The following is a 69,255-nucleotide window of genomic DNA, read 5'->3' on the forward strand; positions in this document are numbered from 1 at the left end:
ACCCCGTGATCAAATGAAAGACCAAATACTGTAATGGAGTCATCAGATGGAGCCAAAACAAGCAAAGAACAAAGACAGAGTCATCAGGAGAAACCTGGATAGGATTCGGGTTTAAGGCTGCTGCTCAGGTCATGTCAGGTTCGGTATGGGAGCATGCGCCGGAGCAGTGCGTCGCTGCGTTCACTTTCCACTCCAGGGACCTCTGTCTGGCCATCTCCCAGGCAGATTCTTGGCCCATCCCCATCTCCTTGAGATTCCGATCAATCTGCTGCAACCATGAGGCACGTTGTTGGCCCATTGGCCTCCTCCACTCACGAGGTTCCCCCGCCGAGAGAAGCTGGTGAGCAGGATAAGCGTTAGGAAAACAAGCCACATGTCAATACAGCCGCAGCTGATGCTCACAGACTATACAGGTAACAGATCTCATTTGAGTCTCTCTCAGCAAACGCTCATTGGACAAAAAGTCCGACTAGCAAAAGCCAAGGATTCTTCGAAGAGACCTGATACCAAAGGAATAAAGTCTCCATCTCAGATCACTGGACAGAGTCAAAGTCTCACATCTGTAGAGCAAGACTGGAAGTACCAAGGACATGAAGACTCGGTCTTTCGCCCTCCCGCACAGGTACCGACAGTTCCACATCCCATGATCCAGTGAATCCATGACTCCCCAGGCCCGACCCAGACGTCTATTGACCTCTGGCTCACAGCCAGCAGAGAAATGAATATCACTGGCAAGGTAAGTGATTCTCCACAACCTCAACATCCTCTCCACAAAGAGGTACAGACAAGATAGCAGCATCCAAGATGTCATTGAAAGCCTGGATCTTAGTTTAGACCCAGGAAACCCATAATACCAGCGGCTCTGATTCCTCCTTCAGCATCTCAAGTGCCCCCAAAAGGATATCCAGTCTCCACAAAGATGACTGCATCATCTGTGAAATCAAGGAGCTCCTCTCCCCTCAAACCCTATTCAGGTGCAGCCATGAGCCAGAGAAACAGTACAGCATAACATGACCTTAACCAAAAAGAGAAACAGTACAGCATAACATGACCTTAAACAAAAAGAGAAACAGTACAGCATAACATGACCTTAACCAAAAAGAGAAACAGTACAGCATCACATGACCTTAACCAAAAAGAGAAACAGTACAGCATAACATGACCTTAACCAAAAAGAGAAACAGTACAGCATAACATGACCTCAACCAAAAAGAGAAACAGTACAGCATAACATGACCTTAACCAAAAAGAGAAACAGTACAGCATCACATGACCTTAACCAAAAAGAGAAACAGTACAGCATAACATGACCTTAACCAAAAAGAGAAACAGTACAGCATAACATGACCTCAACCAAAAAGAGAAACAGTACAGCATAACATGACCTTAACCAAAAAGAGAAACAGTACAGCATCACATGACCTTAACCAAAAAGAGAAACAGTACAGCATAACATGACCTTAACCAAAAAGAGAAACAGTACAGCATAACATGACCTTAACCAAAAAGAGAAACAGAACAGCATAACATGACCTCAACCAAAAAGAGAAACAGTACAACATTACATGACATTAACCAAAAAGAGAAACAGTACAACATAACATGACCTTAACCAAAAAGAGAAACAGTACAACGTAACATGACCTTAACCAAAAAGAGAAACAGTACAACATAACATGACCTCAACCAAAAAGAGAAACAATACAGCATAACATGACCTTTACCAAAAAGAGAAACAGAACAGCATAACATGACCTCAACCAAAAAGAGAAACAGTACAACATTACATGACCTTAACCAAAAAGAGAAACAGTACAGCATAACATGACCTTTACCAAAAAGAGAAACAGAACAGCATAACATGACCTCAACCAAAAAGAGAAACAGTACAGCATAACATGACCTTAACCAAAAAGAGAAACAGTACAGCATAACATGACCTTAACCAAAAAGAGAAACAGTACAGCATAACATGACCTTAACCAAAAAGAGAAACAGTACAGCATAACATGACCTTAACCAAAAAGAGAAACAGTACAGCATAACATGACCTTTACCAAAAAGAGAAACAGAACAGCATAACATGACCTCAACCAAAAAGAGAAACAGTACAGCATAACATGACCTTAACCAAAAAGGGAAACAGTACAGCATAACATGACCTTAACCAAAAAGAGAAACAGTACAGCATCACATGACCTTAACCAAAAAGAGAAACAGTACAGCATAACATGACCTTAACCAAAAAGAGAAACAGTACAGCATAACATGACCTTAACCAAAAAGAGAAACAGTACAGCATAACATGACCTTAACCAAAAAGAGAAACAGAACAGCATAACATGACCTTAACCAAAAAGAGAAACAGAACAGCATAACATGACCTTTACCAAAAAGAGAAACAGAACAGCATAACATGACCTTTACCAAAAAGAGAAACAGTACAACATAACATGACCTCAACCAAAAAGAGAAACAGTACAGCATAACATGACCTTAACCAAAAAGAGAAACAGTACAGCATCACATGACCTTAACCAAAAAGAGAAACAGTACAGCATAACATGACCTTAACCAAAAAGAGAAACAGTACAGCATAACATGACCTTAACCAAAAAGAGAAACAGAACAGCATAACATGACCTCAACCAAAAAGAGAAACAGTACAACATTACATGACATTAACCAAAAAGAGAAACAGTACAGCATAACATGACCTTAACCAAAAAGAGAAACAGTACAGCATAACATGACCTTAACCAAAAAGAGAAACAGTACAGCATAACATGACCTTAACCAAAAAGAGAAACAGAACAGCATAACATGACATTAACCAAAAAGAGAAACAGTACAACATAACATGACCTTAACCAAAAAGAGAAACAGTACAACATAACATGACCTTAACCAAAAAGAGAAACAGTACAACATAACATGACCTCAACCAAAAAGAGAAACAATACAGCATAACATGACCTTTACCAAAAAGAGAAACAGAACAGCATAACATGACCTCAACCAAAAAGAGAAACAGTACAACATTACATGACCTTAACCAAAAAGAGAAACAGTACAACGTAACATGACCTTAACCAAAAAGAGAAACAGTACAACATAACATGACCTCAACCAAAAAGAGAAACAGTACAGCATAACATGACCTTCACCAAAAAGAGAAACAGTACAGCATAACATGACCTTCACCAAAAAGAGAAACAGTACAGCATCACATGACCTTAACCAAAAAGAGAAACAGTACAGCATAACATGACCTTAACCAAAAAGAGAAACAGAACAGCATAACATGACCTCAACCAAAAAGAGAAACAGTACAGCATAACATGACCTTAACCAAAAAGAGAAACAGTACAGCATAACATGACCTTAACCAAAAAGAGAAACAGTACAGCATAACATGACCTTAACCAAAAAGAGAAACAGTACAGCATAACATGACCTTAACCAAAAAGAGAAACAGTACAGCATAACATGACCTTTACCAAAAAGAGAAACAGTACAGCATCACATGACCTTAACCAAAAAGAGAAACAGTACAGCATAACATGACCTTAACCAAAAAGAGAAACAAAACAGCATAACATGACCTCAACCAAAAAGAGAAACAGTACAGCATAACATGACCTTAACCAAAAAGAGAAACAGTACAGCATAACATGACCTTAACCAAAAAGAGAAACAGTACAGCATAACATGACCTTAACCAAAAAGAGAAACAGTACAGCATAACATGACCTTAACCAAAAAGAGAAACAGTACAGCATAACATGACCTTTACCAAAAAGAGAAACAGAACAGCATAACATGACCTCAACCAAAAAGAGAAACAGTACAGCATAACATGACCTTAACCAAAAAGGGAAACAGTACAGCATAACATGACCTTAACCAAAAAGAGAAACAGTACAGCATCACATGACCTTAACCAAAAAGAGAAACAGTACAGCATAACATGACCTTAACCAAAAAGAGAAACAGTACAGCATAACATGACCTTAACCAAAAAGAGAAACAGTACAGCATAACATGACCTTAACCAAAAAGAGAAACAGAACAGCATAACATGACCTTAACCAAAAAGAGAAACAGAACAGCATAACATGACCTTTACCAAAAAGAGAAACAGAACAGCATAACATGACCTTTACCAAAAAGAGAAACAGTACAACATAACATGACCTCAACCAAAAAGAGAAACAGTACAGCATAACATGACCTTTAACCAAAAAGAGAAACAGTACAGCATCACATGACCTTAACTAAAAAGAGAAACAGTACAGCATAACATGACCTTAACCAAAAAGAGAAACAGTACAGCATAACATGACCTTAACCAAAAAGAGAAACAGAACAGCATAACATGACCTCAACCAAAAGAGAAACAGTACAACATTACATGACATTAACCAAAAAGAGAAACAGTACAGCATAACATGACCTTAACCAAAAAGAGAAACAGTACAGCATAACATGACCTTAACCAAAAAGAGAAACAGTACAGCATAACATGACCTTAACCAAAAAGAGAAACAGAACAGCATAACATGACATTAACCAAAAAGAGAAACAGTACAACATAACATGACCTTAACCAAAAAGAGAAACAGTACAACATAACATGACCTTAACCAAAAAGAGAAACAGTACAACATAACATGACCTCAACCAAAAAGAGAAACAATACAGCATAACATGACCTTTTACCAAAAAGAGAAACAGAACAGCATAACATGACCTCAACCAAAAAGAGAAACAGTACAACATTACATGACCTTAACCAAAAAAAGAAACAGTACAACGTAACATGACCTTAACCAAAAAGAGAAACAGTACAACATAACATGACCTCAACCAAAAAGAGAAACAGTACAGCATAACATGACCTTCACCAAAAAGAGAAACAGTACAGCATCACATGACCTTAACCAAAAAGAGAAACAGTACAGCATAACATGACCTTTACCAAAAAGAGAAACAGAACAACATAACATGACCTTAACCAAAAAGAGAAACAGTACAACATAACATGACCTCAACCAAAAAGAGAAACAGTACAACATTACATGACATTAACCAAAAAGAGAAACAATACAACATAACATGACCTTTACCAAAAAGAGAAACAATACAGCAGAACATGACATTAACCAAAAAGAGAAACAGAACAACATAACATGACCTTAACCAAAAAGAGAAACAATACAGCAGAACATGACATTAACCAAAAAGAGAAACAGAACAACATAACATGACCTTAACCAAAAAGAGAAACAATACAACATAACATGACCTTAACCAAAAAGAGAAACAATACAACATAACATGACCTTTACCAAAAAGAGAAACAATACAGCAGAACATGACATTAACCAAAAAGAGAAACAGAACAACATAACATGACCTTAACCAAAAAGAGAAACAGTACAACATAACATGACCTTAACCAAAAAGAGAAACAATACAGCAGAACATGACATTAACCAAAAAGAGAAACAGAACAACATAACATGACCTTAACCAAAAAGAGAAACAGTTCAACATAACATGACCTCAACCAAAAAGAGAAACAGTACAACATAACATGACCTTAACCAAAAAGAGAAACAGTTCAACATAACATGACCTCAACCAAAAAGAGAAACAGTACAACATAACATGACCTTAACCAAAAAGAGAAACAGTACAACATAACATGACCTCAACCAAAAAGAGAAACAGAACAACATAACATGACCTTAACCAAAAAGAGAAACAGTACAACATAACATGACCTTAACCAAAAAGAGAAACAGTACAACATAACATGACCTTAACCAAAAAGAGAAACAGTACAACATAACATGACCTTAACCAAAAAGAGAAACAGTACAACATAACATGACCTTAACCAAAAAGAGAAACAGTACAACATAACATGACCTTAACCAAAAAGAGAAACAGTACAGCATCACATGACCTTAACCAAAAAGAGAAACAATACAGCATAGCAAGAGATAAAATGGAACGCAACTCAGTGGAGCACATACCTCTGCCAGTCTGAACAGTTTACGTTTTGTATCCCACTGATAGGCCAGATCTGGATCCGGACCTGAACAAAATTCTAATTGGCTTGTTCTTGTCACCTACTCAACTCATCCATCAAATTGTGTCATAACGTATCCACAACCTGAAATACTGTGTGCTATATATCGCTTTTAGCCCCATCACCCAATGGTGAAGAATCAATCACTATAAAAATTATCAGATCCAGATTCAGATCTTCACCAAGACCTATCCACCAAGTTTCATCTGAATCTTTCCACAACTTTTTGAGATATCCTGTTCACAAACAAACAGACAAATGAAAAATCACTCAGAGTGACACTTGGTGAAAAAGAACAGCACTCGGTAGAGCGCATACCTCTGCCAGGCTGAACCATTTACATTTTCGATCCCATTGATAGGTCGGATCTGAATCCGGACCTCAACCAAAATTGAATCGGCTTGTTCTTGTCACCTACCCAACTCATTCACCACGTTTTGTCATAGCCCATCCACAACCTTTTGAAATATCACGCAATACATCGTTTTTAGCCATGTCACTCAATGATGAAGAAACTCTTTAAAAAATAACAGTATCCGGATCCGGAACTGAATCTTCACCAGAATCTAATCAATTTGTTCTCGTCACACACCCAACCTGTCAACCAAATTTCGTTCGAATCCATCCCATCCACAACTTTTTAACATATCCTGCCAAGTCAAACCAACAGACAGACAGAAGTGAAAACATAACCTCCATCCACCTCCGGTGGCGGAGGTAAATGTAAACCCCGAACAATCATTTTCAGGAAGCACATAAACTGCCAATGATAACTCACAGAACCAACCTCAACATGAGCACAACCCCAACCTCTCTCCCTTCCAAAAACACAAGGAGCTGATAATCTCGGTACCCCACCTTTTGGGTGGGATGAAGAATAGATCTGTGTAATATGAAAACTAAATCTTGAAGAGTTTTTGAAATAGCATGTACACCAGATGGTTGTCATGGCATCAGAATTCAGCTAATCACAGCCATGATCTAATTAGGTTGATTTAAAGTCATGAGGAATAGATATCCGCAATATGACAGCTGAATGTTTAACAGTTTTTGAAATATCACGTACACAAAAGTACATGAACACGTTATTGATCAGTCGGACAGAGCTCATTTTAATGGCCCCCGTCTCCGACCTTGTCGGAGAGCCGTGGAACAAGAAACAATACTGTATAGCAGATTACAACTGTGTGGTGGGTAGAACTATTGCACTGAATGCAACTGCCCAATACAAAATATGCTGCCGTGGCAGCAAAAGGAGTGGAATAGTTTTGATATTTCTTGCATATGACCTTTGACATCATGAAAGGGGATATTTCTCTATATGTTGTTCCCCGCCCCTCCACCAAGATCGGAGACGGGAGACATTGAAATGAGTTCCATCCGTCTCACCGATCATCTGTCCATGTACTTTTGTGTACGCAATATTTCAAAAACCATTGAATATTCAGCTTTCATATTGCAGATATCTATTCCTCATGACTTTAAATCAACCTGATTAGATCATGGCTGTGACTGGCTACGTTTTGTTGCCATGGCAACCATCTTGGTCCATGTGCTTTTGTGTACGCAATATCTCAAAAATAGTTCACGATTTAGCTTCCACATTACACGGATTTATTACTGAAACCATCCAAAAGGCGGAAGACCGAGAATATTGGCTCCTTGTTTTATTTAAAAATAAATACAGAAATATCGAAATTCCTGGTACCCATGTTAATGTTGTCTATTTCAATGAAACGTAATGTTAAAGGGTACATTAAATGCTTGTTTGTTGTTTGGTGTGTGGAGTGTAATATATAAACAAGCAAACAAGGGGGGGGGGACAAACAAGAAAACAAAGTACAATGATGAGAAAGACAAATTGGCCATCAGCATTGATCAATCAATTTTTGAATTCGATTACGATTACATATTTACAGCTTTCTCAATCCTCCAAAATTCTTTGTCCTAATTATTGGCTGTCATTAAAAGGCTCGTTTTGCCAATGATAGTTTTCCACATTTTGATTCGTGTAACTTTTCCCATGGCGAACGGTCTGTTCGCGTGTATCAATTCATTTGTTGCGTCTTGATAAAAAAGTGTGTCCAGCGTATCGGAGGAAGTTTTCATTTTGCTTGAAATAAAATAAAATAATATAAAAACACAAGCCCAAGAATTTCTTACATTTTAACTTTCACGATGCCGCAGCACTGCAAAGAGTGGGAAACTGATAGCGTTACAATGGATGTGTATTGTGTATCCATAATCAAGAACATGGGTACGAGGAGTTTCAGGTGCACACACCATAGGCGTTTTCATCACGAGGAATGCTGTTCGAGAGCGTAGAATCTAGCCTGACCCGATCCTCTTCGGTCACATCATTTTCCACACTCGCAAACGGGCGCTCCTCAGGGTTCGGTGGAGCTTCTCTGGTTGGCGTAGGTAGCAGAGGAGCCGTGTCTGGAGCTTGCTGAAGGTGGCACAAAATACGGAGTAGCAAGTCACGGTTACCAAATTAATTTGAATCCTTCAGCAAAAGAGGAAGTTTTCGTTAACAATAAGCAGGTCCAAAGAAATTAATTGCAGAAGTGTGGAAGCAACCTGGTCATAATTGGGCCCAAAATAATGTTGTTCAATTTGGTGCACAGAATATATGGTTACTGGGAAGCTTTTTCATGAAACAGGAACAAGTCGAATCAGGTCACACTGCATCGGCCAAAAAGGTGGCAGCGTGATCCGAAGCCTGTGCAACAGTTTGCTTTATGCTTTCAATATTACTCCGGTGCCACTGCAATCAGAGATGTGAAAAGCACCTGTGTATCTGTGACAGGGTAAGGCAGGGTGACTGAACTGCCATCGCCACCGGCCGGGAATAGAGGCACAGGACCGGCAGACGATGGACCAGGCATGGCTGGATAAGGAGGGAAGACAAGCCAGAGAGACAAAGTAAAGACGCAATCAAAAATTTCAGCATAGCAGAAATGTAATTACTTGTTATCGTTTCTTTTTGTTTTTAACATGACAAATGCATGTCAGGTGATGGAATCACTTTTGAGGGCTACGCACATAATTTAAGGGGTTCAACTCTTATTACAGCTGATTTGTGAGCAATTAGTTTTCATACTTCTGAAAGATATTTCGATTCAATTCAGCCAACAAGCCACCAACTCCACCACACCTCCCCCACAACCACCATCCAAAACGCTTCTGATCGCCTATCGAGAGCATCAATACCTACAGGTATTACCGGTACGTTCCAAGGTCTGGGACTCTGGCCAACATACCAATGTTACATTCATTACTCAAGACAATAAGGTGAATGAATTGTTTTTAATCATGGAACACTCATGATAGCAAAAACTTTTATTGGCATCGTTCCTGATTTATTGCTGTTAGGGTTAGGGTATCCCATCTCTACATCTGTAATTAGAATGCTATGAACTGCGTTGTTGTGATGGTACAGGCATTTTTTATCTTGCCAAAACGAAGTTTTTGCAAGATATGTCAGTCAGCTTGTATGTTTTTTTGGTTTTTTTTGTTTGTTTGTTTGTTTGTCTGTAATCACATATAAAAAATTCTGCAGAGCACAGTTATCATTGGAAATTTTTGTAACTTCGCATATCAGAGGCCGATAGAGGTCCCTTTCAGTGCACAAAATTTTGAAGGTCAAGGTCAAAGGTCAAGGTCACTTTGTCGGAAATGAGGGGAGTCGACGAAACCCTTATTTTTTGAGTAATTTTGATCGGATCGTCTTCAAACTTCATGGGAATATAGTTCATGGTCTTGCGCTCAGCTGATTAATTTTTGGTGGCGATTGGCCTTGACCTTCATGGTTAGCACCTAAGGTCAAACATATTTGACCCCAAGGTCAAATTTTCAAGTTTTAGGAACCATATCGTGTAGTACCTCAAATTGAACACCTCAATGAGTGCTTTGTAGATATGTCAAGCTTGAGACATTATGACATCATTTGGTGACGTTACGAGGCAAAAGCATATTTTTCATGGTTACTCTGTAGAACGATTCTCATCGGAATCTCTCGTAGGCAGATATTTCTCAAGGAGTCGCTCCTGGTGGATAGCAGCTCTGTTCACCTCAGTGTGACCTTAAAGAAGTCACACGTGGTCACCTTTTGGCAAGATACGGCTCACCCAGCGGGTGACATTGGTTTATTTGTTGTTTTAATCCAACTCTCATTCAGAGTTGAAGTTAAAAGAAACAAGGCTGATTAATAGTGTTCAGAGCAATTTTACCTGCATCAAGCTGGACTGTATGTAAAAATTAAATGCGTTTAATTATCTTCGAACATTCGTGTTAGATACAGAACCTTTGATCACATCTTTGTGCAAATCTGACAATTCCAATTGGTAGCCACTTGTCAGAAGAGAGCAAAACAATCTCTGCCTTACTGCCCTCAAGAACCTTTAAAGGAAAAGGCATGAATGTCCACACAATGTCAGTTAGCATGGGCAATGGGTATGTTATCTCGGAGTGAGCGTTTGACCCTCTTCAGTTTATTCATGATTTTAACGTTGTTGGCATTACATTTTTAGCCCAACTACTTATCGACATCTTGGCTTTAGAACTTGTAGGTTGCCCTTTTAAATAATCATGACAAGCCATTTTCCCTACAATGTTAGACCAAGGTCTTGGGGAATCCAAACTTGCACAGCTGACCGGGTGGGCCGTGAAGGCTGGCAGAGTGGAACACGCGTGGACAGGCCTTGTAGCCTTCCAGGTAATACTGTACAGCCCTCTTGAAACGCTCACATTTCTCTTCTTTCTGAGACTGCACGGATAACACAACGCAAAGGTAAAAAATAAAACAATAAAAAACTCCACATCAAGAACAAAAAAAAAGCAAGCATACTGATCAAACAACTGGTCAACTACGTTCTTTCTTGGAATTTAGTTTTAGAAACAAAACAAAAATACTTCCCTCAAAGCTTTACGAAATAAACTTCGAAAAAGCATGTCTAAATATGCATCTCGATATGCTCAATTATCCCACTGGTCGGCCTGTTTCAGGGCTGTTTGTGGCTACCTCATCAATGATAAAAGGTACTCGTACGAGGTTTGGTCGGTTCTCCAGAACATGACCCTGAGAGACCAAACTTCAAAATGTATTTTTGTCAAAATTCATACATTCCTGAACAAGAAGGGCACTCGGTAGAGCGCATACCTCCGCCACACAATGCCTGATCCACGAGAACATATCGGGCCCAATACATTTTTGAAATATCATGCCATACAGTACTATATCGTTTTTGGCCCTATCCCTCAATGATGAAGAATCACTTTAAAAATAAAATAATTCTCGTATCCCGATACAGATTCGGATCTTCACCAAAATCTAATCAGTTCGTCCTCGTCACACACCCAACCTGTCCACAAAATTTCATCCCAATCTGAATCTGTCCACAACTTTTTTGAGATATCCTGCACACAAATAGACAAACAGAAAGATGTCACACGTAGCATGATACTTACGAAATCCATAAAACAAATTTGACCTTTAAAAATATTGGTGGTTGAATTAAATGATAAAATACACAAATCCTCTTCAAATTTCAAGTCAATCTGATGAAAATTGACAATTTTAAAATTTAGCCGATGACGTTTTGGCCGATGATGACCTCAAAAATAATGAGTAATTGAATTCATCTTGACAATTGATGACAATTAAGAGCTTTGACACAGAACAAATCACGACACACCACAACAAAGGAAATAGCACGAAAAAAGGGAAAACACCAGCAGCAGGGTGGAGAGAGAAGGTAGATGGGAGAAGTTGCGCTACGGTCCATTCAGAGAAAGAGTGAGTGAATGTGTGGGATTTCTTCGGATTGAAAGACATATTCCAAGTGTTTGACCAGTTTGTGATTTTGTCTAGGTCTGAGGAGAGGGACAAGACTGCTACCTGTGTCAGAAGGATGAGATTTGTCACGGCAGAAAGTGGAGTCATCAGCGAAGAGATCAATCGGATTTTCCAGAGATTCAGTGAGATCATTGATGAAGATTAAGAATAAGATGGGGGCCTAGAACACTGCCTTGGGGTACTCCAGCCTTAACAGCATGAGGATATGAAAGGGTTCCGTTGAGAGCCACACGTCAGCTACGAGAGTGGAGGAAGTCAGTCATCCAAGAGTGGAGTCGGCCTTAGATTCCAAAGGCAGACGGTTTTGGAGAGCAAGGCAGGATGCCAAACTGCATCAAAAGCTCGAGATGCGTCCAGAGAGATGGCCCTGATCTCATGTCTGAAATTGAAGGCCTCCATCCATTGTTGGGAGAAGAGAAGCAGCATGTCCAAGGTAGAATGACCAGGTCTGAATTTAAATTGATGATCTGAGATGAGGCTGTTGGAGAAAAGGAATGATTTTATGAATGATGATGGATTCCATGACCTAGCTGATGATTGGAAGTAAGCTAATCGGGCTATAGTTAAGAGGATCCGTTTTTGCACATTTTTATGTAATTGTGACGTTGGCCGATTTCCAAGCAGATGGAAGATGACCTATGGTAAATGACAGGGTGAAAAGGGCAAAGGGAGGAAGCGTAAGAGCAGCAGAGTGGGTTTTTAGGACACATGAGCTGATGCCGTCCGGTCCAGTTGCAGTCAGATTTGAGGGTTGCCAGACACATTTCCACCTTTTAAGGTGCAAAAGACAGAATTCAGGAGCAGTTGAGTACAAATGGAAAGGATGGGTACAGAGAGAGGGGATAGGGGCACAAGATTTTGAAGCAAACACAGAATTGAGGCATTAAGCCTTCTCACGAGCTGAGTCGGATGTGGTGCCATTTGAAGTGAAGGAAGGGATGGAAAGGACAGAAGGGTAGCATACACCAGACAGGCTTGACGAGGTGCCACCAGGTTTTAGAGGAGGGAGACGTTTGAAAGTTCATTCTGGAGATTGGAGAGATGATGTTTTCTGGCTCTCCTGAGGGGAGACACACACTTGTTGCAGGCTTTGTGGAATGATCCGAGTTTGCCTTCGGTTGGAGTTGCCTTCCAGAAGGAAAATGCACGTTGTTTTAAAGCAACTGCCTCACCAAAGGATTCAGAGAACCAAGAGTGGAAGGATGCGCAAGATAATTGAAAATGAGATGGGATGAAGCTGTGCATAAGTGAGCAGGTTTCTGTGGAAGAATTCCCAGCTGAATTAATTAATATCAATGGTGGTGGATACAAGAGACCAGTCATGAAGTATTTGAAATTTTTTTTTGATCTACACAGGGCTGTGAATGCAGACACAAGTCACATTTGATGAACCACAAATATGTGGGGTCTGCGAATGTCGAATCTGCGAATGTCGGGGTTCCACGGTATATGGGGATGTTTTGGTATTAGGATATTAAATTAGGTATAAGAGAATGTTTTAGGTCTTCGGGTAATATATTAGGTTTTCAGAAATGTTTAGGTATTAGGTTATTCAAGTAGGTATTAGGGAATGTTTAGTTATTAGGGTATTAAATTAAGTATGAAGGAATAAAATTAGGTTTCAAGGAATGTTTAGGTATGTTTCAGTATTTGGGAATGTTTAGGTATTAGGGTATTTAATTAGGTATTAGGGAACGTTTCGGCATTAGGGAATGTTTAGGTATGTTTCAGTATTAGGGATTGTTTAGGTATTTGGGTATGTTTCAGTATTAGGGAATTAAATTAGATATTAGGGAATGTTTAGGTATGTTTCAGTATGAGGGAATGTGTAGGTATTTGGGTATGTTTCAGCATTAAGGTATTAAATTAGGTATTAGGGAATGTTTCGGTATGTTTCAGTATTAGGGTATTAAGTTAGGTATTATTGAATGTTTAGGTATTTGGGTATTAAGTTAGGTATTAGGGAATGTTTAGGTCTTTGGGTACGTTTCAGTCTTAGGGAATGTTTAGGTATTCGGGTATGTTTCAGTATTAGGGTATTAAATTAGGTATTACGGAATGTTTAGGTATTAAATTAAGTATGAGGGAATGTTTAGGTATTTGATATGAAGGTATTAAATTAGGTGTCAAGGCAATTCCCTAACACTTTGTTAATTTGATAGCTAGTCATTTGTACCTCATTACCACATACAAACCACAATGAAAGATTAACTTAGATTGGGGGTGTCACAGATTGATTCAGGGAGTACATTTCCCAGCAAGCACTGCAAATACTTGGGAACTTAGGTCTGACTATTTCACATCAGGTGACCCAATCAAGACATTTTTCCACGTGCAAACATAAAAATGGGTTGCCTTGCAAGTGAGGAGAGTTAACTACATGTAGCATTTTAATTGAAACATTGCGTTTAGCTTTTTGCCAATTTGATAGCTATTTTTAAAAACACGAAGAGGCCAAGGTATCCATTCTTTGACGCAACAAAACAACGCAAGCTAAGCACTCACAGGAAAATCAAAATTACTTGCTCACTTTATTTAATAAATGCAACAAACTAGCAAACATATACAGAAATAAATGCAGGAAATCTCCAATACAAGTCATGATAAACAGGCAGGACAACATTTGATGTATCACATGGAACACAAACGGCTCCATTTAAATTCTACAAAACCACTGTTTATGCTGAACGCAAAATTGAATTGCGCCAGCACAGATGTCCAGCTTACCACTCGAGTCAATTTCCACTAAGTAGAAAAACAAGCTCACCTGGGAGTGCTTAAAAACATCGCGTGCTATGGTGTCGAGATCATCGATGTTCGGCACCGCTTTTAGGTAGTCCGAGGCCGCCCTCACCACCACATCACATGGCGGCAACACCAGCTGGTGGGCACGTACCTGGAGCGCAATTTTTGATGCAATCACAAACTTTGACTGTGTGTATGGCTCACGGGAGCTCCAGAAACAACCGTTCACCTGAAGGAGAGGACCGTCTTACCTTGAGACTCGAGAGAGGGTGATCAGGACCAAGCAGGTTCCAGTGGAAGGCAGCAAGATCCTCATCAGGCAGTATGTGGTTTCCTGCACACAGAAATAAAAGCCAGGGCAATATGCTAACATTGTGTTTGCTTCAACTAACTTTGCTAACCTGTTCAAATAAATGGTTTTCTTTTATTTTCAAGTGTCAAACACACTTGCAACAGAAGAATTTGTCAAAAATCAACCTGGAGCTGTACAACCAAGCTCTGACAATTAGTAACAGTAATAAGTGAGCAAAACTGTTCAAGAACCTTAACTTAGGGTGACCAAGATCGACGAGAATGCTGCATCAATTACATACACTTTGGTGTAAAGCCTATAAAGGTCGTGGACAAAGATAAAACAGAAAGAAAAAACTAGAACGGCACTCGGTAGAGTGCACACCTCCGCAAGGCTGAATAGTTTACATTTTGGATCTCACCAACAGGCATCCGGACCACAACCAAAGTCGATTTGGCTTGTTCTTGTCACCAACCCAACTCATCCAACTAGTTTCGTTCAAATCCGCCCATAACTTGAGATATCATGGTATGAATCGTTTTTTTATCCGATCACTTCACGGTGAAGAATCACTTTAAAAATTATAGGATCCATATCCGGATATTTAGCAGAATCTAATCAATCTGTCCTCGTCACACCCCCAGCTGTCCAGCAAATTTGGTCCGAGTTTATCCACAGCTTTTTTGAGATATCCTGCTCACAGATGTACAAACAGGCAGGTGTGAAAACATAACCTCGGTCCACCTTCGGTGGCGGAGGTAATTGTAAAAAAAAAACTAGAATGAAGTCGATGGCAAATCGTAGCAAATCCCCATCTAAAGCAAAGTTGAAAGATGGCAGAGCATCACCAGGAATGACTCAATACCAAATATGGAATAATAATTTTTTTAAATCTTGTTTTGACCACTGTGATCACAAGTTCCCACCCACTGGCACATGAACCAGGGATCTAATCCCCCCCCCCAAAAAAAAATCGTTAAAACATATTTCATGCATCCCCCAATGCAAATTGCATATACAAAGTTTCATTAAAAAAAATATAATTGAATGTGCCCATAATTGCATTTTTTGATATTTGACCTTTTGACTCTACCCCAGGGCCTCAGGGTGGCGGGGCGAAAAATGACACTGCTCTCGCACCTGCTTGCCATGTGGTGATCATAACTACCAAATTTGGTGAATTTCTGCACAACTGTTTACGAGGAGGCAGCGTGACGGACAGCGAGACAGACAGACCACAAAATCTCCTGGCTATTATTTTTTTAAGCTCACCTGGAACATAATTCAGGTGAGGTATTAGCATGGCGGTGAACAGTGTTCGTCAGTGAGTCAGCCAGTATATAAACACTCGAATATTCCTCTCAGAAAATACACACACGATTTTTAGGAAACTTGACCACAACCTTCATAACCTGTGACGTACCAAAGTTTGTTCACAGCATTAAAAATTAATAAATTAATAAATCAGGGACTATGGGCATCTGGGGGGGTCAAAGTGTGTCCAGGTTTGCCCCCCCCAAAATAGGTATTTGCTCTCTTTTCCAAAACTACACACGATTTCGATGAAACTTGACCGAAACCTTCACCACCAGTGAGGTACTAAAGTTTTCCTTCCCACGCCATCGATAAATTTGAATATCAAAGAGGTCAATTTTTAAAATCAATAAAAAACAAAGGTCATTACGATTCCGGGATCGCTACTTTTGACTTCTTCTCAAAAAGTATTCACCCGATTTACATGCAGCTTGCTCGGAATCATCACTGCACGGTGCTTTCACCAGGTTTGTTCAAACCATCGGTTAATTTACATGTTTTATGGGTCATCCACGCCTACCAGTGGTTCCCCGATTCCACCGGGTGAGCACAGGGGCATTGCCCCTTTTTATTGATTTTTAATCACGGGGATAATCGCATATCTGATGTATAATTAACTCAAATGGATTAACTGCCAACTTAATGTCCACTCGGTGTTAATGACATCTTGTCTGCGTCGGAGCATATTTGCGTACGCATTTTTACCTTACAATCAACAGAGACACGCTTCACCATCACCGACGCCTTAAAAAGAAATAACCAAACTGACAAAAGACCGGACAGTCCGTAGTGCTGCGACTAACAGGGACAATGAGGATGAGCAGCGACGATTTTGAAAACATCAGCATCCTTCACTCCAACGATCATCTCATAAAACGTCCATCTATCATCCTGCAACGTCATGCCAGTTAGCAAAAAACCCCTTGCCCTTTGAAAGTTAAACCAACTTAAATGCTGAAAACATGACGAGCGTCAACGTAAACATTTACATTTCAAGGACAATCCAGAAAACTTGCACAACTCTTATTTGTGCAACGACAGTCACGTTATCCCAGCCTCAGATACACCCGGCACGACGTCTGCAATCGTTCCTTGACAATTTACTTCCCGACTCGCCAACGCGACCAGACTCAGACCACACACCCAGCAACGCGGCGAACACAGGAAAGCGCTCGAGTGGCAGGTCGAGGGCTCTGGCCACTTCAGGGAGCAAGAACTCGCTTGCTGTGAGGTTCTTCCCATTACGGCTCAACTTGAGAGACGAAGCCCCAAAATAGTGCGGGGGGCAAAACGCAGCGTAGTCTGCATCCTGGGCCACCAAACCATGAAAGCCGCTTTCCTTGCAGAACCTGATCACCTCCAAATGGTGGTCATTGATACTTTGAGCCACCTTTATCAGAAGGGGAACAACACGCACAGCAGGTAAGAGAATGGGAGAGGAAAACAAGAAACACCTGAAATCGAAGAGCAGCAAAAACAGAGAAATGAGAACTTGCAAACACTTTCGCATAGTTTCACACAGCTGGAACCATAGATGGATCAGAGTAGCGTTACAACCTTCAAAATGACAAATATTAACCGACTTAACCATACGATTCATGAATGATAAAAAGTCAACCCGGCAGGTCAACAAACAAAAGAGCTGTTCAGCAAGTTCAGCAGGTTCAGCAGGTTCAGCAGGTTCAGCAGGTTCAGCAGGTTCAGCAGGTTCAGCAGGTTCAGCAGGTTCAGCAGGTTCATAAGGTTCAGCAGGTTCAGCAGGTTCAGCAAACCGACGGAAAGCTCCCATTTTGAGCCGAGTCGAAGGAAATTCGAGACAAGACAAACACCAGGACGAATCCACTTGATGGTTCCATGACATCCAGACATTCACGATCGTGCTACAAGACCAACCCTTGAGAGGGATTATTTTTCCATTATTATTTATTTATTTACTTTCACCAATCTGAGAGATGTCCACACACAAAATACAACTTCAGATAACATTTCACACACACACAAACACACACAAACCGAACCTCACCTTCACCCTGAAGCGCAGCAAGGCGAGTCGGACAAAGTGCGAGAGCGCGACAGGTGGGATGAACCAGACCTTAGGTGGGGGCGTGCCCTTGTTCTGCACGTGCGCCACAATGTGCTGTGAGCTCTGACGTTCGTTCGCCTGACGCTTCACCCACTCGTGCAGGCGACCCTTCTCCAGAGCCCCGTTGAAAAACACCACCAGCTCGATGTTGGCCTGCGCACAGGACCTGCTAAGCGCCGACAGGAAGAGCAGCATTTGATTCCATTGTCCACCGCTCACCCAATCCGTGAAGTATCCGCCGTAAAGGCGAGGCAGACAGTTCTCGGCGTCGATGACCAGGCGCAGGGGACATTGCGGGGGTCGATTCCTGCCCGCGCCGACGAGGCTGCCCCGGGCGAGCCTCTGCAGCTCCACGGGAACCACGGCGCCGGGACAGTGCTGCTCCACGAACTCCTGCAGCCCTTGGATGCCCATGATGAGCACGTGCGCCCTTTCCGATGTGGCCTCGTCTGGTTGTTATGGTTACTAGCTTTCCTGACGCTGCGCCGGTGCTCCCCCCCACCCTTAACTGTTGCACCCGTCTTTGCCACACTTTTCTTTTCCCCCCGATTCGTCAGCGCACCTTGCTCCTTTTCGTCCCGTCCTCTTGTTCCTTGAACGGCCTCCCCGATCCTCGAACGGAACTTCCGTGCCAGGGATATTGCAAAACAAACAGACACACAGAAACGGGGGTATGTAGGGAGTGAGAAAACCTAATGGGGGGGGGGGGGGGGGGAAAGAAAGGATAACTTGAAAGGAAACGAAAAAAAAAATAATAATAAAAGTGAAAGTAAAAAGAGGAAATGTTGGGGAGGAAAAGGGGGAGGGGGTTAGGGGGGTGAAAGTTTCAGCAAGTGTTGTCCGAGCAGATCACACAGATGTGTGAAAACGAAGCGTGGGATGATGGAGGACGACGGTGAACGAGATGGACTGGAGGAGCAGCGAGACGAACCACGCTTGTTGGCGTCGGGGCCCGGGATCGCAGCCGCTCGGCAGCAACGCAGCACAGAGCAGCGGTTAGGTCCGACCCTCGGCCATGGGCTCGGTTCCGGCCTGTGCTGCACTGGCCCGACGACGCCCTCAGCAGCAGGCCGAGGCCGCATCAGCCGCTACCATGTGCGAAGCCCTGCTGCCCGCCGCCATCTTGTCGGCGCCGCCACGAACGCGCATGCGTGGACACGCGCGCGATCGGACACGTGGACACGCACGACCACGTGGAGCCACGCTCTGCGCTGATTGGACAATCCCGGACGATGTTGTTTTTTTTTTTGTTTTTTTTTAATTCCTTCCGCGTATTTTGTTGAAAGACAAAATTCCCAACAACAATCTCGAAACGATTTAAAAGCAAACAGATTCGTCCCCTGTCGCCTGTGCGTGACCCATAAATATACCTGGACCTCACGAGGTCGACGTTGACCCCTATGTGTGTTCTCGACCTACATAAATGGCGACTCCTGCCCGAAACCCAAAAACAACGTAACCCCCCTCCCCCCCCCACGGAAACGTTCGTGCTTCGGTTGATTGACACGTTCAGTGTGGAAGAATGATTCAAAAAGTCCATAAACCATTATTTCCCATGATAATGATGAACCATGCTCACACACGTGTATGTAATACCAATCCATCATGGACGACCTCCAAACACTCCGTCTGTCTGTTTGTCTGTCTGTCTGTCTGTCTGTCTCTAGGAGATTCCTTAATCGTGAATATATCTGCCTCAAAATGTGCTTGATGTTGCTTTGTATTGGTCAATGAGGCTTTTCGTAACAATGCACAATCAGCGAATTAATTTCAAACTCTGCGCAACCTCCCAGCACTCCATGTCCAAAAGTTTCAAAAAGTAAATCCATCTCCAAAAGTCTTGTTTTCTGTTTCGAAGCAAATATCCTGATCAATTATAACTTCGGTTTTGAATGTGTACTTGTCATACTTTTTGGCCATTAAATTGGTTAATTAATGGTACAGTCAGGGCAGAGCGCTGCTGATTGATGACTGGAGAGTCCCAAACTGTTCAAGATGGTGCAGGCCTCTGCCAGGTGGGCAGCAGTTCAGAAGCGGAAGTTGCAAATGTTATGTGTGCAGGAGACCAGGTTCCCTTCGTGTACAGCCTTTTTGGCTGCTGGTTGCATCATTGGTTAGGGGCGCAGCTATGCCGCTGATGTTGTGCCCCGATTACTAGTACACTGGTACTCATTTCGCCGACCTCAGAAGGATGACAGGCTGAGTCAACCCCACCCGGTGTTCATTAAGCAGCCAACAGGGCTCAAATTCAGGACCCTGGGATCCCAAGCCACCACCATAACCGCTAAGCCGACGCCAGGCTTCGGAGACCGGGTGGAGAGTGGACAGGGTGAGTAGGTTGGCAGGAGGATACAAGCTGTTGCAAATGGATGGGGATGGAAGGAGTGATGACGTGGGAATAATAGTTTCGGGGGAGATCAGCAAGCCGGTGGTCAGAGTGGAAAGATGGGAGGGACAGATCATTAATTATGGTATGGTTGGTGGTACAGATTTCTGTCAATGGCAAGTCCTCCCTTCTGGATTTGGTTATGACCAACTTCCCCACAAATGTATCTTGCTCTTCCTCTGCCTCAATTGGTTTAATCTGATCATGTGCTTGTGAAGGTCAACATCTCTCTGGACATTCGCAGAAAACAGCCTCAGCGCCACGAGTCTGGCAGTTCACTCAGGAAAACTGACATGGACTGCAAGCAGGCATCACACTTCAGGTCTGGTCTTCTATGTCGACTGCTCCTGATATCAATTCAGCCTGGGAATTCATTCACAGAAACCAATCCTTCCTTATGCACAGCTTCATCCCATCTCATCTTCACTTATCTTACACAACCTCTCCCGCTCTTGCTACTCTGAATTCTGTGGCGAGTCAGTTGCCTTAAAACTACATGCAATCTCCTCGTGGAAGGCAAATCCGACCGAAGGCAACCTCAGATCATTCCACAAAGGCTGCAACAAGTGTTTGTCTACCCTCAGGAGAGCAAGAAAACAACATCTGTCCAATCCCAAGAATGAGCTTTCAAACTTGTCTCCCTCCTTTATAAAACCTGGTGGTGCCTTGTCAAGTCTGTTTCTGAAGTATCCTCCCTCTCCATCCCTTTCCTCACTTCAAAGGGCACCACAGCTGACGTCACTTGTGAGAAGGCCAAATGCCTCAATCCCGTGTTTGCTTCTAAATCTTGTGGCCCTAATGCCTATCTCTATCTCTCTATCTCTGTCTCTATCTCTATCTCTATCTCTATCTCTATCTCTATCTCTATCTCTATCTCTATCTGTACTCACCCTTCCCAGTCATACCTAAATGTTCCTGGACTCTGTCTTGTGCACCTGAGAAGGTGGAGAATTTTCTGGCAACCCTTGACTCTGATTCGGCAACTGGACCGGACAGCATCAGCTCACAAGTCCTAAAAACCTGCTCTGCTGCTCTTGCACTTCCTCTCTCTGCACTTTTCACCCCATCATTTACCCTAAGTCATCTTCCATCTGCTTGGAAGTCAGCCAACATCAGACCATTACATAAAAATAGGGGCAATACCCCTGGGCACTCACATGGTAGTGGCTAGATAAGATAACCAGGGAACCACTGGTAGGCATGGATGACCCACAAAATATGTAACGGAGAAAAAAAATAGGACCACTGGACCTGTAGCTTATCTGGGCCCTAGCCTGATGTTGTCACTCAAATTTGGTAGCATTCTGACTGGTGGGTCTGGAGAGGAAGGTTTTTGATATAATTTATGTGATCTTTCCCAAACATTTACCATGTCCGCCATTTTGACCCACTTCCGGTCATGTGATCGGCATGACCTCTGCAATTTAACATCGTGACCCTGTCCTAATGCTGTAACCCAAATTTGGTAGCATTCTGATTGGTGGGTCTAAAGAAGACGATTCTTAAAGGAATTAATGTGATTTTCCCAAAAGTTGACCAAGTCGGCCATTTTGACACACTTTCCGTCAAGTGAACGGCATTACCTCCACCATTTAACATCCCTACTCTGGCCTAATATGAAGTTACACCCTGAAGTGAAGCATACCACACTTTGAAAGGATTGTGAAGACAAAAGGACGACGGACACGGTCTACCAGATCATCTTTTGCCCCTTGTGTTTGACTTGGATTTCCACTTCTACGCATTTGCCATTTGTTCAGGAAGGAAGGATAATGTTAACACCATTACTGACACGAATGCCGAGAAGGAAACATCTCAAAGTATGAATGACTCATTGTGTGGAAGTTGCAACGCTGTTGTTGAAGAGTATGATTGCCCTATTGAATGTGAACTCTGTAGATTCTGGTTTCATGTTTCATGCCAGAATGTGTCCAAGAGGTTGTCTGAGATCATCAGTGAATTTGACAATGGGGAGAGCAGTATACATTGGTACTGCAGAACATGCAATAAGAGTGTGGAGAATTTGTTACGCTTCATGAGCACTCTTCAAACCCAGCAGACCAAGCTTGATGGAGAAGTTAAGAGTTTGAGATCCGAAATGAACAAGAGCAGTGACAAGTGTGGTGAAAGATATAGTCAGATGAAGAAGGAACTTGAGAAGTTCAGAAATTAAGGAGTGTTTTCAGCTACGGACCAAGCACTCGCTCGAACCTCTGCAAATGAGGTGATAGAGAGGTTGGTTACTACCAGGATGGATCAATTGAATTAGAGGAAACGTAGAAAGAGTAATCTCATCTTCTTCGGGCTTCCAAAGTCTGAGGGTGAGAGTTCAGAAATGAGAAAAGAAGAGGACAAACACAATGTGGAAACTATAGATTGTCAGAGACAGGACCATTATGGAACGAAATGAGTACAAGAAGCTAAGAGAAGAGTTGAAGTCCAGACTCAAGGGTGGAGAGAGAGTAACCTGACCATACGGAATGTGGGGATAGTGAAGAAGAGGTTTCATCAGCTGGAAGCATCAGACCCAGCATCAGCTGGAAAATAAATCATGCGGTCAATGTGATGACCATGCAAATATGTTTGGTTCAAGTTTAACTTCCACAGGTTCTTTGAAATCAATTTTGTTGACTTCAAGTTCTTCAAATTCAAGGACAGATAAAACCACGAGAACAAGTTTTAAATCTTTGCAATGTCTTTATACCAATTGTGACTCCAGATGCTCAACAAAAGGGATGACATGAAAGCTCGAGTGTCCATTGATCGTCCAGATGTTATTGCATTGACTGAGATTTTGCTTTGAAATGCTTGTGACGAGATTCAACTTTGTGAACTGCATTTACAAGGACATCAACTTTTTGTTCCAGACATTATGAAGAGAGGAATTGCAGTTTATGTTGAGGACACTATTACAGCATCTATTGTCGACGTGGAAGAATGTTATTTTGAAATGTTTAAGCCATGTGGACTGGGATTTGATGATGCAGAACAGAACAGGATAAGAAACATGGAAGCTTTTTGAAAGCAGGATGAAAGCTCGCATTGAGGAATTTGTTCCAGTGTGGAAGAAGAGTACAAAGAGTAAACCCCAGTGGATGTCTGTACAATCAATACGTTCTAAGCACAGGAAATGGAATAGACACCTGAAAAACAGGATTTCCCCAAATTGGAAGGAATTTATTATTGTACGAAAAACATTAAATACCTCTGGCTGCCAGACAATGCATCCAATCAGGTTGAAATTTAAAACATATATTCCCCATCACCACAAGATCATGATTGTGAAGTTTCACATCGATTGATTTAGTGGTTCCAGAGAAAACATAATTGAATGTTTTTCTTCAATCCAATATGGCTGCCAAACCATGTGACCTATCAATTATTCCTGAACAAATTTGTGCACGGCTGGCTTAGGGAACATTGTGTGAAGTTTCCCCTCGATGTGTCCAGCCGTTCTGGAGAAGATTTTTTATAGATTTTAGGGTAAATCCAAGATGGCTGCCAAACCATGTAACCTCTGATATTGTTTATGTGAACGTTTTGTTCGTCATGGATAGACAGTCATATGCGTAAAGTTTTGCCACTATCTGTTCAGCCACTTCAGAGAAGAAGATTTTTGAAGGTTAAAAAAAAATGGCTGCCGAATCACGTGACCAATGACGTCATGATTTTTTTTTCTGTGGACCATTTTATCTCCGGATGACCCGCAAAATTTTTCATTTGATCAGATGTAGTGTTCTACATATGCAATTATGACGTAATAATGAAGGCACCTGCGACATCAAAACCAAATCACACTTTTTTTGGGGGGGGGGGGTGGATACATTGTCGAGGCTCGTATGAGAGCTAACAAGCAACGCACAACAAGGGGGGCATGATACAAGAGGGCGGGAGTGGGAAGGACAAAACAGTGGGGAACAGAGGGATGGGGCGGGGAACATGGGGTATACAAGATGGACATTACAGGGTTTTTCAGGAAGGAAAGCAGGGAATTTGAAGGAGGTGGGTTTGCGGTGGATTAACGGGGGTAGAAAAGATCGAGGTTTTGGATGGTGGACGATAAGAGGTTGTGGTGAACAGCTGTTTTGAAGGCCTAGAGGGAAGGATGGAGTCGAACAGAGTGAGGGAGTTTATTCCAAAGGCGTGGAAAAAGAGGAATGAAAGAGGAATGAAGGTGAGCAGTGATTCGTGATTTTGGTAGTTTTACCAGAAGGGGGTTGTTGGCGGACCTTGAGCGCCTTGCGGAAATATGGTGGGCACAAATCGCAGACCGAGCAGGGTGGGGCGAGACCGGGGAGGAGACACTAGAAGACGCAAAGACCACCGACCTGCCTGCGGTGAGAGAGTGAGAGGCCGAAAGACTCAACCTCATCGTGGGAGACACGAATGATCTGAAATACCCAAATTGGTTTTTCACTGCGTGAAGCCGAGAAAGGTAAGAGGCAGGAGCACCAGCCCAGAGGGGAGAGCAGTACTCCATCAGGCTGCGGACGAAAGCTTTGTACGTGGTCAGGAACTCAGGTGGGTCGAGGAAGGACTTTGCACGCCAGAGGGTTCTTCGTCCTGGTATGTCTAGTGATACGGCTCTGATTTCATGTCTGGCATTGACGATCTCCATCCAGTGTTGGGAGAGCAGAAACAGCATATTCAGGCAAGAGTGACCTGGTCTGAAACCAAGTTGATGATCGGAAATCAAGCCATTGGAGAAGAGGAAGGATTTAATGTCTGAAGCGATGATTGATTCCATAACCTTGCTGATGATTGGGAGAAGGCTGATTGGTCTGTAATTATAGGGATCTGTTTTTGCAGGGTGGTAAAGTTTGCTGATTTCCAAGCAGATGGCAGATGACCTTGAGCAAATGTGAGGGTGAGCAAGAGCAGAACAGCAGGTTTTTCGGACACGTGGGCTGATGCCGTCTGGACGGGTTTCAGAATCCGAGTCGAGGTTTGACAGCAAGCTCTCCACCTTGTCAGGAGAAAAGGATGCAGAGTTCCAGGGACAGCTGGGTGCGACTGGGTTAGGTGAGTAGAGAAAGTGATGCGTTTCGGACACAAGATTTCGATGCAAATACCAAGTTTAGACATTCAGCCTTTTCACGTGTGGTATCAGCAGTGCGGCCATTTGAGGTAAGGGAGGGGGATGGAGGTGGAACATACACCAGAAACGGATTTGATTAGACGTCACCAGGATTTTGAGGAGGGAGAGAGGTTTGAGAGTTCAGACTTGAGACGAGAAAGATGTTGTTTTCTACCTCTCCTGAGGGGAGATACACACTTGTTCCGAGCTTTCTGGAAGGAACTGAGATTGCCCTCAGTTGGGTTTGTTTTCCATGAGGCAAAGGCAAGTTGTTTCAGGACAACTGCCTCACCACAAGCTTCTGTTAGGCAGATTATATCTGGTTTGTCAGTGGCAGCCTGTATGGAAAGATCTGTCAGGTCTTTGTCCTTTCTTGATCTTTCTCCTCCAATGTATTTAACGTCCTTGTGCTATAGACTATAGTTAGTAGTAGTGACTATTTCTTCCCCTTCAGTTTGTCTTCAAAGTGAACATTCATTGTTTATTGTCAGAAGGGGTTGTTTTCCATGTCCAATCAGCTTGTAGAACGCTCGCCAAGTGGCTTGCTTGATTTTAAGCAATCAAGCAAGCACTCCAACGGAGCGGTTGACGAGGAATGGCTGGCTTGGCGAGCGGTAGCAAGCTGATTGGTCATGGAACACACCCCCAGTTTATGGCCGTCAATCCCCCTTATTTCCCCCCAACCTCCAACCCTTTTCCATTGTAATTGTGAAATTGAAAAAAGCAAGAAAAGGAATGGTTGATTATTTTTCGGTAACGAGCGAGGAGTTTGGCCGAAAAGCTGGGACGTCTTCTTTGTTAAAAAAATAAAATATGTTTCTTTCACTCTAACAGAGTGTATTACTGTCAAGTGAATCGAATAAAGTGTTTGTATGTTTGTTTGTTTGTTTGTTGTTTGTTTGTGTTGTGCCCTCTTCTGCACCGTTACGCACAAAATAACAAAGGTTGTAAAGTTCGAAAATAACGATGTATATGTGTATTTATTTTCAGCGAGGCTGGCTTCCCATTCTTCAGCGAATATTAGTGTTTAACAGGAATGACGCGGATTCGCGTCATCGCACAAAAATAATTCTTACTCGCTGTGGAGAAGAAAAAGCGTTAAGAAATTGTAATTTTTTTTAAATCCTGGCGTTTATATTGAGGTCTGTTGCAGTCACGTGTTGCTGCACCACGTGGATTCGGCTTTTCACGCGCGACATGGTAAGTGGTCGGTGTGGCGTGACCGGTGTAAAACGACGTGTTTTTATTAATTATTTGTCGATTGTTGTTGATGTGAAGTGTCCGTTCGATAGCTTAGAGATTTGTGTCTCGCTGAGTCTCCTGAATTTGAATCTCGATCCAACTATAAAACTGTGTGTGTGTGTGTGTGTGTGTGTGTGTGTGTGTGTGTGTGTGTGTGTGTGTGTGTGTGTGTGTGTGTGTGTGTGTGTGTGTGTGTGTGTGTGTTTTTTGGCCGTATAGCAACTTCGCTGCCAGGGTAGCTATCATTTCTTGAAGCGCGACTGTGTCGCTGATGCAGTGCCCCTCTACCAGCTCCCACACTGGAACTGGTACTCATTTATTGGTCATGGTCAGTTTATTGGTCAGTTGGCTGGTTGTGAGTGCTCGCCTTGTACCAAAGGGCGAAAGGTGTTCCAAATATGCAGATTCTTCTCCTTCTCCTCCTCCTCCTCTTTCTCTTCTTCTTTTTCTTCTTCTTTTTCTTCTTCTTTTTCTTTTTTTTTTCTTTTTTTTCTTTTTATTTATTTATTTTCTTCTTTCTTTCTTCAGAGCCATGAGGTTCAATGTACACCACACACTGAAACACTTCGGCTGGAACAGACAAGTACTGGGGATTTCATGTTGATTGACACATTTCTTTTATAAATTTTAACGATTATTCGCAGTCGAGTGTGCTTTTGGCTCGATCGGCAAGGTGTGTCCGGTACACCTGACCAGGTGATCCCCCACCTCTTGCGCAGAGTGGAGGAGGCGCGATCAGGATTCCCTGTACCGATGGCATTGTGTGAAGATGTGTTCCAAATCTTCAGGAACCTTACCCCGCTCGCAGGACCCCATGGCGTGACACCCCATCGGATGTAAATAAGAGTTGAGAGCACAACGTCTGAGACTAAAGGATTCCCTCGTCTCTTCGGGAGACTCGGGAAACGCGACTGAGGATTCAACCATAGGGTGCAACTTGTAGCACCCATCTCCCATTGGTTGTGGTGTCCCACTGAAATTGCTAATTTTTTTGTAAACACGACTCCTAATTACATTAGAAAGTTCTGATGGGCCGACAAGGATTTAGTTTCAAAATCTGAACTGAGTGCACACAAAATCTCACGGGCCTCATCGCCTCCAATACCCACGTGGAGATGAATCTAGCACGGGTCAATGACAGTGCCCTCCAATTAGCCGTGTTAAGGTGAAGCACCTCTGAAGAGTTAATGGCCCCTAGTTCCTGGCATTATGGGGTGTGAAGAATCTCCGGTGACCTGCCTGTCTCTGCTGCCAACGAGAGAGGGGGGGGGGGCTCGGGTAGTAGTAGTAGTAGTAGTATCAGTCCCTCCCAAGGCCCTTGCCTTTTGAACCAACGTGACTCTTTTTAAATTCATTTCACCATCATCCGTGGTCTTTCTTCAAATCATTCCTCTGATGTTGAACATCATCCAGCAAGTTCCTCTCCTAATATCTTGTTTCTCTGAGACCTAATTATCACAGATGACGTTCATGTTAATTCTTACAACATTTCGAACGACAAACTTCACTCACGATTCCGCTTCAAATGATGAGTCTGTGTCTACTCCAACATCAACATGCCTGCTGTACGCCTTGTGGACCCCGAATCTCCAAACTTTATTGTCATCTGGCTTGACGTTTGTCTCCCGACCATCACTATCTTTCTCTGTTTCACTTGCTGCTCTCCCAGTTCTACAAACTTTACAGCTTTCTTTGACTGTTTTAACTCTTGCCATGAGGCCATGACATCCGAACACCCTCAAGCAGAATTTCTGTATCTCGGAGACTTCAAGGTACAGAGCACAGGGAGTGGCTGAAATCTTCCCACATCGATGTTGGGGGAGTTGAAGCTCTTATATTTTCCATTCTTAATGATTTGGAACAAATTATCACCCACCCTTCCCATATCCCAGATCGTCATGACCACACGACCAATACTTTAGATTTGTTCTTCACCTTCAATCCGTTGCATTACAATTACACAATTTCACCTCCAATTGGTTCTTCTGACCACAATCTCGTGAACATCACTTTACTTACCACCACTTCGTCTCATCCGACTGCTCCGACGAAACGCCAGTATTGGCATTTCAATAATACTGACTGGACTGGTTTACGAAACTTCTTGTCCGACTTTCCCTGGAAAGACTACTGCCTCTCCTCGGGCAATGCCTCTATCTCTGCTGAACGTATAGCTGAGGTTATTGTTGCAGGAATGGAGGCTTGTATACCCTTCTCTTTCAAATCTATCTCTCTTACCAATTATTGGTTCAATAATTCCTGCTCTGGGGCCTTTTGTGCAAGGGATGCCACATATCAGACATGGAAAAACTCTTCTTTCTCTGACTCGCATTCAGCTTTCATATCTGCCAGAAATCATTGCAAACGTTATTCGTGAGGCGAAGCATTCCTTTATTCAAAAGAAATGTGACGTCCTCTCATGTTCTTCCACTAATAGATCTTTCTGGTCCTCAGCAAAAGTATCTCCAACAACTTCTGTCACTCTACCTTTCCTTCGCTTTTCCGTTCCGATGATACTATCGCTGTCTCTCTGACCGATAAAGCAACTCTCTTTGGTTCTCTTTTCCCCTCCAACTCCACACTGGATGACTCGAGCATTCCATCTCTCTCTGATGCTCCCCTCACCAATCCTATGTCTCTCCCTGTAATCTTTTTTTTCATGCAGTCAAAAAAATACTCCTCTCTCTCTCTCTCTCTCTCTCTCTCTCTCTCTCTCTCTCTCTCTCTCTCTCTCTCTCTCTCTCTCTCTCTCTCTCTCTCTCTCTCTCTCTCTCTCTCTCTCTCTCTCTCTGGACATAAGCAAGGCCGACGAGCAAGATGGCATCCTTCCCGTGTCTTGAAGGAACATGATTCAGAACTTGCACCCGTGCTTGCTCGTTTGTTTCGTTTTTGTTTAAAAACCCAAACTTTTCCTCTTACCTGGAAACGTGCATTAGTACAGCCTATTTTAAAGAAGGGTGATCGTTCAAACCTTTCTAACTACCGTCCTATTGCTCTGATATCTACTGTTTCCAAAGTCTTTGAATGTCTTCTCAATTCCCATTTTCTCAAGCATCTTGAATCTCACAGTCTTCTATCTGACCACCAACATGGCTTTCGCAAGGCAAGATCTACAGGTGATATCCTCTCTTTCATTATGAATTTCTGGGCCTCTTCTTTGAGAGACTTTGAGGAATCCTTTGTTGTCGACCTTGATATCTCAAAAGCCTTTGACAGAGTTTGGCATCAGGGTTTGATATCCAAGGTTCCCTCTTTCAGCTTTCCTCCTTCACTCTGCTATCTCATATCGAGCTTTCTCTCCGACCGCTCTATCTCCATAATTGTTGATGGTTCAACATCTCCCCGCTTCCCTATCAACAGCGGTGTCCCCCAGGATTCCATTCTGCCTCCAACACTCTTCCTTCTTTTTATCAATGACCTTCTTTCTTCCACAAATAACCAAATGCACTCGTATGCTGATGACTCCACATTACATTCCTCCATGTCTTTCCCATCTTCCCCATCTTTCCTCACTCTATCTACATCTCCTTTCATCACAGCCACCTCTTTAAATTCGGATTTGGACAAGATCTCCCAGTGGGGAAAATGTAATCAAGTTAAGTTTAATACTTCAAAAACTCAATTTCTTCTCAACTCTCCAATCTCCTTTGAAAGCTCTACAATTACACCATGTGATACAATAAACCTACTAGGTATCACTCTAACATCAAATTTATCTTGGAATCCACACATTACTCAAATAGATCAGTCTGCATCGAATAAATTAGGAGTCCTGTTCAGATGTCGAAGATTCTTCTCCTCTGAACAGTTGCTTCAACTATATAAAGGATTGATTCTTCCTTGTATAGAGAACCGCTCTCACATCTGGGGAGGTTCCAGTTCCACATACTCACTGGACTGAATTGAATTCAAAGTTATTCGACTTGTCAACTCTACCAGTGTGACCTCAAATAACACCACATAGTAGGCTTTCTTTCTCTTTTCTACAAATGTTACTCTGGTTTCTGCTCACAAGAACTTGCTGCTTGTGTACCTCCACCATTAGCGAGACCAAGGAATACTGGACAAGCCACTACATCACATGATTACTGTGTGGCCATTTGCAACTCAAAGGTGGACCATTACGGTGTTCGTTTCTTCCCCTCCACTGCCAAACTCTGGAACTCTTTACCTTCTCACGTCTTCCCAAACACTTATGACCTTCTTCTTTTCAAAAAGCAGATTTTTTTTATTTTTTTTACTTCCTCAAAAACTCTTAGACTATTCTCTCTTTCCTTACTTTTCTATCAATGCAGTTTTTATTTAAGGCTTGGCCTCTGAGGACTCTTCAGTCGGTGTCTGAAGCCTTCAACATTAAAAAAAGAAAAAGAACCAGGTCGTACCTACATCCCGACTGTTGGGACTCCAACACCTTCAGACCAGAGTGAATTAAAAAATATAACTGTGCGAAGGGGGTTGAAGTCAATTGTCCATTCGAGAACCAAAACGATGGCAAAGAGTTCAGCCGACAACTCTGAAAGATTATAATCGGAAAGCCTCACTGACGTTATCACCTTGACGTTTGCGATGCAAAAAGCAGCTGCAGTTCTCGCTCATGCAGAGTCTTTAGAGCTGCCTGTGTAGATGTGTAAGGATTGACTCCATTCCGTGTTGATATTTTCCAAGGCTTGTTAACATGTCACAACCAGGTTGTCCCTGTCAGTTTTCCCCATGAATCCAGGTGTATACGAGGGCCTTCTGGAGTCCAGGGGGTTCAAATAGACACACTGTTTGAGGGATTTACAGGTAAAGGACCAAACCCATTTCAATTGCTGCCCTCACGCATGCAAGTCCAAAAGAGAGTCTGCCGAGAGCTTTTTACTCCCAACAGTCTGAGAACAAAGCTTTGCCTGGATGGTTGTCCCCAGACGAAATGCTCTTAGCCCATTACTTCAAATTGGATACTTCCCACTGAAGAGACAAGGGCATCTTACTGGCTTCTACAAGGAGGGCACGAACCAGAGTGCTTTTAAAGGTTCCCAGACACACACAGAGTGCCTTGCATTGGATGGTTTCCAAATTTTTCTGGTTGGTTTTGGACATTACCCAAAAGGCCTGGCTGCCATAGTCAAATTGAGAGCAGATAAGGGCTTTTTATAGGAGAAGGAGGCTTTCCTGATATGCTCCCCCAAGTTGTACTGGAGAGATTACGTAAAAGGATGAGGCCTTTTTCACATTTGGCAGCAAGTAATAAAAAACAAATATATATATATATATATATATATATATATATATATATATATATATATATATATATATATATATATATATATATATATATATATATATATATAATGGGGGTTCCAGGTTAGGCTCCCGTCAAAGATAATCCCAAGAAAGGACACATCCGAGGAAGCTTAAAGGAGTGTTGCAATGACTTGTCAATATGTCCTTGGCTGTCCTTGGCCTTCCTATTACAGGTGAAAATTATGAATTTGGACTTGGATCTAGAAATATTATCTCCCCATTTTTGGACCCACTGCTAGATCCTAAACATCAGCCTGGAGTTTTTTGTCCAAAAAAAATGGGGATTTCTGCTCTCAGTCCACACGGCGATGTCCTCTGCAAAGAGATACTTTATTCTGCTATGGGGCCTGAAGGAGAGGCTGCATCGTGGATCATGATGTTAAATGGAGTGGGGCTTAAACAGTTACCATGAGGAACACATTGGACAGGGCTTGGCCTTCTCTCACTTGGAAGGATCTGTTGGACAGTAAGTCACGGATCCACCAGAAGATTCTGCCCTTGATCCCTTGATGATATATCTTTAACAAAAGGCCTTCTTTCCAGACTGTCATAAGCCTTGTGGATATCGAGGAATACTCCAAATAGTGACTCGTGATTGTTTAAAGCAGTGATCTTCACTATTTTTTTTTAGAATGGGTCACTTTTGCCGATAAGACATCAGTGTGAGAGCCATCACACCACCTGCAAGACTTCAAAATGGCTGCTATTAGGCCCTGCCTCCATGTACTTAAAAAAAAAATTGTGGTTCCTGGGCTGCAAGCAGAATTCTTTGCATATTGCCATCTCCTGATGTCATTACGTTACTTTTGTTCATCACATTGGAACACTCATTTGAACCCATTGAGTCAACTTGATAGCATTTACACACGTCAGGGGCCGCACTTTGGGCCACCAGTGGCTCGCGGGCCGTGTGATGAAGAACGGGGTTAAAGATTTCCTGATGTCGTTTTCCAGTGAGGCGATGTGGTTGATGGAGAAGCGTCCCTTTCTGAACCTGCTCTGGTACTTGTATGACGGGTTGTTCTTTTCCAGGTGGAAGACCAGACATTCATTGCTGATCTTCTTCATAATTTTGCTGATGAGATGAGTGTAATCGGTTGGAAGGAAGATGGGTTTGTGGGATATTTTCTTGGTTTGTGAATGAGAATGACAGTGGAGTGTTTCCAGCCGCAAGGAAGCTTTCCTGAAGACCAAACGTTGTTGAGTTCAAGGAACACTCCCAAGCATCCTGTCATCCATGTGCTTGAACGTAGAGTAGGTTAAGTGGTCAGGACCAGGCGCACTATTCTTGGACTTTGGAATGGCTTGCTTGAGTTCCCAAAGTGTGAAGTCTAGGTTGAATGTACAGCTTGTAGGACTGGCATTGTTGAGGATGGCTTTGTTGGCAAAATGATGCCTATGCACTTTGAACTCTAGTGTTCGCATCTCCACTGATGTTGAATAAGTGTATTCCCAGGGTGGTAGCCTTGTCTCTATTCAGACAGATGGTTTCATTGTTGCAGACACCTTTGCTTCCATACATACGTTTTACCCTGCTCTAGTTGGTTTTAAGAGAGACGTCCGAGTTGATGGATGAACAGAAGGAGTGCCAAGAAGTTGTCTTGACTTATTTGGTTGCTCACTGGGCTTGAGCTCATCTCCTTTTAAACTCAATGGCATCTTGAATCAACAGGGATTTTCGAACTCTTTCAAGAGTGGCCCGCCGAGCCTGGATAGCCTGTTTGCATTTATCATTCCACCAGGGAACTTTGATTTTCTGACCAGGTGAAGTTTTGCAAATGGGGATTGAATCCTGAGCGATGGTGTGTATTTATAGTTTTGACTAAGTTGCTATGAAAGGTGTCAATGTTCTTGTTAGCAAGCTCTTCCCTCATTTCCTCAGAGCAGCACGTAGAAAAGCAGCCCCAGTTGGCCTTGGAAAGGTTCCACGAGGAGGGTCTGTCCAAATGATCTGGGTCCCTCAGGTTAACGATCACCAGAAGATGTTCACTACCCAAACTGTACAAGCCTGGTGTTGGCTTAGCGGTTAGGGTGGTGGCTTGGGATCCTAGGGTCTGAGTTCGAGTCCCGTTGGCCGCCGAATTAACACCAGGGGGTTGACTCAGCCTGCCATCCTTCCGAGGTCAATGAAATGAGCACCAAAGTACTAGTAATAGGGGCACTGCATCAGCGGCATAGCTGCGTCCCTAACCAATGATGCAACCAGTAGCCAAAAGGCTGTACACGAAGGGAACCTGGTCTCCTGCACACATATTTCCAACCTCCTCCTCTGGATCATCTCCACGACCTCGATCCCTTCCCCCCCATTGATCGGTACCCAAACTGTCAGAGTGGACCCACCATTCACATCTCACTACTGCGGATGAGGAGACAAAGGTGAGGTCGAGAGGAGACGACTTCCCAGTGGATGGATTGATTAACTGGGGTCCCATTGCCGTCATTTAAAAGTACCAGGTCAAATTAATTGATGTTGATGCACTCACCATTTATATCGGTAAGTTCAAAGCCCCAAATGAATATTGTGGCTATTGAAGTTGCCACACCAAAGGATCATCCATTCGCACCTGTTTTGGACCTCCTGTGCTGTGCAAAAGATCAGCGGTTGGCAAGGATTGTAGAAATTTACAATTGTGACACTCTCTCTTGTACATGGGATTTTGATTATATTCCATTCCAGTTCAGCATTGCAGTTGATTTCCATGATGGCAACATCAAGCTTGACAAACACCCCACATCCACTTCCGTTTCCGATTGCTCTATCCCTGCATATGAGGGTATAACCAGGGATTGTAATCGGTTGTGACATTTTAATCAGGTTTCTTGTATGCAGATCAAGTATATATCCGGTTTGGTTGTGAAATCTCTCATGTACTTTATAAACTCAGACCCATGAGCGACTTAGCTTTTTGCTTTCCATTGGAAAATTCTCATTAATCTGTGGGGGAGTACATGGACTGTTTAGAATCCAACCCTCTACTTTTATTACCTGATTGGCTGAATATTTCATTGATTTCCTTGGAAGAGATTCCCTCCCAACCCAGGTGTTTTATGGCTGTAGAGGATGTAATATTGATTTTTCTTGCTTCTCCTTTTTTGCTTGGGCTCTGCGGTTTACTACTTCGGTGATAAAACAGATGAACCTCATTTCCACGTCGGTGATTTCACACTCTGTTTGGCATTCTTGGTCTTTCCTCTCAGTCTGAACTACCACCAATTTTATTAATACTGTTACGGTTGTGGAAATTCGCAAACCACCATTCAGGTTCCCCAGAGATCAGTTATTTCAATAAGTGTGTTTCAGGTTAGATTCCCCCCACCGATGTGTGCCGGGCTGTGAATCTTTGAGTTAGCCATTATTCTTTTGCTATCTTTTATTTTAAACAACATCTCCTCAACAACAAACTCTACCACAACGCCATCTCCACAAGCACGCCATCCCCACCACAACGCAACAAACTCTACAGCCACGCCACCTCCACAAACATAACCGGACCAAAACGGACTTTTGCCTTGAAGAAGAATGACCTCCTCTACACCAAAGAACAACACTCCCAGAAAGCCACCTGAAGAAAACAGATTTGACAGTTGGGGTGGGGCCCTCAAAAAGGCATAAGTACATACCAATCTCCCTCCCAAGGACTTTCCCCCGCACGCCAGGAAGGGAGGGGTGAGCGCCCCGGACCCGATAAAAGCCGCATTGGAACGCAGGAGGGGGTGGTTGAGTAGAGTGTCGTCGTGGAGTTGGTGGGAGAGGTCTAGTCGTTGGTGGGTCGAATTCACTGGAGCGGCAGTTCGCTGGAGCAGTAGCCCGTGGGAGAAGCCTTGGAGAGCAGCCAGACGGCAGTGGAGAGTTGGGCGCATCGCAAGGCCCTTGACCCACCAAGCCGCCATTCGAAGCCGCTGCCGCGTTGGCAACGAGCCAGCGAGACGGAGACACCAAGGGTCGCCGACCCGAAGCTCACCGAGTCGCCACAGAGGGGCGAAAAGGTAACCGGCCCGGCCTCTCGGAGCCTTCCAGTCATCCCAGCTCTGAGGAACATTAAAGGCTTACGAGCCCGTTTCTTTTCTTTCTTGGGTTTTTGTGTGGAAGTCTGTGGCATCTTGTCCCGTAAGTAGAATTGGATAAGTGCGTGCTGTAAATGAAATGGCAACCGGCTGTAGGCTTTGCTCGTGTCTCGTACCCATCCTCCCATTCATTGACTGCATGCCTACTGTAAATAAATCCCCCATTGTTTAAACGTTCACCTGCTCGTTTGCGTCTTTTTCCCTGCATTGACTGCCACGGCATATATCGGGAATTAACTGACTATTAAGGCCGATAAAAAGTGATAATCTGGTCCGACGGGATTTGGCAAATTGAAACCGCTCGGCTTCGCACACGGAACGAGCACGCTTAAGCCGCTCGTTTTCGTACAGGTCCCGTCGAGGTATAAACTCGGTATTTCTGTCCGCGCGAATAGTTAGGTATATCGACGATCCGCCGATTGACCCTGTAGTGCGTGGACAGAATAATTGACGAGTTTGTGATGCGTTAAGGCATCCGTGGCTGGATTCCGGGATTGGTCCGGAAAGCCACGACTGGGTTGCGGCTTTCGGTTTAAACGGTCGTCCGAACGCAGCGGAAAACTACAACAATACTTTAACCTCTTCGGATAGTTTCCTTTGGGTTTTCACTTGTTTTGTTGGATCTTGGCAGCTCTTTGAAATTCAAGACATTCTCTGAAAGTTGCACTGTTGTCCCCACCACAGTTAGCACAAGATATTTTATCACTGGTGCAGCTTCTGCATTCATGGTATCCATTACATTCGCTGCAGTGTTGTTTACCCCTGCAGGCTGGAGCAGTATGCCCAAACTTTTGGCGCTTGAAACATCTTAAGGGGGATGGGATGTATTGATGTACAGTGAAGGCTTGATACCCCAGGAACACTTTTGGGGGTAGGACTGGGTTTCTGAAGGTCAAAACAATCAAGGTGGTGTCGACCTTAACCCCATCCAAGACTGTAGTAAGATGGTGGGCATCAACTCTCACACAAGCTAAATGGCTCTTCACGTCAACAATTTCAGTGGAGGAATCTGTCCCATAAATGACTCCTCAGCTGTCCCTCAGAGACCTAGGAATCTGACACGAGACTCGAACACTGCCATTTTAATTGAGTCTCGGGACTCAAGGGTTTGGAGCCTTCGGAGGCCGAAACTATGACCAACAGTTTAGCATTGTGCTCTTCTGGAATAGACAGGGTCTTAACTGCTTTGGATAAGTCTGACTCTCCAGTTAAGTTGTCCATCATTAATTACCTCCTCCCGACACTCAGGAGGATTACATTTGGCCAAATGAGCCGAAGATTGAACGTAATACAGGCAAGATGGGATACAGAATACCGGTAGAATGCCAAACACCCTCGACCCTCAAAACAGTGTCCTGCGTTCTCTGTGTTGAAAAGCAATTCTTCTCATGTGACCTGCCTCTTCTGACTCTGTGCACCTGTGTAATTTTAACATGTGACGTGGGGTGTGGTGATGGGAGGGATATATATATATATATATATATATATATATATATATATATATATATATATATATATATATATATATAATATGTGTGTATTTTGCATTGGCACACTTATAAATGTATTTTTATCTTGTCAAAACGAAGTTTTTGCAAGATATGTTTGTCAGCTTGTGTTTATTTTTTATTTTTTTGTCTAATCACGTATCGATCACTCTGCAGAGCACAGTTATCATTGGAAATTTTTGTAACTTCGTATATCAGAGGCCTATAGAGGTCCCTTTCAGTGCATAAAATTGTCAAGGTCACTTTGTCGCAAATCAGGGGAGTTGACGAAACCCTTATTTTTTGAGTAATTTTGATCGGATCGTCTTCAAACTTCATGGGAATATAGTTCATGGTCTGGCGCTCAGCTGATTAATTTTTGGTGGCGATCGGCCTTGACCTTCATGGTTCGCGCTAGAGGTTGAAAGTTTTTGACCTCAAGGTCAAATTTTGAAATCTTAGATACCATATCGAGTAATACCTCATATGAAAGCGCTTGATAAGTGCTTTCCAGATCTGTCAAAAGTTTGACTTGATGACGTCATGACGAAAAAACGGATTTTTCATGAAAATTTTATTTCCTCAGTTCTCATCAAAATCTCTTGATATTTCATGTACAATGGTCCTGGAGAGATACCATTAACCGTACGAAAATATAAAGGTCAAAGTCACAAAAAGGTCAAGCATCAAGGTCGACGAAACCCTTATTTTTTGAGTAACTTTAATCGAATAAATAAGTCGCTCACGTTCACATTTTGGCAAGATACTGGTCACCCTGGGGGTGACATTGGTTTTTATATTTATTTTTGGCACGTCTGTTCTTCATACCCTTCATTAAGAAATGAAAATTGTGTTGTCTGTTGTATTTATGCTTTGCAGCTTCGGAGACAGGTGCGTTTGCGGAAGGAGTACTTGTATAACAAATCTCAGGAGGATGCAAAGAGGAAGGTGGAAGAAAAAAAAGAACTTGTTAAAAAGGCACTGGATGGTACGTGGATTGTTTCACATCATTCATTGTATGGTTGATGCATAGCTTACAAAAAAGGATAAATAACTTGTACGTTTCATTCTCCATCTCTCCAGAGAACTTGGTAATACCATCTCACCTCCAGAAGGAAGCCTTGGAGTTGCAAAGAGTCATTGAGTTTGATGATGATGGAGGAGAGGGTGAGCTGAATACAATTACAATATAACTCTTGTGTCCTCAGTAATGGAATGTAGAGCAAATTGTCTTTCATGGAAGAAGGCTGTATTTTTCACAAGAGGAGTGGTATTAATTTTTGTGATAGGTGTATCCAGCCACATGGATGATGAGTACCGCTGGGCGGGAGTTGAGGACCCTCGTGTGATGATAACTACGTCTCGTGATCCCAGTTCACGCTTGAAGCAGTTTGCAAAGGTATAAAGGGAAAGGAGGCAAGCATCAGGACAAGGAACCTCATGTTTAATCCTTGTCTGTCTCTTCCATGCTAACTTACCTTTGAGGGGATCGTGTAATGCCTTCCATCAGGTCTTTACACTGATTGTTATCCCCCATGATTTTGGAAAAAAAAAATGGGGGGGATGTTGTAATTGGCTCTGTCTGTCTCCATCACACTATCTCCTCAACAGTTGTGCAAATATTCACCAAACTTGGTAGTTATGATCACCCCATGGCACGAAAGTGTAAGAGCAGTATCATTTTGGCCTGCCCCCCACCCCCCGGGCTCTGGGACAGGGTCAAAAGGTCAAATGCCAAAAAATTCAATCGTGGGCATATTTTTAAACATTTAGAATGAAACTTTGAATATGCAATTAACATTGGGGAATGAATGCAATGTGTAATGATGTTTTGGAATTTTCCTCCGGTTCATGCCCCAGAGGTTGGGGAATTGGGGGCACAGGGGTCAAAACAGAAAAAAAAAATTAACTCAAAATTTGATATTGGCTCATTTCTGGTGGAACTTTGTGCCATCTTTTAACTTTTGCTTTAGGTAGGAAGTGTGGGGATTTGCATTGGTGCACCATTGACTTCACACTCGTTTGTCTGTTCTCAGTTCAACAGCGTGGTGCAGAAGTAGCACACTTACCTTTGAGCTATCTAGTCTTTGTTCAAATTTCAACCTGACTTTAAACTGTGATTAGTGTTTCACAGGTTGGGCATTCCATCACAAAGTACCCCCTCCTTCAAATGGATGTTAAGCTCGGTGTCCTGTTTGCTAGCATTCGTTGATGGACGCAAAATATCCCAAAGTGTTTTTCGCAAAGAATAGGCAAACTACCCTTCACAAATCCCAAATTCCTGCTTTATTTAGGAGAACGCCAGGCTTAGCCAGCCAGTTTGTAAAAGACTGAGTCAAAGATTTTTCTTAGCTGACCCCTTAGAAAGGTGAGAATAATTGTGGCCAATGGAGATGTTGTAGTAGTTGTGTTTTTGCATTGCGATCCTTTTTCACCACACAATGTTCTGTCTACGTAACTCACTCTGGCATCTTTACCCCTCTCCTCCTGGCATTTGTGAATAGGAAATGAAGCTGGTGATTCCAAATTCGCAACGTATGAACCGAGGAAAACATGAGCTACCAGCTCTTGTCCAGGCCTGCCGTGCTAACAACGTGTCCGACTTCATTTTATTGCATGAACATCGGGGAGTTCCTGGTGAGATCTTGTACTTGTTTAAATCTGTTGCAGCACTCTTAAATGCATGGACATAAATCATATGTTCGTATATCCACTCGTCTGCTGTTATCGAAGAAAATTCATTCACAGGTTCTTTTAACAATTTATTTTAACATAGGTGAATCATTTACATGGATCCATGGAGAGAGAAAATACACAGTAACAGTGCCAAGATCTCTCTCGTTATGTGCCTTAGCTCGGTCACTTGTACACACCCAATCAAAATGATGCAATGAGACGATTTGAGTAAAACTGCTTATGGAGGATAAACTCGGCAAAATTAAAAGCACAAATATCTTTCTCAAGATTCACTGATGAAATACACAGCTCTTCGTGACTCGATAACGGTCACTTAAGCACTTCTACCAAGCCAGTAACAGAAAAAGTTGTGAATAATTTCCTTTACATGTTCTCACATTACAATCAGCTGTTTCAATGAGCAATTAAACTTCTACTGATTTTAATTCAGAGTAAAATATTTGTAAGCACATCAATGTAATATAGAATGAATATATTTTTTTTTCCTGGAATTATTTTGATTTCAACATGTTTCATAGGCCTAGTCAATTAATTTAATCTCCAGCATTATTTAATGGGCATCATTTATTTTAACTGCTTACAATTTAATGTTTTTTTTTTTTTTTATTTTTTTTTATTTTTTTTTTTTTCCTAACTGAAAGGTCCAAACATGTATTAAATGGAAAATCACTTCTACATTTCCCTCTTTTGTCCTTAAAAAGGACAATACACAATTAAAACTTGGTCCATCACTTCTCTTCAATCTATCTTACCTGTGTTCGGAACATGGGTCATCCTCTCAGGCAATTTTTTTTCTTTTTTAGTTTGTGAGGTCCCAAGGTTGGTTTTAATTAGACCACTCGGGGTGTGGTTCCTTTTCCTTTTCCTCCTTTTCCAATGGTTCCAAACTTGCTTCTCCCTGGGTAAGCCTCTTTTCTTGGCCATCCAAGCAGCACTTTCTTGAATCTCCATAGTAGGTATTAGCCATCCGGACAGATCTCATCCCTTTTGAGGTGGACCCTTGTTCATGGTGACAGGAAGCTATTTCCAATGTTTCAGATTGGTCCTCATCAGATTTCAAGCAATTTTGAATGTCTGATTTTAACCAACGTTGGTTTAAACAAGTTAAAAAAAAATATATAAAAAAATATATTTTCAATCAACTTTGAATGCAAGTTACATGGAGAATCGAAGTGGTATAAATGCAGGTTATTAAATTTCAACCTCCAATCACATCAGCTTGGTCACGTATGGCTATCATCATCATGCAAGTCGTCCATTTCAATTTGGCAAAACCCCTTTCAAGGTCTCCTCCATTGTCTCCAAGGCCATTTCAATTTCTACAGGCTCTGTAACTACCAAATGGGTCACACCTTTCATCATACATTTTGTTCATAATATTAACAAGCATTTCACAATCGCAATAACAGCAACGATTAATATTAATCCAATGAAAATATATTATCGTATCTTTGCTCCTCATCTTCCGAACATTCCTTTATGCCAAGACCCAAATTCCCATTCTTTGTTATAGTCATGGTATTTTGCACCTTCTGCCTTAATTTTGGCAGCTAGATTAGATTATCAATTTACCCTGAGTTATCAGGGATATATCTGCAACCTTCAAACCCAATAACTGCACAAGAAGCCTTTCATCTTTTTTCATTTCTGCTATTTCTTTGATAGTTTCCTCTCCATCAAATTTAAATCTTGAAGAGGGTTCAGTTGTCCATATACCCTTGATCTTTGTCTTTTTACGACCTTCTTTGTTACAGAATATGCAGTCAGGCTTGGATGTCTGTTTGGCGCCATGTGCTGAGGAAATTCTTGAGCTACGTGATGAGCATGATGGTTTAGGATTTGATTCATTAGATTTGGCCAATCTGTTTAGGTTCACTGATAAGTCTCTATGCCTATGGTATCCTTGGTTCTCTTCGTATGCAATGGGTATTAGATCATGGGTGTCTTCCATCCTTGATGCAGAGCCTGATGGTTGTGCGAGTCATCGGAGTCTTATTTCGTTCAGATGTTTTAGGCTCTTGGCAGCATATATGTTTCAGAGAACAATGTGACATGTTCACACTTGGAAGCACTGAAGTGAAGCACATAATCATCTTTCTTTCGAGACTGTAAGTCTTCACTGTCCCTGCGCTTTCCTTTATTTTTCATCTCCAGTTGATCCATTATTCAGCTTCGGAAGGTATCGGTCAACGTTATAGTTGAAGTCTTTTCATTTTGGAAGCAATGCGATTCTGCATAGCTACTATCCGTGTAGCGACCATTTCAGCATTAATATCAAGCTGTTCCAAAGCAGCCTTCATATCAGTGTTCATGAACCGCCTTCCAATCGCCATACAAAGAGAAGGTGATTATAAAAAGAATCTTTCAGTCCCGGTAATGGCTCTTTTACTCTGGCTTGGGGTTTGAAATGAAGAATGGGTGAGCAACCGCCATAGCTTGAATAACAAGAATCCGTCTAATTAATTCGAAACTATGGATCATCTTACTTAAATTAAGGCCAGTACCAGTTACGAAAGTTTTGTCCTTGGATACAGTTCTTCGTACTGTTGTTTTCATAATGGTCTGGTCGAGCCATTTTAGCATTATTATCATGCTGATTTTCTCGTTGCATTATGCATTATGATTTTGCATTATGTTGCATTATGATTTTCTCGTTGCATATCGTTGCATTATCCCATGTCTCAATTCTGAGGGCTTCATTTATTTAAACTGCTTGCAATTCTTTAATGTTTTTATCTTCAGTGAAAAAGCCAAACATGTATTAAATAGAAAATCACTTCCACACTGTCTGTTGCTAGCACCCTTGAGCAAACTTTTGTTCATAGGTCTAAGAGTGTCCACCATTGTGTTGCCTCACATCGTAATTGCTTAAGCTGAAATAACATTTGTAAAGATGAAGTGGTTGGTGGAAGAGAGGGATGTATTTTCATGTGGACAACACAATCATTTATTGCTACATAAGAGTTAAAAAATACATTTCATAAACTCCAGGTTACCATTTCTGATCATCATTTCATTTAATACCTTTTATTTATTTATTATTATTATTTTTGGGTGACATTGTCAAGGCTCGTATGAGAGCTAACACGCAACGTACAACAAGGGGGGCAGGAGACGAGAGGGGTGGGAGAGGGAAGGACAAAACAGTGGGGAACAGAGACATTAGATCTGTGGAAGGGAGAGGGATGGGGTGGGGAGCACGGGGTTTACAAGATGGACATTACAGGGACTTTCAGGGAGGAAAGCAGGGAATTTGAAGGAGGTGGGTTAACGGGGGTAGAAAAGATCGTGGTTTTGGATGGGGGAGGACAAGAGGTTGTGGTGAACAGCTGTTTTGAAGGCCTGGAAGGAAGAATGGGATTGCACAGAGTGAAGGAGTTTATTCCAAAGGCAGGAAAACAGAGGAATGAAAGGGTGAAGGTGAGCAGTGATTCGTGATTTTGGTAGTTTTACCAGAAGAGGGTTACTGGCGGACCTTGAGCGCCCTGTGGAAATATTGGGCGGGGGGGGGGGGATATCGCAGACAGAGCAGGGGGGTGAGACCGGAGAGCAGACAGTAGAAGACAGACTACCAACCTGCCTGCGGTGAGAGAGTGAGAGGCCCAAAGATTCAGCCTCACTGTGGGAGATACCAGTGATGCTAAATGCCTTGGTTTCCACTACGTGAAGCTGAGAAAGGTGTGAGGCAGGAGCACCACCCCAGAGGGGGGAGCAGTACTCCATCAGACTGGATGAAAGCTTTGTATGTGGTCAGGAGCTCAGGTGGGCCGAGGAAAGATTTTGCACAACGGAGGATTCCCAGTCGGTGACTGGCTTTGGAGGCCAGTTTGGAAATGTGGCTTTCCCAGGAAAGGTCATGGCAGATTGTGAGATCCAGAAGCTTGAATTGAAAGACTTCTTCAAGAGGATTGTTGAGAAAGTAGATGGGGGGGGGGGGTTGAAACGGTCCTTTCGGATGGACAGAGAGAGTGGGAGATTTGTCAGGGTTGAAAGACTTGTTCCACGTGTTGCACCAGTTTATGATTTTACACAGATCTGCAGTGAGCGAAGAAGCTGCTGCTTGCTGGTCTGAGGGATGACAGATGGTACGGCAGATGGTGGAGTCTTCAGCAAAGAGATAAAGAGGATTTCCCAGAGAGTCGCAGAGATCACTGATGAAAACCAGAAAAAGCAAAGGGCCCAGAACGCTCCCTTGAGGTTCTCCAGCCTGGACAAGAAGAGGGGATGAAAGACCACCATTTAAGGCCACACGTTGACTGCGACAGGAGAGGAAGTCTGCGAGCCATGAGTGGACATGGCCTTGGATACCATAGGAAGAGAGTTTGGTGAGCAGGGCAGGGTGCCAGACCATGTCAAAAGCATGCGATATGGCTCTGATTTAATGTCTGGCATTGACGATCTCCATCCAGTGTTGGGAGAGCAGAAACAGCATATTCAGGCTAGAGTAACCTAGTCTGAATCCAAATTGATGATCGGAAATCAAGCCATTGGAGAAGAGGAAGGATTTAATGTCTGAAGCAATGATGGATTCCATAACCTTGCTGATGATTGGGAGAAGGCTGATTGGTCTGTAGTTGCAGGGATCTGTTTTTGTACCTTTTTATGCAGAGCGCTAATGTTTGCTGATTTCCAAGCAGATGGCAGATGACCTTAACCAAATGAGAGGGTGAGCAAGAACAGAGGAGCAGGTTTTTAGGACACATGGGCTGATGCCGTCTGGACGGGTTTCAGAATTTGAGTTGAGGTTTGACGGCAAGCTCTCCACTTTGTCAGAAGAAAAGAACATAGAATCCAGGGACAGTTGGGTGCGACTGGGTAATGTAGGTATAGACAGCAATGGGTTTGGGACACAATATTTAGAAGCAAACACCGAGTTTAGGCATTCAGCCTTTTCACATGTGGTGTCAGCTGTGTGGCCATTTGAGGTAAGGGAGGGGATCGAGGGAGAATATACACCAGAAACAGACTTAACTAGATGCCGGCAAGGTTGGAGAGTTCAGATTTGAGATTGGAAGGATGTTATTTTCTGGCTCTCCTGAGGGGCGACACACTTGTTCCGAGCTTTATTGAAGGAACTGAGATTACCCTCAGTTGGATTTGCTCTCCATGAGGCAAAGGCAAGTTGTTTCAGCACAACTGCCTCACCACAAGTTTCAGTGTACCATGGGCGGGAGGAAAGGTCAGACAACTGAAGACAAGAGGAAATAAATCTGTGCACGAGAGAGAGATAGCAAGTTTCTTTGAAAGAATTCTGAGGACAAGTTGATGTTGGAGAACGTAGTGATGGGAGACCAGTCAAGAAGTTTTGCTGGCTTCTCGAAGTCCCTGCCAGTTGGCCTGAGTGAAATGCCAGACTCGACGACGCTGCGGTGGCTCTCTGATAACAGCCAGAGAGATATCTACTTTGACAAGCATGTGTTCGGAAGAACCGATTGGAGCGGAGAAAGAACAGCAGATATTTTCAGGGAAATTTGTCAAAATCACATCCAGAAGCGATAGAGTACCGTTGGAGAAGATCCGCATCAGGAAGTTGACCGATTGAGTCAGTCCCAATGAGTTGCTGAAGTACCATGGCAAGTGAGGGAGGTACCCACACCCAACCAACTGGCATGATGACAATTGAAGTCACCACATATGAGGAAGAGGGAGTTGGGATGAGAGGATAGAAGTTTGTCTATGTTTTCAGAGAGCGAGATGTAAATGGAGTCATCACTGTTTGCTGGACGGTACAACACACATGTAAACATGACGTGGGAGTGGAGGGGAAGCCATATCCTGGGGGTGTGGGGGAGTGATGGCAGTGCATGGAGAGTGAGGAATGGAGTCTTTGATGAAGAGAGCAACTCCTCCACCAGGATGAGGATCAGGTCTGTCATACCATAGGAGAGAGATACTTGGGAGTCATAGACATCTTGAAGGAGGAAAGTTTCTGTCAAGCAGATTGTCTGGTTTGTCAGTGGCAACCTTTATGAAAATATCTGTCAGGTATGAGTGAAGGCCTTGGATGTTTGAGGTCCACACTGTTGAGAAAGAGGGAGGGGAGAGGCTTTGGGTGCAGGGGAGGGTATGATGAGGGAGGAGGGGGGAAGGTAAAGAGTGTGGGGGTTTGCAGAAGAGCTCGGTGAGAGGGCCGGATGAGGGGGATAATAAGCTCAGTGGTGCTGGGTTGAGGTACAGTGGGGAGTAATAAGAGAGGAGGCAGCAGGTAGTTGAATATTGGAGGAGATGGAGTGATGAGATGGAGGAAAGAGGGCAGGGGAAGGAGGCAGCCTTGTGGATGTGAGGGGGTGGGGGACTTTGAGGAGGGGAAGTGAGGAGGTTGATTGGAGGGAGAAGGGTTTGTGGGGACAGTTGAACGAGAAGGGGTGGGGGGGGTTTTGATAAAGGTCAGAGGGAAGCTTGGAGGGGAAGAGGGTTTGAAGGTGCTTGGAGAGAAAGAAAGAGAGAGAAAGAGAGAGAAAGAGAGAGAGAGAGAGAAAGAGAGAGAAAGAGAGGACGATAAGAGCAGGCATGGCCAAGGTGCAGGAGGGTGAGGGGAGAGGTGGGGAGGGGAAAAATGAGACTTAGTGGTGGTATGGTGAAGAAGGGAGTGGGCAGGGGGAGGTACAAGATTTGAGGGGTTGGGAAGGAGCAGGAGGTGAGAGGAGAGGAAAGGAGAGGAGATGAGATGAGTGGAAAGAAGGAGCATTTTTGTGGTATTGACAAGTGTCCAGATTGAAAGGGGAAGATATCTGTTAGGTTAGAATTGTGCCCACAGATGATAGAGCACCACACACTTTGGAGTAGGAGGAGGAGCTGATATTGAAGCAGAAGACAATGAAGAGGTGCCAAGAGCAGAGGTAGAATGAGGGGCAGGATGGGAGGGATAAGGAGAAGGGATAACAGGTGAGGGGTTATGAGGAGGTAGATTTAAGTAGGTGGGGTGAATTGGCACTGAAGTTGGTAAAAAAGGATGATTGATGGAACACGAACATACATTCCAAACTGGGGTTTTAAAAGTTTTTAAGTCAGAGATGCGATTAAAGACATTACATGACGTATGCAATAAAGGAGAATTAAGATGATGGAGAGAAAAGCATCGTCACAGTGAGACGTTTTCGACATGGGATGAAGGAAAGGTCAAATTGAAAACAATCTTTTGAAGAAGAAAAAGAGGAGTGAATTATGATACAATACCGAGAACCAGACGTGTGAAAGAGCCTGAAGTTGTAACATTTTAAGAGACCGAGTTTTGTTTTTTGTTTTTGATAAAGATTGCGGAAGATTAGGCAAAGGAAAGGTTGAAGAAAAATCGTGAGGTGTATGGTGAATTTGGATCAGCAAGCGCAGAGGGAAAATGGTGGGTCGATGAAAAGTAACAGGAAAAAGAAGTGGTAGAGAAATGCGTGGTTGTGGGAGGTGTATAGTTAGAAAGGATATATAGAAAAAATGATATATAGCATGATGTATGCTATATATCGTTTGGGTTTTTTTGGGCCAACATGATTGGGCGAGATTCAGCCAAAAACAATATATAGCATGATTTATCAAAAATTTATTGCGCCCGATATGTTCGACAGGATCAGGCATTGTGTGGTGGTGGTATGCACTCCCCTGAATGCCATTCTTGTTCCTTTTGTGTTTTTTTTTTTTTTTAATACATTTGGCTCTGACATTTCCCTTGTCGTCAACATGATGGAATGTTTGTAGTTTTGTCATTGATTCATTTGTTTATTGATCACAGATTATATCTACCTGAAGGTTTTGCAATATTTATCATTCCTTTTAGTTGGATCATTCAATAGCATAGAATTACAATTCTCCAATTTTTTTTTTAATGAAGAGAAGTCTTATTTGTAGGGTCGCAGGCAGGGATGTTGATGCAACTTAATAATACAGTTTTCGATGTTCATTCCTTCATTCCAGGCCTAATGTTTGATCGTCACTCACTCCCAGTAATATTGTAGCACCAACGGCTCGACTAACGTCAAGTTTCTCATGGCGGGAGGTTAAAATCCTGCGAAGTTCTGAATGGCTTAAACTCCTATGGAGACGTTCCAAATTATGGCAGACAATGCACGCATGTGTCCTGAGGAGAAACACGAGAAACTTGGCTCTGTTTTAAAAAAAAATCAACGTGAGTAAAAAAGAACAAGGGATGGTGATCGTGAGGAAACGATGGCGGGTTGGGATGTGAAGGAAACAAATGCAATTGATAACCAAGAAAAAGAGCAATCACAGATTGCAAACCCTCACCAGAACTTCTTTTAAGTGGTGTATTTTGTTGGTTTGAGGGGAAATCCAATATGGCTGCCAAACCGTGTGAACCTTTTGTTACTCATGGAGAGGCGGTCATACGTGTAAAGTTTTGACTATCTGTTCAGCCACTTCAGAGAATATTTTTAAATGTTTTTTATTTATTTATTTATATTTAAAACAATATGGCTGCCGAATCACATGACCGATGACGTCATGAATTTTATGTATTTTCTGTGGACTATTTTATCCTTAGATGCCCCTGAAAATTTTTTATGCTGATTGGATGTGGCATTCTACATATGCAATTATGATGTCATAACAAGGGCACCTATGACATCATAAAAATCGCACTTATTCCCTATGAGGAGTACTTTCTATCTGCCAAGTTTTAATTTTTTCCTTGGTGCAGTTTCAGAGATAGAGGTCCAAAGTTTTTCCAATATGTCTGCCACACCACGTGACCTATGATATCATAATTATCAATAAAACATTCTACGTGAGTATTCACACCAATGGTGAAAATTTCGTCTCAATCTGACAAGTGGTTGTTGAGAAAAACACAAAAGTTCTGTGCGGACAGACAAACAAACAAAAATGAAAAATCACTCATCGAGAGAACTTGGCAAAACAGCACAAAGTAGAATGGCATGCGGTAGAGCGCATACCTCTGCCAGGTGGAACAGTACGTTTTCTATCCCACTGATGGACTGGATCCGAACCAAAATCCAATCCGCTTATTCTTGTCATCTATTCAACTCATCCACCGAGTTTTGTCATAACTCGGCCACAACTTTTTGAGATATCATGATATATTTCGTTTTTGGCTCGATCTACCATTTTTAGAAATTAGGCCTGTGTTGACCTTTTGACCTTAAAATAAATTTGCAGTTGAATCCAGCGAGCTGACATGAAAATGCTCTTTAAATTTCAAGTCAATCAGATGAAAATTGAGGATTTTAGAAACACAACCATTGTTGTTGACCTTGGGCATATGTTGACCTTTTTTGTCAATGTTGACCTCAATAATAATTGGCTGGATTAATTCAGTGACCTGAAATATAAATGCTCTTCAAATTTCAAGTCAATTGGATGAAAATTGAAGATTTTCGAAATCTCACTTAAGTTGTTGACCTTTGTCCTATGACCTTTTGGTCGATATTGACCTCAAAAATAATTGGCTAGTTAAATTTAGTGACCTGAATTATAAATGCTCTTCAAATATCAAGTCAATCAGATGAAAATTAACAATTTTAGAAACTTGGCCTATGTTGACCTTTTGACCAATGTGGACCTCAAAAACAAGTGCTGGTTGAATTCAGTGAGCTGATATGAAAATCCTCTTCAAATTTAGAGTCAATCGGATTAAAATTGAGGATTTTAGAAATCCCACCTTTGTTGTCGACTTTTGGCAGATGTTGACCTTTTGACCTCAAACAATAGGCTTCTTCCTGATGACAAACTCGACCATGTGGTGAAGTTTCCTGAAGATCGGTTTAAAATTGTGACCTGTAGGCGATAGATAGACAGACAGACAGAATAACAAAATTGACGAACCAATATACAGTAATACCTTTACTCCTCTCCTCTTCTTCTTCTTCTTCTTCTTTCGGCTGCTCCCTTCGGGGTCGCCACAGCGGATCATCCGTATGATCCGCATAGTGATTTGGCACATGTTTTACGCCGGATGCCTTTCCTGACGCAACCCTGGGTCGCCTCTTACGACACAGGGATATGGTACACCTATTTTAACCGGGGTATACACCGGCCCAGTATACTGGTACTCATTTTGCCGACCTCGGAAGGATGACAGGCTGAGTCAACCCCCTGGTGTATTAATTCAGTGGCCCAACGGGGCTTGAACTCAGGACCTCTTGGATCCCAAGCCGCTGCCCTAACCACTGCGCCAACACCAGGCTGTATACAGTAATACCTTGACATACGACTTTAATTCGTTCTGTGACCGAGCTCATAACTCGGTTTGCTCGTATATCAAAATTTTCCCAATTGAAATTAATTAAAATACCATTAATCTGTTCCAGCCCCCACCAAAACACCCTAATTTCTTTGTTACGTAGTTTTAAAAATGAGAAATGTATTTATAAATGAGTAATACAAAGATAATAAAATAGAATATAAATAAATAAACTGGTTTTATAAAGTGCATTTCCCTTGGAGATGAGACGACTTCGGCTTACTGAAGATTCTGGTGGAGGTGGCGGCAGTGGTGGTGGAGGAGATAGGCGGAGGAGATTTGAAGGTCTCATCACACTTTATCGCTAAATGTAATTGATACAATTTTTTTTTTTAATTCACTTTATCGCGAAACTTAATTGCTACAATTTTTTTTTCGTTTGTTTTTTCACTTCACTTATCGCGAAACTTAAATGCTACATTATTATTTTTCACTTGCACTTGATCTGCGTCGGTGATGTTTTCAACTTCATCAGTGACGTTTGCATCTTTTTCATTGATTTTTTTTTTTGCTTTTTTTTATTTTTTATTTTTGCTCCACTTGTAACTCGGATCTCGACTCGTAACACAAAGCAAAAAATCGTCCGAGCAACGGCTCGTAACTCGGAAAACTCGTTAGTGCATTCGTATGTCAAGGTATTACTGTACTTGAAAAATCTTCGATTTTGCAAGTAACAAACAAACAACGGAGGCAATCAACAAACTTGTCAAAAAATTATTTTTTTTGCCAAGTAAGACAGACGGACAGACAGACCCAAATGCAATCCCCTCTCCAAATCCTTCGGCGAGGATAACAATTATATGCAATGTCAATAAAATAAATCTAAAGAAACTAAGGTGCTTCACACCAGACTCAATCACAGACGGGAAGGGGACAAAACCGGGGGACTCTGCTCTGGTGGTCGCGGGTGGAAAGATTGGTGCGGAGCAGCCACGAGCAAGCGATGAGGAGACTGATGCATGAGCAGGTCGACAAAGGCAGGCAGGGCGACGACCTCTTCTCGTCAGCAGTCTTTTCTTATCACTCTTTTACCTCTTTTTTTTTTATTTTTTTTTTAACCTCAGACTCTGCTCTCCTCACAGTGTTTGCCGTTTTACTCAGACCCACCACTCCATTTGCTCCTCCCTCTCTTCCCCGGGCAATGCTCCCCCCCCTCGGGAGGTGTCTACAGCTCCGCCCCTCTCTTCCTCTCTTGCCAAGTCTCCCGGCGCCCCGGTAGAGGTTTACATCGGGGTTTATCCAAATTAGTCACAAGTTAGCCAAAATCCCAAATTGACTTACCACGCAGCACCCCCTGTATGGTGCACATACAAACAAGGTCAGGTCAGGTATGGGAGTGTGCACCAGAGCAGCACGTCGCTGCGTCCACTTTCCGCCGGTACTCCAGGGGCCTCCGTCTGGCCATCCTCCAGGCAGATGCCTGGCCCATCCCCATCTCCTTGAGATGCCGATCAACCTGCTGCAACCACGAGGCACGTGGTCGGCCCATTGGCCTCCTTCACTCACGGGACTCCCTCGCTGAGAGAATCTGGTGAGCAGGATCAGCGTCAGGAAAACGCGCCACATGTCCATACAGCCGCAGCTGATGCTGACGGACTATGCAGGTAACGTATCTCATTTGAGTCTCTCTCAGCAACTGCTCGTTGGACACAAAGTCTGACCAGCGATAGCCAAGGATTCTCCGAAGAGACCTGGTACCAAAGGAATTAAGTCTCCATCTCAGATCCTTGGTCAGAGTCCAAGTCTCGCATACATAGAGCAAGACTGGAAGCACCAAGGACCTGAAGACTCGGACTTTCGTCCTCCCGCACAGGTACCGACAGCGCCACACCCCATTATCCAGTGAATCCATGACTCCCCAGGCCCGACCCAGATGTCTATTGACCTCTGACTCACAGCCAGCAGAGACATGAATATCACTGCCAAGGTAAGTGAATCTCTCCACGACCTCAACATCCTCACCACAAACAGACACAGACAGGACAGCAGCATACAAGATGTCATTGAAAGCCTGGATCTTAGTTTTGACCCAGGAAACCCGTAATCCCAGCGGCTCCGACTCCTCATTCAGCACCTCAAGGGCCCCCAAAAGGATATCTAAAGTCTCCGCAAAGATGACTGCATCATCTGCGAAATCAAGGTCAGAGATCTTGACATTCCCAAACGATGCACCGCAGCTTGATCTCTCCGACATCCTCCCAAGAATGCAGTCCATACAAGTGCTGAAAAGTGTGGAGGCCAGTACACACCCCTGAAGAACTCCAGTAACAACTGGAAATAAGTCAGAGATGGAACCACAGCACTCTCAGTACCAGAGTAGAGTTCAGACATCAGATCAATCAGTTTTGGTGGCACCCCACGAAGACCAAGAATCCTCCAGAGGGCATCCCGATTCACTGAATCAAACGCTTTACAGAGATCAACATAGGCTGCAAGCAGCCCCTGCCGAAACTCTCGTCTGCGTTGGATGAGGACCCGAAGAGCAAAGATATGGTCAATCGTTGACCTCTTTGGTGTAAAGCCTGACTGCTCTGGCTGCTGGTGCTTAAGCAGATGGTGGCAAACCCTATCAAGAATTACCCGAGCAAAGACCTTGCCTGGTACTGAGAGCAGCGTCAACCCTCGGTAGTTGTTGCAGTCTTGGTGATCACCCTTCCCTTTCCAGAGAGGGACAACAAGGCCCCTCTTCCAGTCAGTTGGGATGATGCCTGTGTTCTAGGAAGAGCACAGAACTGCATGCAATGACACGAGTGCAGCATTTCCACCAGCCTTGAAGTTCAGCATGGATGCCACAGATCCCTGGAGCTTTACCCCATTTCAACCAGTTCACCGCAGCCTGTGTTTCCACAAGCGAAGGTGGACCACAGTTGATTGGAGGGTCAGCGACAGGGATTGTAACACCCTTGACGTCCAACTCGACAGCTGGTGGATCAGCCTAGTACAACCACTCAAAGTAACCGGCCCAGCGGGCCTTCACTTCGGACTCCTCTGTCAAGAGGCGACCACCCTCTGCTCTAACTACAGTACACCGAGGGATGGGCTTGGATGAACGCAAAAAGCGAATTCCCCTGTAAGCAGGACGAGAATCACTTGACCACAGGTGATGCTCTACCCCCTCATATATTCCTCGCACATAGGCCTCCTTGTCCACCCTTCGCACACGTACAGTTTTCGCCTCAGCTCAGCTCTGCCATTGAGCCTGGCCCTGCGACTGGTCAATGTTATCCAGTGTCCTTTGAGAGACAAAATTCTTCATTGCCTGATGGTGAGTTGACGGTGGATGTCTTGGAACATCAAGGACGATGGTCCTGAAGGCACTCCACCACTCTTCAGGACCTCCCAAAGCACCCAGACCCCCCCCTCAAATCTCCACTCAACTTGTTCACAAACTCCTCAGCTACCCTCTCATCCTTGAGCTTGCTAACATCCAGCCTAGGCTGGGATGGTACCATTCTCCTGGATTTAAGGTGCAACTTCAGAGTTGCTACAACAAGCCGGTGGTCAGTGTTGAGGAACTGAGCACTCTGGTAGACCCTGCAGTTCTGGATTATCCTCCAGCGACCTTCATCGAGGACATGGTCAATCTCCTTTGCCACACCGCCGGCGTTGGAATACCAAGTCCAGCGATGAGCTTGTGGGCGCTGAAACCATGAACCAGCCACCCTAAGTCCATGACTTCTTCCAAAGTCAAGGAACTTAGTGCTATTCTGGTTCATAGTTCCTGACCCATGGGGACCAACACACACTTCATAACCATCCCTATCAGTTCCAGTCGATACATTGAAATCCCCCAAGACTAGAAGTGTATCTCGTCTGGGACACAGATCAACCACAGACTCGAGAGTGGCGTACAATACATCCTTCACAGTGAGATCACTCGCCTCAGTCGGAGCATAAACAGAGACCAGGGAAATGACACCCAAGGAGCAACAAATCCCTAGTTTCATAATACGCTCGTTGACCGGTGTTACCTCCATTATCATTGGAGTCAGCTTATTGGACACAGCTACAGCAACTCCTTGGGAATGGTAACCATCAGAGCGACCAGACCAATAGTAGGTGTAACCACCCACCATTATCTCGCCGCAATCCGGTCTCCGAACCTCAGAGAGTGCTGCAATACCGATGTCCAAATGCTTGAGCTCAGATGATAACAGAGACAGGTGATCATCCTCTCTTAGGGATAGGACATTCCAGGCACCTACCTGAAGAGACCGCCTCAGGTTAACCCAAGGAGACCACCGTCTGGTGGACGACGACGCAATACAAACAAGACATTCCTTAAGCTGACGTGTCCCTATTTATTATATGAATATGGGCTAACGACTCGTGCACGGACCATGCTATTCTATTATACATTTCTATCTGGTCTATGGGAATATCTAACCTTCCCTACAAATGTAACAATATATTATCAAAACGTATCTCTTCAAATAGCAGTTCTGTAAACATTTCAAAAGTACCCCCCCCCCTTTTCTATTTGATTCTCCACTCTCTTCAGCACTTGCCCCTACATCATTCATCGAACGGGCGTACCTTAAACCTTCAAAAGTAGAACCGCCAAACTGTGACAGTCGAGGCACGAGTGTCACAACCTTGCTTATGGGCATCCCTCCCCCCCCCCCTTGCATAAGTCTCATGCATGCACTCCAGCAAAGAGAAACTTCGGAAGATGTGCGTGAGGTATGTGTGGAGGTCTTGTTGTGATGTTCATGATGAAGTGACTTTTTTTTTTTCCTTTATTTTCTTCTGCAGTTTGCATTATCATCTGCCACCTACCATTTGGTCCCACGGCCTATTTTTCCCTCACTGGCATGGTGATGCGGCATGACATTCCAGAAATGGCTACCATGTCTGAAGCTTACCCACACATCATCCTACACAACTTCACTTCCCGTCTTGGCCAGCGTGTGAGTGTGAAGCACTTGGAACAATGTAACATTTGTCAATTTTATTACTATTTTTGCTGAAGGTAATTGAAGAAAGATCTGTTTTACAAATTAACCAATTTGTTTGAATTGATTTAAACTTCCATGAAAGTGAGTTTTTTTTTCCCCTCTCTCTCTTTTCTTTTCTGCATTTCCAGGTTTCTAGTATCTTGAAGTATCTCTTCCCTGTACCGAAAGAGGAGAGTCGACGTGTCATCACTTTTGCCAATGAAGATGATTACATCTCATTCCGGTACTCAGGGTGGATTGCAAAAAATGGGGGGGGGGGTTAGGGTAGAGGGGGGAGGTGCAGTGAGCTATTTTTGTGAACCACTAGTCATGACATCATTAAGTATTAGTCATGGCCAAACCTTGTTCGCAGACATCACGTATACAAGAAGGTTGATGGGAAAAACATTGAATTGACAGAAGTTGGACCACGCTTTGAAATGAAACGTAAGGCTTTTTCTGTACCTCTTGAATGGCTTACTGCTGATAGTAGTCTCGTCTGGGTTTGATTGCCAACTCGATTATAAGCTGTGTAATTGGTGTTTTGTGGGCATGGCATGGCACGGCATCACAAAGGGCTCTACATCAGAGAGACGTTAAGCTGGGAATCCAACGTCTCGTATTATTCGGTGAACTTTAGATATACCATGGTGTCTTTTCACAAAGAGTAGGCAAGTTGACGCACACATGCACTCATGCACACATGCATACATGATGCAACCGATGGACTGTGCTCTTGAATGACTCCCAGCCTACTATGCATTTGATGCAAATTAATGAAACATTGTATTGCTATGTATTTTAGATATTCAATTGTCTTGCGATTTGTTTTTGTCATTTTAATCTGCCTACTCCAGGAGTCCTTATAATGTTATGCGCTGCCTCCAGACCTCGAGTCGAGTGTCCCCTGAGTACCCAGAGAGAAAGCACATCAGACAATAAAAACGATCACTTTAAACTTTTCAATCAATTGACAACCCAGGTGAACCAGCGACATACAACCGAAGGAACTTGAAAATTAAATTTATTTAAAACCTACTGTTAAAATGTGCTAATATCAATCAGTAAGATTGCAATCACAATTCAATCACGAGTTCATCAGTAACCGTAAACTTCCACACAGGAAAGTACAAGTCACAGTCAATGCTTAATCAAATCAAAGTTACACACACATATTTCAATGCAGTTTCAAATACTTCAACAACTCTTTACCAAGGCAACTTCACATTCACGTTTTAATACACCCCCTTTCACCAGGATTCGTACCGTGAACCGAAGTTAAGATCTTGCCGTGTCCGGACGTGCAATTAAACCTCTTGCCGTGTCAAACAAGCATGCAGATCTGTGAACCTTTTGCCATCTGTGGTTTTGCCGTGTAGATGAAGCTAGCATGAAAATGAATGGTCATGCAGAAACGAACTTTGCAGATTGGCGATCAGCTTTTGTGTGTAGAGTGTGCGAGCCCTGTGGGAATGATCAAGCAGTATGGATCTCACCACATCTAGCCAAACTGAGAAGGCATGAGGTGGAGTGAGGGGTGATCTTGGTGCACAACTGCGGACAAAGGAAGCACGCCGGTATGCTGTGTTGGCTCTTCATGAGCACAACCGATTGGCCAGCAGGAATGAAGCCGTACACCAGGTCAGTGGTCCGTGTGCTCAGTGCAAAAGCTCACGAGATCGTCGCTGCCTGTCATCCACTGTTCCAAAGCTCCATACGCTGCTCGAGCTGGATCTCCGGGTCACCTCCAAGATCACCACCGAGTCGCATCTGCTTCTTCTTCCTTCGATCTTTCCTTCTCTTTTTCTCATCTTCTCCTGATCGCTCCTCACCTCACCTTTTTTATGGCAAACTCGCAAGGTCAATCCTGAAGCAAGGCGACACTCTGTATGAATCCAAAGATTGACCACAGCTTAACCACTGGTTGAAAGCGTCAGTTTCCATGACAAAACTTTCACCCAATTCGTTCACACCGTGTGATGCCCCTGTTGACCAAAGCATGCAGCCTCAACTCAGGTCATCTTCAAAGTTCTGTTGACAATCCATCTCAATGTCACGGTGCCCATGACGCATGCCAATGTCGATGCACGATTCCTCTGTCCCACTTAACATCTCATTTAATTAATTTACTGAAACTCAAGTTTCCTTTTGTTCCCGAATTATCAGAATCATGTCTTTACCACAAAACTTAACATTTCCAATCATATAGAATTTATATAGGATTTACTAATCCATAACAATAACAACAATACATTCCAAGGAATGGTGATAATACTGGGTTCTTGCCCCCTTGTCCCCCAAAATAGGGGATTCCTCATGTTCAGGCCATGTAAGTGCAACATAATGATATTTCATCACTTGAATAAAAATCCAATTCTACATTTCATCTTGGACAATTTGACCTGCAGTTATTGTTTAATTTCTCTACAATGGCTCAACAGATTTTGATGACTCTTTAAAAAATAAAACAAAATGCTTGCATTGCTCTGGTTTATGTCGCGTTGACATTAATGTGTGAAAACAATTGTCCATCAAAAGTGCCGCTCATTATATGAAGTCTTCCTTGCAAGGGAACACGACTGGATTCCATTTATTAATCCTCTTTGAGGGGCTATCAGGATGGCCGAGAGGTATGCACACTCACCTCAACCAGTTTGAATCCCAACCCAGCTATAAACTGTCATTCCGGTGTTTCACAAGCAGGGTGAGTCATCATTGTGAGTGCCATCCATCCAATGGACGTTCAACTGGGCGTCCTGTCTGCAGGCATTAGTTGGTGGACGTTGTAGATCCCACGGTGTCCAAGAAGTGTAGGCGAGTTTTCATCCGCACCCATGAACAAATTCCAAATTCCTGTTCTAATATACAAGGGGCATTGCATCGGCCACAGCCACACTCCCAGCAATGATGAAATTAGCAACTACTGGCCATGTATGAAATGAATGAATGAATCCTCTTTAAAGGTGTGAATTATTCTGTCCTTTTAGAAAAGTGCAAGTTGAACTTTAGTTTCTGCTTCGTCTCATGCTTTAACTTTCTTCAAAGCAACTGTTTTTGAGGGAAGGGGTAGAACGGGGGAGCACACAATGGAGATTGGCTAAAGCAGATCGCTGGGCAAGGGCATAAAATGGACAGCTGTGGTTGGATTTGTGGCGATTCATGGCTTGCATTAAGAAATGTACTCCAGTAACACTCCAATACTTATTTATGATTGTTTATTGCAATATGATTTTGTGCAATTCTTTTAAACATGATAAATGGGTGGCCTTCCTGTCAGTTATCTTTTGTTTCCTTTTTCCTCATTGTTTACATATTTGTTTAAAATGCTGTATATACAGTAATTGCACTACGGTATTTGAAAGTTCAGAATTGTGTGTTGTGTTGATGTTCGGGAACAAGGACAAGCTTGAGAAGTCTTTTGGTGATGGACCATATCAAAAGCGAGACAAATTTGCTTCCTCTGAAGATTTTATTTATTTATTTATTTATTTTGCATACCATCTCGAGGCTCATGTAAGAGCCAATACACAGAAACGTCGAACAAGAGACAAGGGGCAGGAGAGGGAAGCACAAAATAGTGGGGAACAGAGACTATCGGATATCTGCGAAAGGGAGAGGGATATGTGGCAGGTACATGGGATAAACAAGATGGTACTACAGGGAATGTGAAGGAGGTGGGTTTGGAGTGGATTAACGGGGGGAGAAAAGATCAAGGTTTTGGATGGGGGGAAGGTATGAGATGGTGGTGAACAGCTGTTTTGAAGACCTGGAGGGAGGAACGTGATTGAAGAGAGTGTGGGAGTTTGTTCCAGAGGTGGAGAAAAGAGGAATGAAAGGGTGAAGATGAGCAGTGATTCTTGATTTTGGTAGTTTTACCAGAGGGGGTTGCTGGCTGACCTTGAGCACCCTGTGGAAATATGTGGGGGGCATATCTCAGACAGTGGGGGGGGGGAGGCAAGACTGGAGAGGAGACTGAAGAAGACAAAGACCACCAACCTGCCTCTGGTGAGAGAGAGAGACAGAGACCCAAAGACTCGGCTTCATCACAGGAGATACCAATGATCCTCAAAGCCTTGGTTTCCACAACGTGAAGTTGAGAAAGGTGTAAGGCAGGAGCACCACCCTATAGGGGGGAGCAGTACTCCATCAGACTGTGGATGAAAGCTTTGTAAATAGATAGAAGCTTAGGTGTGCCAAGGAAGAACTTTTCACGACAAATGATGCCCAGTCGGCGACTGGCCAGCTTGGAGATGTGGCTTTCCCAGGAAAGATCATGGCAGATGGTGAGACCCACAAGCTTAAATGAAAGGACTTCTTTGAGTGGATTGTTGAGAAAGTAGATGGGGGGGGGGGGTCCAGACGGTCCTTTGGAAGAGACAGTAAGAGTGTGAGATTTGTCAAGATTGAAAGACAATTCATTGCGGCATGGTTAAAGAGTGGACACTGAGGATGAGAACGATGACTAAATTTCTGCGTACTTTCTCCAATCCCTCCCCCTTCCCGTCTTGTCCCCAGTGTTCGAGATCAAACTGGGTACCCTTGAAAATCCCACAACAGCAGAGGTGGAGTGGTGTTTCCGCCCATTCATGAACACAACACGGAAACGAAAGTTCCTCACCGTTGAGTGAGGATCGTGAAGCATAAATATTTTCATGGGGCCATCAACTTTTTTGCAGTCACTGTCTGATTCAAGACTCGGAGAACAATTTGAATTGTCAATGTTAACCAGTTTAATTGAATGTTCAATTTCAAGAGCTGAAATGCACATCATTCTGAGGTGGCAAATAGGGCACCATACCCCATCCCCATCCCAATAAAATTATTATATAAACATATATTTTATTTAATAAGATGATGCATCTGAAGTTTAGGATGGTTTTTGAAGTTTGTTTTTCTAGATAAATTTAGATGATTTTTTTTTTTTAGTAAGTTTTACACTCGCTGAAAAAGTTTTCCCTTGGTACTCTGGTATGTCTAAATATGGACTTAAATGTATTTGTATTTTCCATGATTGTTTTTGTGATACATTTTATGAACATTTACATTATAATAAAGGTTGGTTAAATGAGAGTGGCTGGGGATGGGGTAGGGTGCCACATTTCCCTTTCCCACACTCACTTCAGCTGTGAAAATCACAAACGAGTGACCTCGTATGTATTTTTTTTTTCTTTTTTCAAGCATTCCAAGTGCAATGGCCCCATGGGTTAGGCATTTCTCTCAACAACCCTTCAGCTCCATATTTCAATTTGAACCACTGTCGACAGGATTTGATGCCTGCATTGTATGCTAAAGCATGAGTGAAGGTGATAACAGTTAATCTTTATTGATATTTAAACTCCGCCATCGAAGATGGATGGCGGTTACTGTTTTCACCCCTTTCTGTTTGTTTGTTTGTGAACAGTATTACGGAGAAACTCCTCGACGGATTTCGACGAAACTTGGTGGGGGGTTAGGTCTGGTCCAAGGATCATGCCATTAGATTTTGGACTTGGTCCAAAATCCAATATGGCCGCTATGGCGGCCAACTTGAAAAATATTTGAATTTTTTTTTTTTTGCATTTCTACATGTTTTAAGTGATTTCCAACTCCTCCCCCCCCAAAAAAAATTGAGTAAAAAAAATTGCTAATTTTTTTTCAACAAAATTTAGATTTTTTTTTTTGCATTTTTACATGTTATAAGTGATTTCCAACAAAAAAAAACATGCCAAAATTATAATTGCGGCTGATTTTGGAACTTCAGGTGGATATACTCACGTAAAATCAATTTCTGTCTCAAGGAATCTAGTTATGATGAATGAATTGAGTATGTAAAAGGGAAAGTTGCAAACTATAACTCTGAGCACTGTTGACGTCAAATCGAATGAATAGGATATCAGGTTCACTTGAGTGACCTAGCATTATTGGCGGCGGAGGTTTTGCACTCTACCGAGTGCTCCCCCTCTTGTTCTTTGCCGTGTATAACACCTTAACAAGCACATTGATTACATAATATATTGTTTATCAGGGTTATCTTATAAAATTGACACATGTCTGATTTGCAATAAGAACTGTAGAGGGATCCTGCGGCTGTGTCCATGACTTTGGAGACATTGGCAAATAGTGGGGCAACTTAGCACAACAATTGTGCATTTTGTGAGGAAAGGCTACGACTGTGCCACATTTGGTGCTAACATATTATGAACAGATTTGGATATTGGGCCATCTCAAATTCAGCTGCTGATGGCTGTGGCAGCCATTTTCCACTGCCATCAAAAATTGAGATGGCCCAATATCCAAATCTGTTCATAATATGATAGGCTACTGGTGTGCCAAATTTGGTGCTTTCCTCACAAAATGCACAATTGTTATGCTATATTTAGCGAAGTTGCCCCACTAAAAGAGCCACAAACATGGTCAAGGAGATGGATTGTGGGGATCAGAGAGGGCTGATGAAGCCTTGAGGGATAGGATGATGGATTGAGCTGCTGCTCTTCAGTGTGTGGCTCCTGTGCTGCCCATTGGCTCAACCTCTCGATATGCATTGGAAAGATAATACATGCATTTTTGAATCTACAAGATTTTGGCTCGTGGAAGAGTGAGCTGACAAAGGACCTCCAGGTGGACAAAATAAGCAAAGGAAGCAAAAGCCAGGAGGGAGAGGGGTGAAATACATTTGCCACTTAGTAAGAGGGTGAATTTGGGGTAATGGGGGTTGAAAAACAACCTGGGTGATTTAAAATTAAATTGTACATATCACAAACCCAAAAACTTGAGGGAAAGCTTAAGTTTTGATTTTATGAAAAAAACCCGACGATGTTATGAAACCTCCTGCAAGGTAATGGAGCCAATTTTCGGTGGTCGTATATTTTAACCACACCGATATTATCTCCCAATGAGCAACCGCATAACCGAGCAACACACAGGTGATGACACCACACACACACACACACAGATGATTTTATTAACCAGGGGCAGGGAAGATAGGTTGAGAGAAACCACGTATTTACAGATAGAATGTATTCACAATCAGGCAATTATAATAATTATTCCATGGCCACGAAACCACGTAGGCTTAAACCGTGTAACTTAACCACTCACACCACAGGTAGAAATACACAGATACTGTCAATATGGAAAGATAGAACCTTCTACCACGCGATACTTGTGTGGGAACAGTCTCTCGGAACTTGGCCAGTGCTCCACCCATCTGGTCTCATCTCCCACCCCTTTCCCATACACTTGCCGTGCAGCAAGGGCAGCTGTCTGTGACGTTACTTCTTGTCTGTGCGCGAACAGTCAGGGAGAGACCAAGATCCAGAGCCGGCTTCCATGAGAGAGAGAGAGAATATGAGATGAACATACATATGAATATAAAAGAGGAATTGGAAGGAGCCATAAAAGGAAGGAGGGAGTGGTGTATGAAAGGTGGTGTGAGAGATAGAAATAGAGATGCATTTGAGCTTTTATGAGTTCTTGCTTGCCCCCCTCCCCCCCCCTTTGTGCTAATTGGCCCACCGTGTGGCTGTCTCGATGCTTCTTGACACATCTAGCAGCTGCTGGCTGTTTCCAGTGGTGTTTCTGGTCATCACTTGCAGTTTAGGGTTTCCTGCGAGCAGAATTTTCTGCAGAACATCGAGTCACAAATTCACATGCTGATTAAAAAACGATTAAAGCAATTGTCGGCAGATTACAGAGGGATCGATTTGGAGGAATTGTAGGAGATTAGACGCATTACAGAGTGGAAGGGTGACGTTTATCTCTGAATAGACATGCCTCTGTTCTGAACTCCAATTCAGACTTTTCTAAGCCGTGGTGTGTTCTCTACCACATCTGAACTCTTGATCCGATGGCTTGCCTATTTTATTAGTCGGCCGTTTGATCTGGAGGAGTTCATAAGCTCTTCAAAGAGGGCAGTGCAGCGAGGGGTGGAGATCCAGCGGCATAGCGACGAGTGTTCGGCACTTGCTTTGATGGCCCTTGTTCCTTTGATGACGTTTTCATTGCTAACACTGAACAACAAATTTCAAAAATTTTTTTTTACTGGAGATGTGTAAAGTGATTAAGACTAATTTGGGTACGCTGATTTCAAAAATCATAACCGTTTTGCTGTATCACGTCAGGATTTTCAGGAACAGAAATATTCCCATTGCCTAGAAGTCAGGATTTCAATGAAATTTACATATGTCTTTAACATGTCTATTTCGTACAATTGTTGTTAACTCGTGTTATATTTCTTTCTTTCAGATAAAGATGAGTAGGCGTTCCTGTACCAATCATCCTGACAACTTCTGTTATGTCTGTGGTCGGTATACCAAAAAAGATCAACAGCGAAGTATATCTACAGCAGTGAAAATGAAGGCCGCCTACTTTCACTACTTCGGGTGTAAGGTGGGGGACCAAGAACAGAGCTGGGCACCACACATCTGCTGCACAAGCTGTCACACAACCTTGACTCAGTGGTTGGTGGGCAAGCGTGGGAGCATGCCATTTGCGGTGCCCATGATATGGTGTGAGCCGCAGAATCATCATGATGATTGTTATTTCTGCTGCACAAGCATCGCCGGCTTCAACAAGAAGAATAAAGGTCACATCAAGTACGCTGACTGCGTCTCTGCTCGTAAACCTGTGCCTCATGATGACGAGAACCCCGTTCCAACACCTCCAGCTGATCAGAACATAGCTGTAAGCAGTGGTGAAGAGGATGGTGATGATGAACCTTTTGAACCCGACACTCAAGAATCACACCTTCTGAACCAGGGAGACTTAAATGATCTTGTAAGAGATCTCTCGCTGTCAAAGGCGAAGGCAGAGCTGCTTGGATCAAGGCTGCAGCAGTGGAATCTACTTGAACCTAACACCAAGATATCCTTGTTCAGAGCACGTCACAGAGACATGGCTGAGTTCTTTGAGATGGAAGACACGATGACATTCTGCAGTGACATCAACGGTCCGTTGAAAGAACTTGGGTGTGATCACGATCCTGCAGACTGGCGCCTCTTCATCGACTCGGGGAAGAACATCTTGAAGGCTGTTTTGCTCCACAATGGCAACGAGAAACCATCAGTCCCACTGGCTCACGCGTTCGGCATGACAGAGACCTATGAGACTATGCGGCAGCTGCTTGATTCCATCAAGTACAATGACTTCAACTGGCACATCTGCGGAGACTTGAAAGTGGTGGCACTGTTGTTAGGGCTGCAGTCAGGCTACACGAAATACATGTGCTTCCTTTGTCTCTGGGATAGCAGAGACGACAAGAATCACTGGACGAAGAAAAGATTGGGGAAGAGCGGAAAGAGCATGTACCTGGTCGACACAACGTGAAGCATGTCGCCCTTGTCGACCCAGCCAAGGTTTTCCTTCCACCACTCCACATAAAGCTCGGCTTGATGAAAAGTTTTGTACGGGCAATGGATCTGAATGGGCGTGGGTTTTTATACCTCAAGGAAAAGTTTGGCAACACCTTGTCGGAGGCCAAGATCAAGGCTGGTGTCTTTGTTGGACCGCAAATCCGACAGATTATGAAGGACGAAACTTTTCCGACAACTCTAAACCCCAAAGAGCTGGCAGCGTGGAGGAGCTTCAAAGCTGTGACGGACAACTTCTTGGGGAACGAGCGCGCGGACAACTATGAAGAAATAGTGCAGCAGCTGCTGGAGTCCTTCAGGAAACTTGGCTCAGGATGTCCCTGAAAATCCATTTCCTACACCAGCAGCTGAACTTCTTCCCTGACAACAGGGAGCAGTCTCGGACGAGCACGGCGGCGATTCCACCAAGAATTTCACTCATGGAGACGCGTTACCAAGGGCGGCACAACCCGAACATGATGGGCGATTTCTGCTGGTTCCTGCATCGTGAAACTGACACAGAGCAGCACAAACGCAAAGCCAAATGCCTAAAGCATTTTTAATTACATTCTAGTGGAGTTTTTCTGTAATTTCTATAATTTTGAAGCATTCATGATGAAATAAATGAATAAATGAATTTTTGTAAATTTCATTGAAATCCTGACTTCTAGGCAATGGGAATATTTCTGTTACTGAAAATCCTGACGTGATACAGCAAAACGGTTATGATTTTTGAAATCAGCGTACCCAAATTAGTCTAAATCACTTTACACATCTCCAGTAAAAATTTTTTGTTGTTCAGTGTAATCAGGCTTCCTCAACTCCACCAAGTGCTCCTTTGTTGTCTCCTCATTGTCACGGTCCAGCCCCTCTCCCTTTCTCGGTCGCCATGTCTGTTGACCCTCAATGGTAAATGCAGGCTTACACATGTGAAGTGGCTTGATTTGTGGTGTGATATTGTAAAGTGTGTTTCGATGTGCTGTTGAGGAAAAAAAAAAACACATTGGGGTTTGATGCTGCAACAAACGTAATGCATTTCCCTTCCCATGCTGAACAGGTGATTCCCAAGTTAGTGACACAACATAATATGGAGGTAACTAAACGAGAGTTTATATGTGGTCTCCGGAAGATGTAACATCATTGGAATGGCCAAAGGTGCATGCCCCCCCCCAATCCCATCCTCTTACCTCTTAAAGGTCCACAGAAACAGAAAATCATGTTTAGTTTAATGAATTGATATGGCTTCAGTTAACCCTCAATCATTGTTGTTTTCTTGAATAAAAATATTGAAAGGAAGATTTTAATGGTATTTGGTGCCGTTTTATGCTGATTAGCCCTGCCCCCAAAGTTTTAAACTTTTTTTTTTCCTTTAACCCAATCTGGCTGCCAAACCACATGACTGATGACATCATCACTGTCAAAAAAAGTTTCCTCTTGGGTCATCAATCATACCTGTAAAATTTTGTTTTGATCGGTTGAGTGGTTCCGAAGAAGGTTTTTAAAGTTTTATTTTTTCAATCCAATATGGCTACCAAACCACGTTATTTATGACATCATACGTTTCAACACTTTTTCCCAATGTGCATGCAATCATATTCTGTCGGACCCCGACATTCATAGTTCCGCTATTCACGGACCCAATGTATTCGCGGTTCATAAAATGTGACCTGCTTCTCCAATCGCAGCCCTGTGTTTTTATTTATTTATTTATTTGTATACCTTGTCGAGGCTCGTGTGAGAGCAAACACACAATGCACAGCAAGGGGGCATGAGACAAGAGGGGCGGGAGTGGGAAGGACAAAACGGTGGGGAACAGAGACATTTGGAGATCTGTGGAAGGGAGGGGGTGGGGAACATGGGGAATTCAAGATGGACATTACAGGGACTTTCAGGAAGGAAAGCAGGGAATTTGAAGGAGGTGGGTTTGGGTGGATTATCGGGGGTAGAAAAGATTGAGGATTTGGATGGGGGATGATAAGAGATGGTGGTGAACAGCTGTTTTGAAGGCCTGGAGGGAAGAATGGGATTGAATAGAGTGAGGGAGTTTATTCCAAAGGTGGGGAAAAAGAGGAATGAAAGAGTGAAGGTGAGCAGCGATTCGTGATTTTGGTAGGTTTACCAGACGGGGGTTGTGGGTGGACCTTGAGCACCCTGCGGAAATGGGACAAATCACAGAGAGCAGGGGGGGCGAGGCTGGAGAGGAGATGGTAGAAGACAAAGACCACCGACCAGCCTGCGGTGAGAGAGGGAGAGGCCCAAAGACAGCCTCATGGCGGGAGATGCCAATGATCTGAAATGCCTTGGTTTCCACAGCGTGAAGCCGAGAAAGGTGGGAGGCAGGAGCACCAGCCCAGAAGGGAGAGCAGCACTCCATAAGGCTGTGGACGAAAGGTTTGTAAGTGGTCAGGAGCTCAGGTGGGCCGAGGAAGGACTTTGCACGACGGAGGATTCCCAGTCGGCGACTGGCTTTGGAGGCGAGGTTGGAAATGTGGCTTTCCCAGGAAATATCATGGCAGATAGTGAGACCCAGAAGCTTGAAAGAAAGGACTTCTTCCAGAGGATTGTTGAGAAAGTGGATGGGGTGGGTTTCGAAACGGTCCTTTCGGAGAGACAGTGAGAGTGTGACATTTGTCTGGATTGAAAGACATGTTCCACGTGTTGGACCAGTTTGTGATTTTATCCAGATCTGCAGTGAGCGAAGAAGCTGCTGCTTGCCGGTCTGAGGGATGACCGATGGTACGGCAGAGGGTGGAGTCATCAGCAAAGAGAAATAGAGGATTTTCCATAGAGTCGGAGGGATCATTGATGAAAACCAGAAAAAGAACAGGGCCCAGCTACCTTGAGGAACTCCAGCCTGGACAGGAAGAGGGGATGAAAGAACTCCATTTAGGGCCACTTGTTGACTGCGACAGGAGAGGAAGTCTGCGAGCCATGAATGGAGATGGCCTTGAGTGCTTTGCGTATTCGCGATTTTTCGCGGGCGTATTTGCAGTTTTTCATGGGATTTTGGATTTTTCCTAACGATTCACGAACCGCAAGGAACCTATCCCCCTCTTTCCCATTGAAACAATGCCCTGACATTTGCGGATTCGACATTCACAGCATTTTTCAGGAACGTATCCCCCACAAATGTCGGTGACCGATAGGATTTCAAAACTTGTATTGATTGGTTAATCGGTTTCGTAGTGAAAGATTTTTTTTAAAGTTTATTTTTAAATTAAATATGACCGATGATGGTTTTTTTATTTTTATTTTTGAAACTTATGGGTAGTCAATCATCTATTTCAAATTTTGCTTCAATCCGTTCAGCGCTTTCAGAGAAGAATGTGCTTAAAGTTTTTCCTTAAATCCAATATGGCTGCCAAACCACGTGTCGATCACGTTTGTAAAGTTTTGTATCAATCAGTGAAGCGGTTTCGAAGAAGGCAATTTTAAGTTTAAAAAAAATAAAATCTAATATGGCTGCCAACCTACATGCCGATGACATTTTTTTCAAACTTATATCCTCATGGGTAGTCGATCATATATTTAAAATTTTGCATCAATTCGTTCAGTGCTTTTCGAGAGGAGGATTTTCAAAGGTTTTCGTTAAATCCAATATGGCGGCCGAAAAAGGTCAAAATTCAAAAAACAAAACTCGTTCAGCACTAGTTCACATCGGTATCTATAATAATCAGTTAAAGGTTTGTAGAGCTAACCATAATCACTTTCTTGGAATCGTCTCCACAACATTTGCTTTGAATAATAAAAATAATCTTAACAAGAACAATGGGTTTCCTGTGGGAAATCCAGTGCCGATCATGTGCAGCCTTTTTTTTGGATGCAAGTTGCATCATCTGTTGGAGGCTCGGCTATGCCGCTGATGCAGTGTCCCCCTTCCCAGTACACACTGGTGCTCATTTTGCTGACCTCAGAAGGATGACAGGCTGAGTCAACCCCCTGGTGTTAATTCAGTGGCCAACGGGGCTCGAACTCAGGACCCGAGGATCCCAAGCCAACGCCACGCTTATTGGGAAATCCAGTGGGAAAGCTGAAAAGCATCCCCATAGCATGATGCTGCCACCACCATGCTTTACGCTAGGGATGGTGTTAGATGGGTGATGAGCTGTTCTCTGTTTCCGCCAGATGTAGTGCTTTGCATTCAGGCCAAA

General features: G+C 43.2%; 2 protein-coding genes across 4 annotated transcripts in view; one reads left to right on the forward strand and one right to left on the reverse strand.

Annotated features, from left to right (window-relative positions):
• The window catches only part of FAM120A (family with sequence similarity 120 member A), a 131,277-nt gene extending 111,725 nt beyond the window's left edge, over window positions 1-19,552 (reverse strand). For 2 of the 3 annotated variants that reach the window (XM_085898136.1, XM_085898137.1), the window contains exons 1-7: window positions 18,332-19,552; window positions 17,452-17,698; window positions 14,954-15,036; window positions 14,725-14,853; window positions 10,757-10,868; window positions 8,893-8,990; window positions 8,384-8,549 (exon numbers count right to left, since the gene is read on the reverse strand). In XM_085898136.1, the coding sequence (XP_085754262.1) occupies window positions 8,384-8,549; window positions 8,893-8,990; window positions 10,757-10,868; window positions 14,725-14,853; window positions 14,954-15,036; window positions 17,452-17,698; window positions 18,332-18,805 (1,309 nt within the window). In that variant the 5' untranslated portion in view covers window positions 18,806-19,552. The remainder of the gene's footprint in view (window positions 1-8,383; window positions 8,550-8,892; window positions 8,991-10,756; window positions 10,869-14,724; window positions 14,854-14,953; window positions 15,037-17,451; window positions 17,699-18,331) is intronic. The other variant, XM_085898135.1, reaches the window with a different exon arrangement.
• A 7,426-nt stretch (window positions 19,553-26,978) lies between these two features.
• On the forward strand, window positions 26,979-60,700 carry IMP4 (IMP U3 small nucleolar ribonucleoprotein 4). Its single transcript, XM_085898138.1, has 9 exons — window positions 26,979-27,054; window positions 38,814-38,922; window positions 39,018-39,101; window positions 39,224-39,333; window positions 40,439-40,571; window positions 55,597-55,751; window positions 55,928-56,022; window positions 56,152-56,225; window positions 60,294-60,700. The coding sequence occupies exons 1-9, from the start codon at window positions 27,052-27,054 to the stop codon at window positions 60,404-60,406; spliced, it is 876 nt and encodes a 291-aa protein (XP_085754264.1). The 5' UTR covers window positions 26,979-27,051; the 3' UTR covers window positions 60,407-60,700.
• Window positions 60,701-69,255: the final 8,555 nt, after the last annotated feature.

Source organism: Eptatretus burgeri, chromosome 10 (genome assembly GCF_056783735.1).
Source record: "Eptatretus burgeri isolate ZD-2024b chromosome 10, Ebu_testis_v1, whole genome shotgun sequence".
Lineage (NCBI taxonomy): Eukaryota > Metazoa > Chordata > Myxini > Myxiniformes > Myxinidae > Eptatretus > Eptatretus burgeri.

What these genes read in the sequence shown, in the direction of transcription:
- IMP4 (XM_085898138.1), top strand. An exon ending in TGAACATCGGGGAGTTCCTG is followed by an intron (nt 40,572 to 55,596) that starts GTGAGATCTTGT and finishes TTTCTTCTGCAG; the next exon opens with TTTGCATTATCATCTGCCAC. An exon ending in GATGATTACATCTCATTCCG is followed by an intron (nt 56,023 to 56,151) that starts GTACTCAGGGTG and finishes CCTTGTTCGCAG; the next exon opens with ACATCACGTATACAAGAAGG.